Raw genomic sequence first — 71,603 nt, forward strand, 5'->3', positions numbered from 1 at the left:
AGGGTCGGCCGGCATCCCCTCTCCTCCTTTATATACAAGGGCGGGGGCACCCCAAAGGCACATCAATTGTTCTCTTAGCCATGTGCGGTGCCCCCCTCCACAGTCTACTCCTCCGGTCATAGCGTCGTAGTGCTTAGGCGAAGCCCTGCACAGATCGCATCACCATCACCATCACCACGCCATCATGCTGACAGAACTCTCCCTCGACCCTCTACTGGATCAAGAGTTCGAGGGACGTCATCGAGCTGAATGTGTGTTGAACACGGAGGTGTCGTACGTTCGGTACTAAGATTGGTTGGATCGTGAAGACGTTCGACTACATCAACCGCGTTAACCTAACGCTTCCGCTTTCGGTCTATGAGGGTACGTGGACACACTCTCCCCCTCTCTTTGCTATGCATCTCCTAGATAGATCTTGCGTGATCCTAGGAAATTTTTTGAAATTGCATGCTACATTCCCAACAAAGAACTTGTTCCAAAAATGTCGGGCCGACTCACCGGGCTGCTGGACCACATGACTCACGTCGTCGGCGTCCGGGGGCTGAACGCAGGTGCCTTGGAAGTTGGCTCGGAAAGCATCCTCGAGATCTTTCCAGCTTCCAATGGAGTCTTCGGGGAGGCCGTTCAGCCAATGCCGAGCCGGTCCTTTAAGCTTTGGTGGCAGATATTTGATGGTGTGGAGGTCGTCTCCTCGTGCCATATGAATGTGAAGAAGAAAATCTTCAATCCACACGGCCGGATATGTAGTTCCATCGTATGGCTCGATATTCATGGGTTTAAACCCTTTCGGGAATTGGTGCTGCATCACCTCATCGGTGAAGCACATTGGGTGTGCATTTCCCTCTTATCTGGGCCATGTCGCATCAAACTTCAGAACCCATTCATGCCCGGCATTGATCACGAGCTCTATCATTTTGGTCGAGCCATGCTTGGTATCCCTTTCTTCGCTCGGGAGGGTAGTCTCTTGACCCATAAATGGACCTTGATTGACCCTCTCTAGCGGTCAGGTCGTGTCACAGATCGTATTGATATGTTGGTTGTGTTGCCTCCTTGCCTTATGGGGAGGGGGCTGGTGGGTATTCGGGCTCTTCAGTCGGCCTATCTCTTCCTCGAGGGGCGGTCATGTTGGTCGCCTTGAGTCCGTCTAGGCGATACAGGGTCGAGGGCCTTGTCATCGAACTGTGGTAGTAGTTTGCGCTTGGGGTAGCTCTTTGTCTGTCGCTCATAGTCGTACCCTTCTTCGGCTTCTAGGACTTCCGTCCATCTATCGTTGAGGGTGTCTTGTTCGGCCTTTGTCTGTTGCTTCTTCTTCTTCAAGCTTCACGCAATAGCTATTACTTGTTGCTTGAACCTCCTTTGCCCTAATGGATCTTCTGGGACGATAAAGTCCTCAGGTCCAAGGCTAACCTCCTCTTTGGAGAGGGGCATATAATTGTTGTCTTCGGAATCATTGGGGTCCACGGGAGTATGCTGACCCTCATGCCCCTCGAAGCCATCATGTTGGTGTTCGGGGGCGGGGTTGCCAAGGTCTTCCGCATTATCCGGGATGTCACCTTTTGTGGTGCCCGTGTTGCTTTCCCTGTTGCGTCGCCCCTTGGAGCGTCGGCGTTGCCTCCGGCGCTTGGGGGGCTCCTCTCTAGGGTTACCATCCCTTCTGGGTGTGCCGTCCCCATTGGCACCATCGTCGTCGTCCTTGGGGGTGTCCACCATGTAAATCTTGTAGGTGGATGTGGCCGTCCATCGGCCGGTGACGGGAGGGGTCGTGGCCTCACCATCATCGTTCATGTCATCAGCCTCCTCGGAGGCATAGTCTAGCATGTCGGTTAAATCTTCGACCGTGGCTATTAGGTGGGTGGTGGGTGGGACGTAAAATTCCCTGTGGCCTGCCTCAAGGCCCTATCGAGCGCGAGCCAGGGACATGTCATCGACAACAGTCATAGTCTGGATCCGATCGAGCACTTCATTTAATAGAGCGAGGCTAACCGGATCGGTGGAAGAGATTTCTTCGAAGTTGACCTCCGTTATAATGGTGGGGAGGGGTGCGAGTACGGCCAGGGTGAGATCCTGGTCTTCGGACGTTGTGTCTGCGTTGAAGCCCGCCGCTGGATCTATAGCAAGTCCGGCTAGGGCTGCCTTCCAGTCTTCGGGATCCGAACTCCCATTAGGGCTCAAAGTTGGATCCTCTACGAGGAGGGATGGTCCGTACGGGATTGATTCCTGGTCTTCGGACGTAAGGGTCGTGCCCAAGCTCGAAGCTGACAGTGCAGTAAGGGCTGATCTAGAGATCAGATCGGAAAGAGGCAGCGAAGTTGAAGCTTCAGGAACTATGGTGGTCCCAGATGAAGTTGAGAAACTGGTGAAGATCAGATCGCCCCGAGCGTTGGTGACGTATTCGAAGTTACCAAACCTGATTTGATGCTTGGGGGCGAAGCTGTCGACCGGGTTGAGGCGACCGGCCGAGTCGGCGTGCAACAAGACGCTGCCGAACGTGAGAATTTGCCCGGGGACGAAGATGTCCCCGATGCTAATGTCGTCTCCCATGATCAGGCGAGCCATCGACCCTTTGGCGATCCAACAACGGAACTCTCAATGAAAGCATCAATGTCAGTGCAAAACCGGCGGATCTCCGGTAGGGGGTCCCAAACTGTGGACCTTGGATCGATGGGGAACAGTGGATGTGGGACACGATGTTTGCCCAGGTTTCGGCCCTCTCTAAGAGGTAAAACCTTAGTCATGCTTGATTATATTGCTTGTGTATAAGTGGGTTACAGAGTAGATCTACCACGGGATCAAACAAACTAAACCCTAACTAGTAGGATGGGGATTGTTCTTCTAGCCTCTACGGACAAGCCCCCTGGTTTATATAGACACCAGAGGTGCTAGGGTTTACAGATAGTCGGTCACACGAAGGAAACATCGGATCTTCCATCTTGACTTGGGGTGGACACCAAGGCATAAAAGGTTTTCGGTCTGGATACGGTGTAGCCCAACAGTCCGGCCCATGAGAGATAGGTCGGCCTCCGGAGGACCCCCAAATACAGGACTCCCTCACTCTCAACCTTTGTTTTCTGTTTTCTGTGTTTTTTCTTTCATTTTTCCTTTTTATTTATTAGTCTGTCTTATTTACTTTTTTGTTTTGTGGGTATTTTCGAGATGTTAGGTGAGTGTAAATGTATACACACGAATACTATAAAATATACTCCCTCCATTCCTAAATATAGGGTGTATAGTTTTTGGCACGAAAATTAAAGAACGCACGTGGAGTGAAAATTTCACAAGTTTTGGGCAAGATTACACCTGACTAATTGACATGAGAAAATAGAGGAGTTTGCCTAATATAAGTAAATGTAATCAAATCCCAAAAAAATTATTCAAACAAGTGGTGCAACGCAAGACACCTTATATTTCAAACTTTTTCTAAAAAATCTATACACCTTATATCAAGGAACGGAGGGAGTATGTGAAATTGCACTATATGTGATATTCTTTGCATACAACAAGAAAGTGCAATTTTTGTGCAAAGTCGTGTGCATGTTTTTTTGTTGTTTTCGTTCTTCTTAGAGGGTACTACCAATACCACTAATTCATTGTTCCTTGTAAAAAATCATTATTTTAATATATTTTTATTTATTTCTTCTTTGTGGGTAATATCTGCATATTTTTAAACCATTAGTGGCACTCTAAAAATGCCACAAACAATGGCAAACTTGTTTTCGTTCTTCTTATAGGGTACTACCAATACCACTAAGTCATTTCTTTTTAAACCATTTTTTGTGAAATTTTCACTATTATATGCTTATTCTTGCATATTTTAGAAAGCACAATTTTTGTGCCAAGTTTGCCATTTTTTGTTTTAGAATTATTTTTTATCTTCTTTCATCTTAAAGGGTAATGACAATATGCCACTAATTAATCTTTCTTAGAGAACCTTATTATTCTGGTTTTGTTTTAGTTTTTATTTCATTTTATTTCTTCTTAAAGAGTGATACCAAAGTCAATAATTGATTCTTTCTTAGTAAATGTAATTATTTTGATTTTTTTTATTTCATTTTCTCTCCTCTTTAAGGGTAATACCAATGCCACTAATTCATTACTTCATAGGAAACTTCTTCTTTTTTGTAAAACTCCACTACATTGTTATTCTTGCATATTATAAAATGCATTTTCTGTGTAAATTGCGTGCCAATTTTGTCGTTTTTTAAATACATTTATTTCCTTTCTTTCTAAAGGGTAATGTCAATGGCCCTAATTCATTCTTCTTTAGAAAAATCATTATTTTATTTGTTTTTTAGTTTTTATTTCATTTTCTCTTCTTCTTTATGGGTAATACCAATGCCACTAATCCATTCCTTCTTAGAATACTTAGTTTTTGCAAAAAAAAAAGTATACTATTATATGCTAATTCTCGCATATTATAGAAAAACATAATTTTTTTGTGAATTGTGTGCAAACTTTCTCATTATTATTTTTCCATTTTTCTTTCTTCTTAAAGGACAATAACCATGCCACTAATTCGTTCTTCCTTGGAAAACTTAATTGTTTTATTTCTATATTTTTAGTTCCATTTTTTCTTTAAGAGTAATGCCAATGCCACTAATTCACTTCTTCTTAGAAAAGAAAATTTGTGTGAAAATTCTACTATTATTCCCTCCATTATCTTACATAAAGTGCATTTATTTTTCACAAAAATCACAATGTAAGGTGTATTTATCCATTTTGCCACATAATTCCTTTTCTGCTCCACCACCCACCTGCAGCAAAAATTAGCGTTGGATCCCGTTGGTGATCAGAGAGAAAAAAAAAGGAAAAAGTTGTGTGCATGGCAAGACAATGGTCTGTATTTCCCGCTACTTTCATGGGAGATGCCATGTATGGGCTATACAAATCGAGTACAGGGTTGCTAATCTCAGTTGAATGAGACTTAACCAAGTATCAGTGGATGCTATATTTGTGAGATTTTACATAGAGATCCGTGCAAAATTTTCTTTCAATTTTTCTTCTTCCTTTTTATATGTTCCATCACTTGACTGAGACTTTGTTAAATCTCAGTCGACTAAGATCTAACCAAACCCAATCGAGTAGGGCATCTGCATGTATGTATAAATCCTTGGATATGGTCGCCGAATTTATATTACTTCGAGTGCATGCACAAATTAAGTTGCTGGCTAAAACTAGTGACTTGCCCAAAATAAAATTCCAGTCACCTTTTTGGGGGGCCACCCTTGTAATCAAACAACTAAATTTTGGTTCGACCTCTAACCTGCTTTGGACAAAAAAAAGTTTGGAGAGAAAATGAAGGATTTCGATAAATAGTAAAAATAACCACCGCAAATTCAAGGAATAACAATAGAGCAAAAAAATAAGAAAGAAGTCGAGCCTTCATAATCTACTATATCTAAATAGGGGCTCCTCACTACGGGATTTCTCTCGACATGTAGGCTATCCACATCAGCGATCGACATGCAGCCATACACCTCAGCAAAGAATAATCCACCTAACAAATCAGTGATTTAATCTTTGCACACAATATCGGTTCCTCTTCGTCTTCTGAAACGTAGTCTGTCTACTCTTTAAGAGCCGGGGCGCACTCCCACGCAATCCACCCAACACTTGGCCTCCAGCAGCAGCGCCCCTTCATCTCCTCTCAGGTCGTCTTCTTCATTCTTCGTCTGATGGTGATTCCCTAAGCAAGATGAAGGGCCGAGCCAAATTCCATCACTCCCCCAATCTCCGATATGTCATAATTAGTAGCTCACCACAAGCCGCCTCTACACCACGAAGCAGATGCAAATATCAGGTGGTAGACGCCCCAATATGTGCATAGTTGCAGATTAATTAGGTGAGTAGAGGTCCTTCACCCCACGTCTCTTGCTGAACTTTGCATCCACCTACAGTTCGTCCACTTTGATTCCGGTCAAAAGAATAGTCTTGCCAATACGTTGTGGGTAAAAATGTTAGATCGAGAACGTTCCAATATATCACTGCATCACGCCCTAAATCAAAGATGATGATCCCACCGTCGCTAGCCACGGCGGCGCCGCCCGATGACTTCGTGGAGGCCCTGGAGGTGCGTTGCGTGGGGTGTAGAGAGAAGTTGGAGGAGGGAAGTGGGCTACCCTGACTGCGGCACGCCGGTTGCTTCGCGAAAACATTCCTTTGAGCTTACGCACCCGGGTACCTCTATCCTGAACGTCCATACTCATCGAGATTTGTGTCACATGGAACAGAAAAGATCAGCTGGCGCGTTTTCTCGCAGAGGATTGCAGACGTAATGATCCGTGATCGGCCACCCGCAGAAAAGGGCAGCTACAGGGGAAACAGGGACAGCATCTACAGTCATAACGTGACAAATTTTCTGCCGCTCTCTCTAGGAGCATGCTCGGCGGCGGGGGTAGCGGATTCTTTTGAGATCCAGAGGAGAAACGGATCTGTGAGGCCGCATCAGTTGCTGGAGAGGGCGGAGGAGGTCTACGCACGCAGACCTGGACTTGCATCGTGGTGAGAAGTCTCCTGGACTTGCATCGTATGAGAAGTATCCGGCGCCATCGGGTGTTGACCAGTGTTTGGAGGTAAATCAGAGTGCCCATCGATTTGGGCTGAGCCCCTTATGCGGATGGGATTTAGGTATTGGGCGTGCTCCACCGCCTACTAGTTTCTACTAGTTGAATGCCCATACGTTGCCACGGGACTTAAAAAAATGTATACATCGGTCATTGTTCTAATTCAGAAGTGCATGTCAAACATGGTAGAGATTGATCGATATAACAGCAACTACCAATTCTTTCTCTCGGTGCTTTCTCTATCATATCTCTTTTTTTAACGTTAAATAGTAAGAGAGACCCCTAATGTAAATTTTACAAGTTAGAAGTGTGTCCTTAATTTCCTATGCCATCATCTCTTTCACTACCTTGCTTGCATCTAGAAAAAGCGGCTTTCTCATGGTCGTTCCTCCTCTCCAAATGCATAGAATTCATCCATCTTTGCTCTATCATTGTTGTCAATTCAAACGTTGGTCATTTTGCCTTAACTATCGCTCGGCCACTTCTTCAAAACATTGGAAGATATATGAAATGGTGCATATGTGTCGAGAGAAATAGTGGGTTGCGACGACAACATACCAACAAAGGGACATACAATCACCAACTCCCCTTGTATATCTCGAGTGGGGTAGCCACGTGTATAACCAACGTAACTTGGAACATGTATTGAACTAATATGTCTCCATCAAATATGAAGATATTTTCATGATTACAAATGCTCCAACGCCCAAGTATGATCACTTTGTTGAAGCAGGGTGAGTGTTGCCTCTGGTATGCAGGAACAAGTATGTCCATGAGTGACAGGCCCAGGTACTTCTCCTGGTTGAGCCTCTATGAAAAAAGAGTGAGCGCAACACTAGATGAATACGTGCACATAGAATAGATTTCAAGCTCTCCACCATCATACTTGTATCCTTTCTCTAATAAAAAATAGTAAGGATACACAAATATGATAAGAGCACGTTGTTGGCCTACTAAATAGGAGTAGTAAATATGATGTTCGAGATTGACCTAATTCACAATGGGCATCATTTCTTCAGGGAGAATGCAGGGGTACATATCTTGCTCCGTTATTCAAATGTTCACAACTAAATGTTTTTTATGGACATCGTAATTAAAAATAGATTTTCTATCTTGCTATGCATGATCGATTTCCAAACGTTTAGAGAGAGGGACTGAACATGATTCAAGCCGCAATACACATGATGACCCCAAAATTGGAGCATACTACTCAGAGAAAGCGGCATATAGGAGTTTATCAACATCACGATGACCACAAAAATAGACTTATGTTTCTCAACTCTTCATGGAATTCTGTAATGTGTGGATCACTTCAAAATCGTAAATAACACGAAATAACTTTCAAACTATGAAGATAAATAAACATGACAATGTTCAGTTCTCTTTTGTGCTGATCAATTTTGTGTACGAGTATTCAGTTATGGGGTAAAAATCTAGTCATCCTGGAGTATGTTTTATCCACACATCCAATCTAGCTCCCAATACAATCGAAACAAGGGTGAAAGCAGACGCTAAAAATTCAGCATTCACACCGATCAGAATGGCCTCTTGAGCCCCTTGAAGTCCACCGTCTCGATGCACTCTACGCTGCCCCTGAAACCATTGAGCAGCTTGAGCAGCTCGTTGGCCCGATCTTTGGTCACGCCGCCGCAGCCCACCTGGAGTAGCTTCTCGGAGGTGCCCACACGCAGCGCCTCATCGCAGCACGCGCCGGCGCTAGTGTCCGCGGCACGGCAGAGGCGCCAGAGCGCAGAGACGGCGAACCACGTGGCCATGTCGGACATGCACGCACGGACTCAAGGCCGGTGTGTTGGCACAGGACGCCGTCCAGCACGGCCAGTGCCTTCTCCCTCGTCCTCTTGTCAGCGTCCAGGACGAGCTCCACAACGACGAGCACTGACCCTAGCTCGGCGAAGCGGGCGGCTCCTGAGGAGGCCGACGAGCTTGCTGCACACGCCGGGCGTCCTCGAGATGACGTCGACGGTGTGCCGGTCGGGGGACGAGGCGAGCTCGCGGAGGACGATGGCGGCGCTGGCCCACGCGGGAAGGTTACCGTGGGAGAGCACCGAGACGAGGGTCTTGAGAGATGTCGGGTAGGCAATGTAGCGTCAGGCCTCCTCGTTGAGCGGGAAGAACACGGTAAGGGCCGCCAAGATCTTCCCAACGCGCCCAATACTGTGGCGCTGGTGCCATACACGGGCTCACCGGTGAGGCTCTGGAAAACCGAGGCGAGCAGCTGTGAGGAACCGGCGGTTGCGGTCGCTCTCCTACCCGATAGCCCTGGCCCTGGCAGCAACTTGCTAGCAGGCCGCCGCATTCCCGCGCCTCGGGGCGGCGGACACGGCGGCGATTGCCTCGACGGTGGTGGCCTCTCGCTAGCTTCCCCACAGGGGCCAACCTCCTAAGTCGTCGGCGGCGTAGTCCATGGAACCGACGGCCGTTGCGGCGGCAGAGGCAAGCAGGTCGTACAAGGGCGGCGTGCATTGGCTGCGCGACGACGACCGAGACGAGCGTCAGACGGCGATGCAGATGGGCAGTTGCACACGGCTGTGGGGGCGGCGGCGGCGATTTTTCTCACGAGATCGAGGTGGGAGCACGGATGGGAGCATGGAGAGGAAGCAGGCAAGCCGGATCCGAGAGAGAGGATGAATCAGGAGCGAGAGGTGGGGCAAACTGGTAGAGAATATGTAGGACATGGGACCAAACGGAGTATTTAACCAAAAACTACCACAATTCACGGAACCGTGACGAAAAACTACCACTTTACGATTTTGTGCGAAAAACTACCATTTTTTCATTAATCCTTGACTAAAAACTACCATATCTGAAAAGTGTCCGTTTTGGCTCTTTTAAACGCGTTTCTGACTAGTTGGGCCCACACATAAGCGGGCTAAAAAAAGCAATCGGGTCCCTGTTTCAACTACGACGGCCACGAGCTCCCCCTCTTCGCCGCCCAGGTCACCGAGCTCGCGGACGGCGGCGTCTTCGTCGGCTTCGTCTGCAACCACGCGCTCGCCGACGGCACGGCCTTCTGGAACTTCCTCAAAGCGCTGGCCGAGATATCGCGCGCCAGGCTCGCGCCTCCGGGGGCGCCGCAGTCGCCGGCGTCGTCGCACCGGCCCATGTTCGAGCGCTGGTCGCCCGACGGCGGCACGGCGGCACCGGTCGTGCTGCCGTGCAAGGACCTGTCGGAGCTCATCGAGAGACCGGCGCGGGTGCCGCTCCGCGGGCGCGTCCTGCACTTCTCGGCGGAGTCGGTGGCGGCGCTCAAGGAACAGGCCCGCGAAGAGCTCCTAGCGGCCGGGGACGCGGCAGCCGCGGCCGCCCAGATGCGGTACCAGGCTCTGACCTCGCTGATTTGGCGGTGCATCACCCGCGCCCGGCGGCTGGCCCCGGACAGCGAGACAGCGTTCCGCGGGGCCGCCAACAACCGCGGGCGGCTCCAGCCTCTACGGCGTCAGCACGGAGCCCGTGCGCGTGTCGGAGCTGCTAGCGCGCGGCGGGCACGGGCGGGCGGCGGCGGCCGTGGGTCGCGCGGTGGCGGCGAACACGGACGCGTCCGTCCACGTGGATTGCTTTTTTAAAAGAAAAACAGGGACCTGATTGCTTTTTTAGCCCACTTATGTGTGGGCCCAACTAGTCAGAAACGCGTTTAAAAGAGCCAAAACGGACACTTTTCAGACATGGTAGTTTCTAGTCAAGGATTAATGAAAAAATGGTAGTTTTTCGCACAAAATTATAAAGTGGTAGTTTTTCGTCACGGTTCCGTGAATTGTGGTAGTTTTTGGTTAAATACTCGACCAAACGTGGACGGTAGTGGGTCGTGGTTGTTTCTTTTTTTTTAATTGCACGAAGAAAGGCTTGCTTCAAGGGAACGTGGGCTGCTCCTGCAATCTTTTTATCATGCGGGCAGAGTGGGATCGCAAGAGAGGTGGTGGAGGGGAGCGAGGGGATCCTCGGTTGAACCATCACGACGACGGCACATTGCTCTTTAATAGTAGAGATTTTATCTGGCCCTGCTCGTCCTGGAAGCTGTTCGTCCATGGCTATCGGAACTTCGGAAGACCAGCGGCGAAAAAAGTCAAAGAAGAACGGATTCAGTATGCTTCTGGAAGAAATAATCAGCGATCAGATTTCAGCTCCGGTACAGCATGCGATGTGTAGATCGGGAAGAACTATTTGATGCGTACCCATTGGCGTCAATTTGTGCCGTATCGATCAGGCCGTGCTCCGTCGCCATGGGAATGGCCACTGGGACCTCCTCCATTGAACGAGTAGAATGAGAGTGAATTCAGGGATGCGGTGCAGCCTTGGTGGTCGGGGTCACGGGTGTTCGTCGGTATTATTTTTTTGGTGCACAATAAAACAAACATACGCAGAGCCTAGTTCGAACAGGAACCCCTGACTGCCACCGTAATGGATCCAGATAAACAATTCTAACTGTTGGGCATCTCGAGGTACAACATCTGAAACCAACAGCTGGGATAACGCGGCCCGTGTGCGTAGACTCAAGAAACCCACATTCGGTTGCTTCATCCTGAGCTCATGTCGCCACACCGGTGGAAGGCAATGACCCTGCCGCACGGTGCCACGGACGCACTCGAGACAAGGCCATCGTGTGGCGCCTGCGGCGGGCTCCGGAGCATGCCGTTCGAGCTATCGCGCTGCGCCTTCCCGCTCCACGGCACCAAGCTGGCCGTCCTCCGGCGGACCTCTGAAATTACGTCATCTCATCCCCGCGGGCTGCCATCTTGCTGGTCACCATTGCATCTGTCCCATAGATTGTTGTTACTCGGCTGCTTGGGAGGTATATATCTCTGTAGGGTTTTTCTATTGTAGGTTCTAATTTTGATATTACAGAATCAAAGAAATTGTAATTCAATTGAAAAACAAACCACCGCTTCATATAATACATTGTTTCGTCTCACACCCGTTTAAGTATAGAACAGTGAGCCTTTCTCCCAGTCTTTTGATGATTTTTTATATGAAACTTTGTAGTGCGATGGGATCAACATTTGAATTTATACCTATGTTCCTGTGGCATTTACAAGTATACTGGTCGCTGAAATGCCAGGCTAGCTTCTTTTCCCATGAACAACTAATATATGGCATATTGTTGAAGATATATCATTCTTGCTCCAATCATATTGGTTACACAAAGTTTCTTTTGGTTATTTCTCATCTGTAGATTAGTAGGGGAGACGTGCGAAACAAAAAAGTGATATAGTATATTAAAACATTGTAGCTCGAATGAAGGTGACTGAAACGGAATCAATAGCTTTGATTATCTTCCCAATACTATTTTCTTGTGGATGATTCTTTTGGAAAATGTTGTACAATTTCTGTTCTATAAAATACTACATATGTGTTATTCTCAAAAAACATGATAAAACATTATCTAATTAGGAGTCATTTTTACTGACAATGATGATAGTTCTATTTAACAATTTCATATGATCTTAAACATATTATCTATATAATTTGTGCTACTAATTCCTACTGCAACGCGCGGGGAATCCACTAGTAACTTCTAATACATGAACACCATTGCACTAGCTATCCGGACGAAATTCTTGCCATGGCAAACCACGCCCTAGAAACATTAAGGCCCTGTTTGGTAGCTCTGTATTTTCTATGTATTTGAAGAATATTGTAAAAAAATCAAATACCATGGTTTTAATTACTGTGAGTTGTTTGGCTTACACAAAAAGTTGTAGTATTAATACTATAGTATTCCCAAAAACATAGTTTTTCCTCTGTCTAGAAAAAGACACTAAAACCTCTGAGCAGACGAGAAAAACAGGCCCGTCTCTATCTTCTTCCTCGTTTGCTTACAAGCCGCCGCTGCTCTCTTGTTGCTATAGGTAGTCTCTCCCTGGGTAATAGTGGACGGACAAAGAAACGGTGATGACAAAAACGGTGATGTATCTACAGAGTTTCGAGAGTGCGTTTTGGCACATGGGAGCATATGCTCAAATTCAGACAAAATGATTCTCGCGTACATCTTGACATGCTATGTGCACACAAACTCTTTTCGCGGAAAATCGATAACTTTTGTGTCACGTGTAAAAAAGATAAAATTTAGTGTTAAAAAAGGCTTTTCATGAGACATTTTTTTGTCTTTTTACTCAAGGTGTATAAAATGTCGTTTTTTCACGAAACTAGCCATGCGCACATACAATGTTGAGATGTACACGTCAAATTTGTGTTCGGAATTTTTTGACATTTTAAAATATATTTTTCAATGGGAGGAGCATATGCTCTCATGTGCCAAAGTGAATTTTCTCAAAGTTTCTCCTTCCTTACTTGATGTATCACGTGTCATGCTCATCATATGGTTGAAGAAATGCTTTCGAGGAACCATCAGTTGAATCCACTGCAACTCCGCACGGCGTCGAGCTTGGCCGCACGGTTCCAGTTTAAGCGTGTTCCGGACAGTGTGGTCCTAGCTCCATCCACAGCTCCGGATGCTCCTCGACAATAACGTCGTGTTGTGGTAGTTCGACTGCCTCCTCCTCTTTGGTAAGCTACATGCCGGACTTTGGGCATGGTCGTTGACAGATTGGCAGTGGCCTTTGTGCATGGCCATTCAAAGTTTGTGCATGTGGGTGGCCTTTGTACATGGACGTTGAGTTTGCAACAGCTGGGTAGCTAAGGAAAAAGCCTAGCTAGCGAATATACGTCGATATATACAGCACTAGCTAAACAGCTCAAAGTATTCTCAATACTTCAAAAACTGCAATATGTCAAAACTGTAGTAACTTATACCTACATGCTAAAATATTGTAGTTTTTTAATACCAAGGTTTTAGAATACTGTAGTTTTGCAAAAACTGTGTTGCCAAACTAGACCAACTAGGCGACAACTCAGTAATGCCCGGAATATGTTTCTTGGTAGCAGACCCAACATAATTTTAGTAAACCTTAAGCAATTAGGGTTAAGCTGGCTGTGAAGCTCGTATTATACACCTTGACCTCACCTTTTTGTAATCCTTCTTGCCTATATGTTGTTATATAAGATAAGTCCCATAACTGACTGATTCGGATTGATTCCAATTGCCACTACGATCACATCAATCTGTTATGGCTCAGACCCTCTTCGCGGTTGAATCCAAACCATAGTAGTGCTTAACTCAGTGTATTCTTATGTGAGCGGTGGGTTACATCACCCCTTTTTATCATGGGATCAAACCAAGGTTAAACATTCATATGGAACTCCCCTTTAGACGATTTCTATGTGCTTGCCTAACATCTTTTGTTTTATGGATCAATGCCAATTTCACCTGAGACCATTGTCTAGTCATACCTGACTGGACAATGTTCTCTCAAGTAACGTGCAAAAGTGTTTCCGTCCGTAGCCATCTGGGATCCCTCTACTGTATGTGGGGTTGAAGATCGGTCATAGTTAGCCATTTCACCCCAAACTGAAAGCGACAGTGTGCTACTTCATCAAAGAATTGAGTTGTACCATTAGTTTTTTTTTAACGGAGACATATGATTTGCTTCATCGAATAAATAAGAAGAGATAGAGTTTGTTACAACCGACCCCAATACGACATAAAAGATTACTCTTCCAAAATAAGAACCACCAAGCTTTTTGGCACCCGCGGTCACCCAAAGCCTTCCCTCATCCTTGATGAGGTTGAGCAAGATTATCGGAGGAGCGCTTTTGTGACGGAAGACCTTAGCATTGCGCTCGTTCCAAATTGCCCAAGTGACAAGCATCGTGAGGGAGGCTGTTGATTTTCTATTCGGCAAGCTATCACCGGCCGCTTACTCCACCAATCCTCAACAGAGTTGTCCAAATGCCAAGGGGGGTATCGAGGAGGAGGCACTCTTTAACCAAGTTCCAAAGCCTTGAGGTGAAACGACAATTGTAGAGCAAGTGAGCGCGGGATTCACGAACCCTTTTGCAAAGGGGGCACAACCCATAATTTGGCCAACCTCGCTTCTCCAGCCCATCCGTGCTCCGAGTCCTATTTTGGACCGGCAAAGGAACTTCGAAGTTCCCGTTTCATTAATCCCGCGGCAAAATTTTGAAGCCCAGCTGAAGTACTCAACTGACGGCCCTTGCACCGACCGGGTTTCATCGTTCAACGCCATTCCTGCAAACTTCCAACAGTCAAACCCCTCAACGCTCCTCCCTCCCTCCCACGTCCCTCACCCCTTGGACCGAACCGCCGCGCGCCCAGACCAATCTGACCAAGTCATGCATGCACGCACGCTCTCGGCCAATCCCACACCGTCCAAATCCTCACCTCCACCACCATCAACGGCCCCCGTACCGGCCACGTCTCTTCGGGAAACCGCCGTCCCCCGCCCCACCCATGCACTCCACCGGCGCCACTTCCTCGTCTGGCTCCGACCCTATATAAGCTCCTCCCCGGCCTGACAGAGCTCACGAGAGACGCCAACCCAATCACAGCGAATCGCCCGCCCGCTGCACAACACTACCAGAGAGAAGAGGCGGTACTGCATCCAGCGACGCTCGACAGAGCAAGCAAGCCATGGCCGGCGTCCTGCTCTCGGCCGCCGTTGCCTGCGTCCTTCTCGCCGGCGCCGTGACCGCGTCGTCGTCGTCGTCGCCGCGTGTGTTCACCGTCGGCGGCGAAGAGAGGGGCTGGAGGCAGCCGGCGCCCGGCGAGGAGGCCTACAACCACTGGGCCACCAAGAACCGCTTCCACGTCGGCGATTTCCTCCGTAAGCATCGACCAAGCACGTACATGCGGCGGCCGCGCTTACATTTTTACATGTGGTTGGGCTAACGTTCGTTCGTACGTGTCGTTGGCTCGCAGATTTCAGGTACGAGAAGAACGACTCGGTGCTGGTGGTGACGCGCGACGACTACAAGCGCTGCGGCGCGGACAGGCCGGTGTTCCGCCTCGAGGGCGGCGAGGCGAGGTTCCGGCTCGAGCGGAGCGGCTTCCTCTACTTCATCAGCGGCGCGCCGGGCCACTGCGGCGCCGGCCAGAGGTTCACCGTGCGCGTCATGTCGCAGAGGGACAGCGGCGGCGCCTCCCCGACGGAGGCCCCCGCCATGTCTCCCGGCGGGTCCTTCAACTCCACGCCGGGGTCCGGATCAGGTTCCACGCGCATGCCGCCACGCGGGAACGCCGGCGACGGGAAGACCAGTGGCGCCGCGCCCATGCGCGCGCCCTTCGGTGACTATCACGCCGTTGGCACCGCTCTGGGAGTGGGTGCCGCCGTGCTGGTCTTTGCATGAGATGCTCGTTGCGCTGCATGCATTGTGCGTGTGCAAGCTGTTAGTCTCTTTCCAAGGTCGTGGACAGTCTAGAATCATTTGCTTAACTTGTTTGATTTGTTGTGCCCTCTGGGTGGTAGGCTGGTAGCATGTTGTGTTAATTAGCTATTACATAGTTTGGTCGTGATTTGTTAACTTCTTGCGAACGAATTGCGAAATTCTTGGTTATTTAAATTAGTTTGTTATTATAACTTGATTATGTACTTCACATGTTTTGGTGCCACCAAGAGATTGCAATGACGAAACTCTTAATTTTCTTTTTGATGGCATCTCTAAACAGGAGATTTCTACTGAAGTATAGGGAGTATGTAATTTTTCTAGCTTCTTATAAGCAACGTGTTGTTTTCATTTCTTGAAACAATTGGATTATTGGAGCTGCATTCCGTGACCATACTACGCTCTTCTCGTTGAGAATTCCGTGTCCATATACGTTTACGTACTCCTGAAACGCAGGGGACCTAACTCCTAGCCGCCTCTTCCAGCCACCCGTCTTCGACCCTCCGTCCACCGCCGCTTCGTTTCCCGCCGCATCGCCAATGGCCTCGCGGCTCCGGCTCGGCCAGCCCAGCCCGAACCCCGGCCCCAGCCCCAGCCCCAGCCCCGGCGAGGGGAAGATAGAAGAAGGAGAAGGGAGGAAGCCGGAGCCGCGGCGAGAGGTGACGGATCTGGGCGGCGGGAGCGAGGTGGTGCACATCCCGCGGTTCATGGCGCGGGAGAGGGCGTGGGAGCTGTTCGAACACCTCGACAAGCGCATCCCGTGGACGCGCCCCACCATCCGCGTCTTCGGCCGCTCCGTCGTCCAGGTCGCGCCCTCTCATGCCCCCCTTATTACCCCCATTTCTTGCGCCTCGTTCAGTCACAGTTAGGTCCCCTGCGTTTAACATTGGTTCCTAACCCTTCTCTCCAAATTTGGTGGCCGTGCTGTTATTTTGGGGAGGTGAAAAACAAATCTAAGTTTGAAGAAATATTAACTGGATTTTGAAATGGTAGGTTGGATCATCAGTATGGGTCTGCACTTATCCATGCCTTGGGTGGTGAATGTGTCTTGTTTGGGGCAAGCAGTGCAACAAATTATTGTTTTTCTTTCTGGAGCACCTCAGTACAACAGTATGTAAAGCGTACCGATGCTAAATTATGTAGGACGATTAGCATATTTGGCATGTTGTTTGATTGTGCCTTGTGGTTTGGTACTTCCAAACCATTTAGAGAATGGGCATCACTCTGTCCCTGGCTGTAGACATATGGTCATTCTTGTAAGCTTGATTGACACTGAAACGAAAATTAGACTACGGACAATTTGGGATACAAAAGAACAGTCAGGATAAGTATGAGGAGCTGGCCTCATGCTAGTAATGCATTTTGTCAAACTCTTTCTGCCATATCGAAGTTTTGATAGCCGAAGATAATTGCTGGATGCTCATCTAATTTGCTCGCTGGAGTGCAACATAGCTACGATGTATACAATGTCAGTTAACCATTGATGGTGCCATGGTGATGGTGTCTTGTCTTGGTGCCACCTTAACAAAGTGTCTGATGTCCTCCTCCTACCGTTACTAGTCGTCTAGCACCATTGGTTCAATAACGGAATTCGCTCTAGTGACAACTGACAAGAAGCGCACTGGTCATATAACCCTCGTGAGGCTTCTAATCTAAGTATCTGATCCTTTTTGCTATTCTACAGCCCAGAGATACCTGCTATGTGGCAGATAAAGGGCTAACAGATTTGAGGTACAGCGGCCATCAGCCTCATGCGCATTCTTGGGATGATTTCCCAGTGCTCAAGGATATCTTGAAAGAGGTAAGAGCTGGGCCAAGGTGACTTCTTGCATTGCTACCCTGTAATCAGCAGAAACCAGTTGGAATTGTTCTTATTTAAAAGGTAACATCCGGAGAGTATTCTCAGCGTCCAGCCTTCACAGCAGTCTTCTGACTCATACACATTGGTTAGGTCCATGAAGCCCTCCCAGGAAGCCACTTTAACAGCCTGCTGCTGAACAGATACAAGGGATGTTCAGACTATGTGTCGTGGCACGCCGATGACGAACCCCTCTACGGGCCTACCCCGGAGATCGCGTCCGTCACATTCGGGTGCGAACGTGAGTTCTTGCTGAGGAAGAAGCCTGCCAACACACAATCACAAGGTACTTGCCACATCTTGCTACTAGATGAGAGCTATATCCCCTAAAAAAACTAGAGGAGAGCTATAGGCTTTGTAGCCCGGACTAAAACTGGCTCATGCTGATCTTCATCCACCAGCTGCTGGTGAATCTGGGGAAACGGCTCGGAAGCGGCTCAAGGTCAGCGCCCCTCAGCAGCATTCGTTCCTCCTGAAGCATGGCTCGTTGCTCGTGATGAGGGGCTACACCCAGCGGGACTGGCAGCACGCGGTGCCCAAGCGTGCGAGGGCGGCCTCGACGAGGATCAACCTGACTTTCCGGCATGTGTTGCCATGAACATGGCCAGTTCGCTTGGTCTCCCTCCAGTTTTGCGCATGTGCCATTGCGTGCAGTGTGTAGTGGGTTTCCTGATAATGCTTTGAACTTGCTTTATCCCCCTTCCCACCTCCTGTAATCTCTATCGAACTCTGTATTTCCGTTATGCCAAAGTAATGGAAAAGGGGAGTAGCCCAAAATGTGCAACCTGCTACATTCTTTCTGTGGACCAAATGAACTTGGCCTACATACATAATAACAGGATAAAAATGTGCAACCTGCAACATTTCTTCCTACGGACCAAATGAGTTTTCCAGTTGAGGTTGCTGGATGTGCAAACCGCGCAGGTTGGGGTGGATGTGCTCTCTTTAGGCACATCCATAACAAGATGTCAGGTGGACCATGTGAGAAGATGAAACTCACATCTCCTCATCTGTAGTAGTTATAGAAAATTAGTGACTACTGGTGCAGTATTTTTCTTATAAAAATGGAAATTTGTTGGAAACTTAATCAAGCATTCTCGTTTAATACTACCTACAGGTTCAGCAAACAGAATTACAGCATGATCTCTTTAGCACAGTATAAAGTCCGAATCCAAACAACTAGTGCATCTCGCTACATATTCAAAATCTGTTTCTTCAAATAGGGGCCCAAAGAGAGGACCACCACACTGGTAGCAAAACAATCCCAAGACACTGATTTATTGTTGTACAACATTTCTACATGAGTTTTAAAGACACGGTTGCTATCTCCTGCAAAAGAATGGTAAACAAGATATGTTACACAACATCTGACCCTCGAGGATTCATTCGCCCATCGAACAATGCCATGGCGAAGTCGGCAACAAGTTCTAGCACCTAAATAACATTACAAAGCAAATCCTTCCTATCCAGCTGGCTCTTCTATACTAACCTGTTGCTATTGCAAAGAACATTTTTCTACATCACAACTGTCAGCTGCAAGGGTCAAATTAATGAGATATCCACATTCCACAGACGACTGCCTCTGATATCTGCATCCTAGGATCGACATGTCAACTGGGATAATGCGAAGCCTATGTTGCTTGCGACGCGCGCTTTTTCCAGACACTCTGCAGATTCAACAGAAATCAACAGAAGAGAATCAGAAAATTGAAAATATATCAGGGGTCCAGTCCGGGGTTGAAGAGGGTCGCGCTTACAAGAGTTTCATCGTCAGATTCCTCCTTGCAGCTCAAACTGTCGCCGTCAGGTTTTTTCTCTTCCAGCTCCATATCTTCTGCAGACTCTTTCTCTGTTTTTCCTGTTTTTTCTTTCCCAGCTGAGCCAACTGCTACCTCTTTATCCTTCTCGCCATCTTTGGTAATAAAACAGTCACAAGCTAAGCTCAACTACGATGATGAAACGGCATGCATATTTTCATAAATGTAAACAAGCACATAAAACGGTCATACCTGATTTTACATCTTTGTCAGAATCTGAATGAGCGAGAGAACTGGCTGAATCTGAATCATTAACGCCAGCTTCGCTGGTAGCTTCGATGGACTTGCTACCTCCTGATGTCTTTCTACGCTTGTTTTCCGGCGGCGCTTTTGGTTTTCCTTTCCTCTTTAGAGGTGAGGGCCTAAAGAAGATGGAATGATGAGAAAAATTGCAGCATGATCCTTAAGTCTGAGAGTTAGATATGAACTTACGTCTTTATTGACTTATGTTGGTTAGCTGGAACTTTCGTGCTGCTGGTAGATTTCATCTCCTGTGCTCTGTAAGGTGTTACATTGGACCAGGTGAGAAAAATTGCAGCATGATCCTTAAGTCTGGGAGTCAGCTATGGACTTACGTCTTTACTGACTTATGTTGGTTAGCTGGAACTTTCGTGCTGCTGGTAGATTTCGTCTCCTGTGCTCTGTAAGGTGTTACATTGGTTCAGGTGGTGGATCGATGAGAAAAATTGCAGCACGATCCTTCAGTCTGAGAGTTAGATATGGACTTACGTCTTTATTGACTTATGTTGGTTAGCTGGAACTTTCGTGCTGCTGGTAGATTTCGTCTCTTGTGCTCTGTAAGGTGTTACATTGGATCAGGTGGTAAGCAAAGTAAATTACTTCATCTTGCAAAGCATCAATTTGATGAGATGTGCAATAAGTTCATAACATTTAATCTGGCTAGAAAGCTTTACATCTAACATTTCACATTGATAATCGATACTTCGTTAGGGGCTAACAAGCAAAATATAGGCAGACAAAGTCATTTCTTAATTCCTAAAGAAGAAATTCTGGCTTACCGTCCTTGATTTGAACCTGCATGATCCTTCTTTTGCTGCTGCAAAACAATCAGTAGAACTATAATGAGTTGAACATTATCTTTAGGGCTACAGAGACAGTTTCTAGGAAAGAATCGACAATACTCTACCTTCATTGGTGAACCATTACTTTCAATCATTTTCCACTTTTCTTTAGCCATGTTAAGCTGCTCCATATCTCCGTCATCATATAAGACCTACACAGAGAAGCATATTCATATTTATATACCCAGCAGTCACAATATCTTACAAGCACAATCAACTATACAACTATTGCATGCTGTGATATTGAGTAGGATATGCAGAAGAACTAAAAGGTTGCTGTCATGGCCTTGTGAGAGTTGAACAGTATGTATCAATATGTCTATAAACAAGGCTAAGCAGAGAGGGGGAAATCTTCGAATTATAAGTACTCAGCTAATTTCATAGAATAGCCTGCATGATAAAATGCAAACCTTTTTTGTTTTTCATGATGGTACTCATAACAGGAAAAATGGATCAAACAGATACACCATACTGATAGAGATACTAATTAATACACCATTTTTTCATCTAAAATAAAAAATAAACCGTCTAATGGAAACTTACTGTGTGTAGCGTCTTTGCTGAATCATAAGATTTCACGACACCTGGATAAAATCTGATGACAAAAATAACTTAAATTTGAAGCCCACCTTCAAAGATTAGATTATAAAAAATGTTCAGAATTACATAAAATAGGAAACTTACTCCTTATCCAAAGGCCACCAAACTTTTATTCTACGTCCTACCAAGTCTTTACTGCTTGAGTCATGCGTTGAACACTGCAGGCATTAATTAATTCTTAGTACACACACTAGAAGGATACTCATACTTGCACTTGCACAAACTCGACTACCGCTAGCATATGCATACTTCCTTCTAGTGACTTTATTCAACAATTCCTGCATAAACCTTGGAGATTACCTTCGCTAAACCAGAAACCAGTCTTGGCTTCTGTCTTTTGAAGGACCCATTTAGACTAGCCAGTTCAGCAGCTCTCATAGTATTGTCCTCATCAGCATACTTCTGGGGAAAATTCAATAGGAATTGGCAATTTAGAACCAGAAGTTTACCAATAGGTCCCGCAAATACATATTACATACCATAGAACAGAAAGAAATTACCTTTGCACTGCTACGCGAGACTTCAGTATGGGACTTAGCATCCTTTTTCCCTTTGGATACAGGGGTTTTGGTACTGGTAGGTGATGCTACCAAGTCTTTATCATTTGAGTCAGCTCTTCTTTTCTCCTTCAACTTGTTTTCTAAGGAATCACTGGGTTTTCCTTTGCTAGCAGAATGCACTAAAAGCTCGTCACCGTCTTTACTGCCTTTTCCTGAGTGTGGTCTACTCTTAGAAACTGATCTTTTGCGTTTTGGTGCCGAAAAATCTACTGGCTTCTCGTTGCTCTCTTTCATATCCATCTGCGGCTTCTTTGGTTTGCTCTTCACCGACTCCCCCAAATTGTCCTGGTTATCTAAGTTTATTTCTCTTAACAAACCCAAGACATCATCATCTTTTCCAGTATTTACTGGAACAGATGCTGCCTTCTGTTTCCCCCCTGTCTTTTTTGCTCCTCGGGATTTAAGAATTTGGACAATTTTCCCTAGAGGGATCTCATTACCAAATTCATCAGTCTCATCTATGAGCATCTTATCTTCGGGAGATTGAACCTGAAGGACATAAGACCAAAGAGGAGTCAAGGTCCAGCAGATAATTGAAGTGGAATCCTAATACAGACATAGACGTGTGTTGTGAAGGACATAAGACCAAAGAGGAGTCAAGGTCCAGCAGACAATTGAAGTGGAATCCTAATATAGACATAGACGTGTGTTGTGTACCTCAGCAACATTTGCTGTCATAAGAGCCTCGAAATGGGACAGTATAGTCTCACATCCCGACCACTTCTGTTCATCATTCTCCTACAAAGTAACATATCAAGTATTACAATCGGAAGCCTATATTCAGAAGCCAAGAAACTTGCTATCTTGGTAACCATCGACGAGTTTATGTCCTGGTAACCATTGACAATTCTTAACAAACAGCATGCTTAATGATTTGTTAGAACACATACCACAGGGTTTTCATTTTGGTCATTCTGAACTGTTGCATAAAGTTGTGCAGGCAATGGAACCGTCTGATTTTCTGATACATTTATCTGGTCCGGACATAACCTCTTTGCAATAAGAATACCAAGATCACATATAGCATGTACAGTCTGCAAACAACATATCTCGATTTTAGTCAACACCTATAGCAAGCAAACGGGTTACAGTACATGACAACAAATGTGATGAACACTTGCTTACCTTGGTCTTATTTGCATCGACCACGTCTTTTGAACATTTGATGCTTCTGAATATAGATAATGTTGTCATGAAGCTCTCCTTTTTCATACCAGGTACACTATACTGCAAACCTTCTTCTCCCAGGAGGGTTGAAAGAAGTAGATGCAATGGCCTGGAAGGAGCTCTTTCATAAATATGCATATGCAAGAGTAATTTTAACAAGAAAAGGCAAAAAAAAAAGACCATTCTTTTTAATTATTTTGTATCAAACAGTGTGCATACAGAAAAAAACTAGACTGCCAGGAGGCATTACATAATAGCCATAGGGACACTGTTAGAATCAAACCACAATAATTTTTATTACCACGCATGACTATCAAATTTTACGGTTGACTATCAAATTCTCCAGGATGTAGTTAGAGTGTTCAATTTTTTAGTGAAACATTACATTTTGTGTGCACAAAATAGTCAGGGTGTGCGACGATCAAGCAGCCAAATGATATTACAATTATAGGAAGTGCAAGAAAATGATATCTTAGGAACTTAATGAACAATTATCATGTATCAGTAAATTGACCAAATGCATCAAGCAATGAAAATATGTATTAAATGCATCAAGCAATGAAAATATGTATTATGGAAACTCACGATAACAAGTAGTAGTACAATAATACTGTAAGAGTTATTATAAAATACCAGTAAATTGGAGCAAAAGCTTTGACATCCTCATATTCCTCAATGTTAGGGCATGAAGGATCATGAGCAAGGACATGAACCAGATATGGAATAATATATTCTGGGTAAGCTGTGAGCAAATTCACATCCGCTTGGACAGATAGTTGACGCATCTTAACTTGTTGGCATATTTGTGACACTTCGATCAGGTTGTGTTGGAACTGTGAAATGAAAAGATATACACATTAGAATCAGTGGATGGTGAACTCAATTGATCACTGTGTTTCGAGTATGAACCTCTTCGTACTGTGGTGTATGATAATCGTCTATGCCTATCAAGAAGGCGCAGGCATATTTTGCGTCCAAAGCCCTCTCCTTGATGTATTGATGTACTTTACTGAGAAACAACTTCCTCATTTGAGGGAAATCATCCTACAAATGAACGAAACTATAAATCTCCCAAGCGGATGCTGCATACAAGCAAACCAAATGAAAGTAAAAATGAAGAAATCAGCTAAGCTATATATTCCCAAAACATACCTGTGAAATCCTTAGAGTCAAATAAAACACATCAACAGGCACTTTATGGTCCCACTGTCTTGATAAGCGGAGAACAGCTTTCGCTGCAGCCAGCCTCAAATGGGCCTTATCACTAGCACTGCAAGTAATGGAGTAATAAGAAATAACCCAAATATAGCACAGAATGTATGCACTAAAATAGAAGGACAAGTCATTCATTGTACCTTGATATCATGTTTGGGGAAATATCACCATATGTAAGAATGCTCTTAAGGATGTCCATTAATTTTTCTATTCCAGGATGCACTTGAGCATCTTTGCAAGGTAGACAGCTCTTCACCAAAGTTTTAATGCCATAAATCTACAGAGAAAAATATCAGAAGAGAATAACAAGTAAAAAAACCATCGACAATTAGAGTAAAGCAGGCCATGAAAAGCATGATCTCACTCACCTTGAGCAAACAACTATGTGAACTATCACCCCATTCAGATTTGTCAGCGGAAACTTTAGCCATATCCTGGTGACACTTAAACGTTGCAATGAAATTTTGTAAAAAGGAAAGACAGAAATTTAAAGATAACAAGCCTTACATCACTGCAGTCAAGAATCTTTTTGGTTATGAAACTTATTATCTCTTCCCCCCTTGTTTCGAAAATTGGCATCGCTATCAGAGCTATACACCCCAAAGATTGCAAGATAGAAGGTAAATGAACTTTCTTCTCCTCCAACAAATCCACAAGCCTCTGCATAGTTACAAATGCTAGGCACAATACATCATAAATCTCAAAAATGTACAAAAAAGGGAATAGCAGGGGCGAATTCAGACCTTGTAAAGAACAGATAGTGCCATCAGACCATCATCTTTAGTTATAGCGGCTAAAGCATGAACAGAGTATTTAGCCTGCTTCCTTGTGCCCTCTAAACATAGCCGCTCTAACAGAAGAGCAACAGAGCTGAAAATGGAAGGTATACAACTTAGTTCCATAATCATGGTAAGTAGCTCCATAACTGTTCCAAAAAAGTGTAAAGTAGTGCACAAATGGAGAACTTTCAAGCAGCTACACCTTGATGAGGCCAGTTGTTCACGAATGTTACCACCAGCTTTGGACAAAACATGAGCAATACCCTCTTTAAGAACTTCATTATCCTCCTTCAGAAGTTCAATGATATCTTCTTCGAATCCAGATAAAAGTGAAGGGAAGAAACTAGATATTGCCTGCAATTAGTAAATGGCATGGGGTGAGGATCGTCTTTAAGAGTCTCAGGGCACAAAATGCATGCACAAAGGGTTGCAAATATATGAAGAGATGAGGTAGGATGGGCAGTTGGTTATATCTAGTATGGAAATTTCATCAGTGCAAATTTCATGACATATCCATCTGCCCAAGATCCTTTGCATCATGAAGCATGTTGCACCCCTTGGCATTTGATAGAATGCCACAACATGTTTGGAACAACAGAAGATAAAAGACAATTCTAACCACTTGGATGTAACATTACATGCCTAGTCCATCATCCTACTTTTAGGCTAGCAGGTACCCAGCAATTTACATAGCCGTCCTGCGGGTACCTTTAACTAAAAGAGTAAAACCCATCAGATTACTACCGAATTGGCCTCACAACTTTACGACTCGAGAAAATCTGCTCAAAGGAAAAATTGTTTACTCCTCTTCTCTAAAATCAACAATAGTTCATGCTTGAGTAGCAATATAATAGTAAGTCCATCCAAGCAACTATTCATGAAGTCTTTTTACTTCCATGATGGCAGAAAGAAGACGATCAAAATGTTGCATCAATAACAGAATTAGTTCTTCAGCAAAGTATACCGTCAGAAGATCCATGCATGATGAGATGAGTTTTGTATTCCCAATAGATTTTTGCTCAGAAGCTGCAGACAGGATCTCTTTGACATATTCCTTATTCACAAGTAGATACGAACATCGCATTGATAGTGTGCTGACAAAATCATACAGTTCATGTTTTTCACCAAGTGACTTGAGCAAATCAACCTGCAGATTACAAATAAAAATTCAAATTGTTTTATAGGATTTTCAGAAAACAAATCAATAAGACCTAGTTCCAATAAGCGATTTTGTCTACTTGGTAGTGAATATAATTACTGGTCAACCTAGAATGAAAATGACTAGGTATATAGTAGGTACCCGAATAGACCAAGCATTATTGAATGTTGTTGCGCAATCAAGCAAACTTGTGAACATTTTCCAGATATTTTCATCTTTCAGCTGATGAAGCATGTTCAAGTACTCCTCAGCCTTTACCGCATCACTGAACAAACGGGACATGCTCCGGAAACATCCCAAGATTCTTTTTTGCACATCAGCTGCATCTTCCTGCAATACAAGAAGAATAAATAAGGCAAGTATTTACCAAATAGTAGCTCTCTGGTGCTTTCCAATCTCAAGAATCACAAACCTGGCTTATCTGTTGAAGGGACATGTACTTCAACATTTCTTGTTGTAGTCTGAAGTTGATCAAAATGCAACAAATCAGAACATTCAAAAAAGGAAAGAAAAGATAAGGGAGAGCAATTATCAAAAAATGATTTATGGATACATGGTCAAACCTTTGCTTCTGCAGAAGAATCTGTTCAAGAGCTTTCATCTCAACTTTATCAAAATGTGTGGCAGCAATTACCCAATGTTTCACTCTTTCCTTTGTCGGAAACTCTGGTGGAAATAATGAACCACATAGGACTGATTCAATTGACTCAGGCCTGCACCAAATAAACAAAACAACAAGGTGACATTATCTTAGGCTCACACTAGAACATCACCGATCACAGAGTGCAATAACGCACAATAGCCTAATACAATAGTTTGCATGAACAAAAAAAGGAACTGATTTCCATGAGGGATGCTAGATGTCGACGCTAGCCAGGATGCAAACACATACATCAACAGAAATTTTCCTCGTGATTTTGTATGTTCTCAAAATACTCTCATAAGCATTTGTATCCAACGCTTATCTCATGTCAACCGCAAAGAACAAAATACCCAATACCCAACCAGATCTCAAGAGAAGTAAAAAACTACAAGAGACAGAAAATATTGCACAAGTAATATCTAGAGTGTATCAGGAAAGGATTAGCGGGACATCCCAGACATGCCAAACATACACTGTAAGTCAGTGAGGGAGTATAAAACCAGTAGAACTGCTACATCTAGTCATTAGTTGAATAAAATATATCTTTCTGTTGCATGTTCATGAAACATTAACAACAAGCCTCAAAAATATTTAGTTTAGTGACATTACCTAAAATCTTTGTCATAAATGCATCTCAATATTTTTCCAGGTATCCACTCAAAATTATCAGAATTAGTCGAGCTATCAGAACCCTTCAGGCAATACAGCTTGTAGATATCAGCCAATCGCTCCATGGTGTAGCACTTCACTGGAAGCTGGATTTCAAAAAAAATACACCATACATTTCAGTAAATTATACAGAGTAAAACATGTGGAAAAAATGGAAGACAATGAAAAGGGCAACGAAAAGCTAACCGATTTATCACGGACACGCTCGGCTACTAGTTTGATAGTTTCAATTGGCACAGCACCAAATTCATGGCAAGCTACATCACAAACAGCAGCCACAACTTGTTTTCGTACATTTTCTTCGTAATCCAACAGTCTGTCACAAAGTGCCTCTGCACGGAGCCGACCATCAAAGAAAGAACAATGAGATGCTCCCTCAAATGATATGAACTGTTATTAGGGGGACATAGCTACTTACTGATAACCTCAGGAGCTTCAGGACGGGAATGGTTTGAGATTAGACATTTCTTTAAATGCTCAATCACAGAAAGACGGATTTCTACCACTCTGTCAGTCAATCTCTTCAGGAACTCAATGAAAAGAGACTTAAAAGATTCCAATACAGGGACTCCAGGTAAAGAAAAAAGTTCCCCCAGCAACTCAACTGATTTAGACCGCATTTCTACTTCATCTGCCTATAGAAAAGAGAAAAATAAACATGAATTAGCAAGACAGAACAAACTAAGAAAATTAGTCACAAGATGCATGAAACTTTCGTTTTTATTTGATTTTATAGAAAAATATACTTTCTGTTCCAAAGTTATTACTCCCTCCGATCCATATTAGTTGTCACTGAAATGGATGTATCTAGACATATTTCAATGCTAGATACATCCGTTTGAGCAACAACCAATTTAGATCGGAGGGAGTGTTTTATAATGCAGAGTCACTCTGCATATAGGTAGTTCAGGGTCAAATTGATAATCGGAAGTATATCATACCAGTAGTTCCCCAGTTATATAAGGCACCACCACTTTAAGAACCCTTGGAGCACACTGATACACATCAAATATGACCTCGTGGTGATCAATGTGGCCATTTGCAGAACTGTTGGCCCCAGCCAAGGATGATGTAAGAAACTTCTTTATGTATGGTTCGAGTTTTCCTGCAGATTGCTCTATAACACCCCGAGCCAGCTTACGTGCAGATAAAGAAATACCCTAGGAAACAAGAGTCGCAAAACTAATAGTTTACAGAAGGGCGCAAATAATAATCTACTAAATAGCCAAAAATGCCATAGAACTTAAATGCACTCACAGTTTTTTTACGGCCTAAAGCTGATAACAGTACATGTAGAAGGCTTTGATGTATAACCTCGCTCTCTTCTATAATAAGGGCCATAATTGTCTGCATTGATTTCACAACATTTGTTTCATGATTTTCACTGCATCAAACAAGTTTCAACAGTCAAAACACAATGGGTAAACAAAAAGGACCATAGCACACTTAACTTGTTCTGATCGCCCAATATATGTAGCAAGAATAATACTACCCATACTAGTATAATTAAATTGTAGCATGTACACACTACCACCCGGGGTTGCGAGATCTTATGCATGTCACCTCTAGCCTACCCCAACTTGTTTGGGACTAAAGGCTTTGTTGTTGTTGTCGTACACACTATCACTCATATTAATATAATTATGTTGTAATATGTATAATATGTACACTCCATCAAAAACCAATATGATACGTCAAATGGCAGCAATAATAGTCAACCAGGAAATAAATGTTCTGTTTTAGGGTGATAAAAGAACATGTCCCAGGTATCTAGCACCTTGCATAGAATGAAATGAATGCTGCTTTGTAAATTAAGGCCAATTTTGCCGCATATGGGCCCACTGAATTTCTAAAGATGTCAAGGGAGCCCATTGCCCCATCTAGTCCACATATCATGGGAACCATCCAACATATTAGTGCTATATCAAGGCTGTTAACATGCCTGAGAGCATAAGGTGAGCGACCACTCTTACTAGCGCTCTTTAAAACACTGAGGTCTGAACAGCTGTGTAATGACTTACAAACATTCATGCTGCTATTATTTTATACCAGAAGTCTATCACGCAATTCAAGGCAAGACTCCATACAATCAAATTTTCTGACAAGTCATTTATAAAATTTATTGTCCTTGAGTTATCATTAGTCTTGGTTCATCATCATTAATATTACAAAGAGGACCTCCACACAAATCACACAATGAAAATGGTGTACTCCCTGCGATTCATATTACTTGTCACTCAAACGGATGTATCTAGCACTGAAATGCGTCTAGATACATCCGACTGAGCGACAAGTAATATGGATCGGAGGGAGTAATGTATTTCAGCCCACAAGCTAGTGTATTCATGCAATGTAAACTTTCAAATAAGTCCATACAATTTATATCCTCAAAATATTATTAATCTTGGTCCTTCTGATTTAGAAGTACATAGAGGTCCTCCACACAAATCACACAGTGAAAAGTGTGCAAGTGTCTCTCAGCCTACAAACAAATGTACCATTATAAACCATCACAAATAACCTTAACAGAAATTAAAACAATCAATTTGCAAAATAGCAAAAGTCATGATCCAGAAAGGACAGAACTAAATTCATTGTAGTGTTCTTCCATGTGAACCTAACAGTGTGAAACAGTGAACCAAAAATCATAGTGGTTACTTCTTACATGCTCATGCATAGACTGGAAACTAGTCCATCTACGGTGGCATTACATAACACAAGGTATTTACCAGACCTAGCTTAGATGGCGTAGCAGAATTACCTGACGATTTCTAAAAAAGTTTGGAACATGTCTGTGATGAGATCATTGCATTCAAGGTCCAACATCACAACACATGCCCGGTATCTTGCAACTGTTTCCAGAATAGCAACTCTCCTGCTAAAGTAATGGCTATTAACATCAGCGAGTCCACCAAATGTACCAACAATCAGACGAAATATGGTCTGCAAGAAAGAAAAAAGAATACTCAAATACTGAACAAACATTGTAAGCTCAGTCAAAGTAATTTGATTCAGCACTTTTTGTGAGCACAGGGTTACCCTTAAAACATCATCACTATATGGAGCTTCAGGTGCAGTTATTCTTGTAATTTCACAGAAGCAGGTTGCCAAGAGAACTTTAACATCTTGATCCTGATGTTTCAGCAATTCTTTTCTGACAACTGCTGTTAGACATGGTTGGATAGCTTCCATCACCGACGACCCTGGTGACTGTTCTATTACATGTAGGCACTCCGCAGCTTGCTGCAATACAATTAGCATTAATAGCACACCCAAAAGTTACATAAGCAGAAAAGGAAAGATTTCAAGCAAACAGGTCATTATATCCAGACAGTACTGCAATACTGTCAGTCTGCTCCATGTGACCCTTTGCTAGGAAAGAAATTAACAAGGCAGAAAATTAATTTCAGAACAATACTGCTCCATGTGATCCTGTGCTAGGATAGAAAGCAACAAGACAGACAATTAATTTCAAAACAATTGATCTTTCCATCATTGATGCCAAGTTACAGATTTCTTATGAAAAGATAAAAGGCCTATTTTTTAGCTTCAGTTTTGACCCATGGACCAGCAAATTATGTTGTTTAAAACAAAAAAGTTCAAACCTTTGGAAATTCCTACGCCAATTACACAGATGTTATTTACTACCATAGATTTGGGCATAAAAAGTATAACAAATTAGGAATTACAAAAAAACTGTCCGTATTTATATGTCTACTATCAACATCCTAAACCCTGACATAAAGATACCAACACCAGTACATGTAGAGCTCAGAAATTTGAAACTAGAGACAAAATTCGCTGGCCAATTTTCCTGACAGAGGCACTGATCAGCTCTAAAATAGGGAACAAAAAAGGCAACACAACTACTCCCTCCGTCTGAAAAAACTTGTCCCTCAAATTGATGTATCTAGGACTAACTTGATGCTAGATACATCCATTTGAGGGACAACCTTTTTCGGACGGAGGGAGTAGTACCTATGATGTTAAGAAAATATTTGTTATCACATTTGATGCTACTCCCATTAGGCAACAAGGACAGATGTCAGGATTAAAAAATGTGCCATTGTTTGTTGGCTTTGGAAAGCTCTAAAGACAGAGACATTAAATTTGTTCTCAAAATACTGTAAGCAAATGTTTACAAGACAAAAAATACCATTTTAAGCACAACATTCAGGGTTACAGGTGCAGACGGAACTAGCATATAAACTTATCGGAGGACTTCCATGCACCATGCCATAGACATCGAATGGTTCATGTGAACAACCAAATAAAAATAAATTACAGGACCAAAAGTTTGAGCTTTATAGTAGCACATTTCAATGGTCCAGTAGTATAACAGAAGTAACCGCTAAGTACGCCAATCAGGCAGAGAAACCTGTTTGGACCACCGAAACCCGGCAAACCCTAATTCACAGACGTTCAGTTACACCCCCTCCCAGCTGAAATGAAAATAAATTCCGGCTGAAACAAGCAAAAATGCGCCATGCATATCACAAACTAAAGCGGTGGCACAGCGTCCCTAGGAAATCTCACCAAAAAGGTAAGAATTTCCCTCCTCATTACCCAGCCCTAGCTGAAAAATTACTCCTTTTGGACCCTCCTCGGCGCTCGGTGCAACATAAACCATCGGAATCCAGCAACGGGACCCCTAATTCGCAGGCGCAGCCGGAGGACATCCGCCTCACAAGCTCACGCCTTCCCGCCCTAAACCCTAAAACCTGCCGAATTGGCGCTAGGACCACAGATCCACCCCATCCGCGACGGAAGCGAAGCTGGCAACCAAAGAGTACGACTGTATGAGACTCGGGAGTCGGGAGTTGTCACCTCGAGGAGCTTGGCGAGCGCCTCGGCCTCGGCCGGCGGCTCGGAGCCGAGCTTGTCCCCGAGCTCCCTGAGCTGGCCCGCGACGGCAGCCATCCCCCGGCCACCTCGCCCTTGACCCGCAGCGAATTGGCGCGCCGGCGAGCGCCTCGAGGCCGAAGCTGCTCCTGCTCCTCCTCCTCCCTCTGGGTCGAGCCTAGGGCCTAATCTGAGAGGGGACAAGGGTTTCGCGTTGCCTTTTTGGCTCTCGCTGTTTCGAAATTGGTGTGGGAGAGAGGCGGAGAGCTCGTGAGCGAAATGCCCAGTTTGGGGATCGGGTTTGGGTCTCTGCGCTGCGGTATCCTCCTCCTGCTACTACGCTCCCCTCCTACCGTTTAGTAGATGGAAGAAAAAACATGACGCGCCTCGCACGGACGCGTGTGCCTGGGGCGCGGGTCCCGCGCCGCGCATGGCCGGCCTGTCAGCGTGGTGCGTTCCGCCCGCCGACGGTGGAGGGGTGGTTATTCCGGCCTTCCGGGTGTTTTTACGACACAGTTTGTTAGGTTCGGGAGAGTGTGACTGCGACTGTGAGTGAGAGAGCCCTGTCTCGGCGCTCAGAACTTTGAGAAAAAAATCTTCTTTTTATCCTATAAAGACTGCAGCCTGGCATCGAACGATCAGTGTCTGTTTGCTTGGGCTGCATGATTACCCAAATTCAGGCTCTCTCGACAAAATAATACCCTACGTCCTGTTTGCTTGGACTGTCTTAAAGTACAGGCCAAATCTTTGGAAGATATCCACCTTGGCGCTCTTGGGCCCTAAGAACGTGGCCCACCGGTTTGATCATCCTAGGGGTCCTCGGCCCAGTCCATATGGTCGGGAGCCAACGTGGTCAGTACCCCCTAGTCTAGGACAGCATCAGTAGCCCTGAACTAGTCTTTCAGTCGAGGATGTTCCTCGATACTTCTGAGTTGTACCTCGTCTTCAATATCCCAGCTGGTTCAATAAATCTTCATCTGCTATGGATGAGTTTCATGCATCGGGCATCCGAGGAACCCCTTAACATTTCCATGCTTACTTTCTTCCGAAAGATCCCTAACGTATCCGAGGAGAGTCGTGGATCTGAGGATCATTTCCCGCGCAGGGCTGCCGGAGTACGACGATCTATGGGACCGGCGAGGATCCCTTTGCACTTCGGCTGGGGTAGTCAACGAGCACAGAGAGCAAATCCAACAGTATACGCGCGAGGTTTTCTCAGGTTCGGGCCGCCGTGGAGGCGTAAAACCCTATTCTTGTGTTTCGGTGGTTTGACTTAGGGCTCAAGTTACAAGCACAGCTTGCCAGAAAAACGTGAGCAAGGTGCAGCTACTGTGTAAGCGTGAGCAAGGTGTCGACCCGTGCCAGGGTAGCCATGGGCCTCCTTTTATAGCCGAGAAGGGGTCATCAGAGTGGGAACATGGTCATTACATGTATGTGAATAGTGGCCTCGATGCTATCCAACCTAATCACGCCGGACTAGGACAAGGGCATTCAGTGCATCGTGAGCTGGTGGCCATCCTTTTGGCAAAAACTATATCTCCTTCTACGCTGTCGACGTGGATGAGCCTATCTTCTTGACACATCCACTAGACGGGTGTCAATAAAGTTGATCTGCATTCGACGTGCTGACACGCATCCTGTTGACTCCCCTCAGGCCGCCTGCCATCAGCTGGTCGATAAGGTGGAGGGGCCGAAGGGCGAGAGGGAGAACTTCCGGCAAGGAGCTTGTCGGGTCTTGGATTGACAGTGCAAAGCTTGCCGGCAACTGGAGTTTTGATCTTCAGTACTAACTTAGTACTTCTCGATCACCTGCCTGGAGGTCTTCTTTACGGTCTTGGTGCCCAAGTGTTGATACTTGGGTTGGGCTATCCTCCGGTAAGCCCTTGCCGTCCAAAGGGTTGCAACTGCTTGTGCATAAGTCTGGGTACTAAACGGCCCCTATTTTAGTACACCGACAGGAGCCCCCAGGCCTGGGTCGTAAACGCATGCGAGGCGTCATTGGGCTAGGCCCAAACAATGCACAAGCATGCATGGCAGAGAATAACTGATGTAATCTTCTCTTTTACCATGCCCCCGCGATGTGCATTAAATGCAGAATGTGGGAGAGTGATACGTCTCCGTCGTATCTATAATTTTTAATTGTTTCATACCAACATTATACAACTTTCACATACTTTTGGCAACAATTTATATGATCTATTGGACTAACATATTGATCTAGTGCCCAGTGTCAGTTCCTATTTATTGCATGTTTTTTGTTTCACAGAATATCCATATCAAATGAAGTCCAAACGCGATAAAAATGGACGGAGAATTATTTTGGAATATATGTGATTTTTGGGAGGTGGAATCAACGCAAACGGAGGCCCGCGACCTCCATAACACACAAGGGTGCGGCCTCCCCCCTAGCGTGCGGTGGTGCCTTGTGCCCCCCCCCCCTGGCGCGCGGTTGGGGCTTTTCTTCGGGCGCAAGAAAGATAATTTATGGAAAAAACCATGTAAAAATTTCAGCCCGATCAGAGTTATGGATTCCCAAGAATTTAAGAAACGGTGAAGGGCCAGAAAACAGGAACGCAAAATAGAAGAGAACAGAGAGATAGATCCAATCTCGGAGGGGATCTCGCCCCTCCGACGCCATGGCGGCCATGGACCAGAGGGGAAACCCTCCTCCCGTCTAAGGGGGAGGCCAAGGAAGAAAAATAAGGAGGGGGCTCTCTCCCCCTCTCTCCTGGTGGCGCCGGAGTGCCTTCGGGGAAAGGATCGTGATGGCGATCTACATCAACAACCTTGCTACCGTCAACACCAACTTTCTCCCCCTCTATGCAGCGGTGTAACCTCTCTATTCCCGCTGCAATTCTCTACTTAAACATGGTGATCAACACTATATATGATTTCCCAATGATATGTGGTTATCCTATGATGTTTGAGTAGATCTGTTTTGTCATATGGGTTGATTGATGATCATGATTGGTTTGAGTTGTATATTTTATTTTGGTGATGTCCTAAGGTTCCCTTCATGTCACGCAAATATGAGGGATCCCCGCTGTAGGGTGTTGCAATACGTTCATGATTCGCTTATGGTGGGTGGCGTGAGTGACAGAAGCACAAACCTGAGTAAGGGGGTTGTTGCGTATGGGATAAAGAGGACTTGATACTTAATGGTATGGTTGGGTTTTACCTTAATGATCTTTGGTAGTTGCGGATGCTTGCTAGAGTTCCATCATAAGTGTGTATGATCCAAGTACGGAAAGTATGTTAGCTCATGCCTCTCCCTCATATAAATTTGCAACAATGCTTACCAGTTTAGTTATCGATCACTTGGGGACAAATGACTTTCTTGTGTGACAAAAGTTATCTACTTTTATTATCTTGCAATTTATTCGTAGTTTTATTCCCGCAAAGTACTTCTAGCTTCATACTTGTTCTAGATAAAGCAAACGTTAAGTGTGTGTAGAGTTGTATCGGTGGTCGATAGAACTTGAGGGAATATTTGTTCTGCCTTTAATTAGCTCCGTGTTGGGTTCAACACTCTTATTTATCAAAAAAGACTACAAACGATCCCCTATACTTGTGGGTTATCAAGACCTTTTTCTGGCACCGTTGCCGGGGAGCAATAGCATGGGGTGAATATTCTCGTGTGTGGTTGTATGCTTTATCACTAAGTAGTTTTTATTTTCTATTCTAAGTTGTTCTCTATCTTTAGTTATGGATATGGAACACGAAATACCAAAAAATTAGTTGTGCTTGCTACTCATGGAGATGGGGAACCTCCTAAAACCCTCGATGCTCGTTATGTGAAAAATATAAACACTCCTTTGATATCCTGAGAAAACCCCATTCAACTTGATAATGGGAGACACATTGGATCAACGTGAATACTTTAGGGATTATCGCTTGACTCAAAAAGGGAAACAGTTATGGGATCAAATTCATATGTTGCATTGGTATGCTCAGGATCTATGCTTGAGATATGATTATACTTCCTGCTCTAGGATGAAGGCTCCACACCTTCCCTTTTCATGCAAATTTAACGATAATGAAACATTGGCTTCTTATGCTAACGGTATATATTATTACTATGATGTGGAACGAGTAGAATAATTTGTTGCTTTTAAGGGTGCCTATGAAATTGAATCTCTGTTTGAAAAGTATGAAGATTATGATGATGTTGTTTATAAACCTAAAATTTTTGCTATACTTAAATATTGCTATGAGAATTATAAATACAATTACGATATTGATGTATTTCTAGAGAAAGTCTTCGTTGTCCAAGAAGAGACTAATATTTTGCAGGAAACTATGGAAGAAAAATAGATGAAACGGTGAGCTCATTGGATGAAAAATATGATGAGGAGAGCGAAGAACAAAAGGAGGAAGAGCGGATTAGCTACCCATGTGTGACGCCCCGAGACCGATGTGCCAGGTGTCGTCCAGTTTTTTTGTTGTCGTTGCCATGTCATTTGCTTGCGTGTTGCATTTCATCATGTCATTATGTGCATTGCATCATCATGTTTTCAAAACCTGCATCTGTCCGGGTTCCCACAGTTCCTTCTGTTGTCTGTTCTGAGCCCAGCCACTCTTGCACGCGCCTGCGACACGTCCGAAATATTATTTTATAAGTGGCCGGAAAATGTGCTCGGAATGGGATGAAAGTTGGCATGCGGTGTTTTTATGTTGTAGGTAGGCCGCCTGCCAAGTTTCATCGCATTCAGAGTCCGTTTGACGCCCCAACGGATAACTATAGCGGCAGTATAGCCGGCCTATCGTCAGGCGTTTTCGATCTCCGGAAACCGTGCCGGGCTGCATCTCTCCCCTCTCCTCTTAGACCAAACCGCTCTCCACAGTCCTCCTAGGCCCAGCCTACCCCTCTTTGCGCCGCGCATAGACCTCTCATGCGCGTCCGAAACTTACCCGGACCCGACCCGGGCAGTCGCCACCGTTGTGTCCGGATCATCCCCAAACATCTACAAAATATCACCGTTTTCTTATTTGGACTCCCTAGCCTATTTTTCCTGACCGTCCGATTTTGATCGGGTGATCTAAATTTCCCTTTTTTCTCTATTTATAGTCCACCCCCTAGTTTAATTTCAGACCAAATCCCTAAATTCTAGGGATCCTCCCAGCCGCCGCCGCCAGCATCTCCCACCTTGGGATCCATCTCCACCCAATCCCACCATCGCCTCCATTTCCGTGCCTGACCTACCTCCTCTACCTGCTCGATCCAATCCATCGATCCTGCCGTTTTTCCCATCCAACCACCTGCCCGAGCTCCTCCCGTTTGCTCTCATCTCCTGGCGTCGTCGCTGTCGATGCTCCCAGCCACCTGGACACGTCCCATCTTCCCCGTTGGCCAGGACCGGGCTCGACCCTCTCTCTCTCGCTCTTCGTTCTCCTCCTCCCGTCGTTCCTCTCTCTCAATCTGAAGCTCTTTTTTGAACAGGGGACGCTCGTCGCCTCCTCCAGCTCCGTCGGTCGCGCCACCCCGCTGGAGAACGTCGCCACGCGTCCGGATCCACCTCGTCTCCTCATCCGACACGACTCCTGCCTCCACTGCTTCTTCACCAGGTGCCCGAGGCCTGCCTCTTCTCCCCTCGATCCCGAGTGGATCATGAAGCATCCGAGGCCCTCATCGCCCGACGACCGGCGCCGCTGCGTCGACCACCACCAAGAACATCGCCTCGACGAGATCCTCGCCTCCTCGCGCGCTAAGTTCGCCGTTCCCTGCCTCGCCGTTGCCTCTGCTCGTCCAAGGGAGACGAACGCCAGCACTGCTCGTGGTCGTGTTGACCGTGATTTCTGCCTGCGTGGGTTGCGCCCCTCCCTTCGTCAGATCCAGCCAGCGGTGCCCTGCGTGAGGCCCAGCTGCCCGGCCTCCTCCTCCAGTTGGGCCTAGGCCCAATGTGAGCTCACCCCTGGCGCCCACCCCTTTTTTTCCTGTTATTGGGCCAGCAGATCCGGCCCAATATTTTTCTTTTGAGGCTCTGCGAATTTAGCTAATTTCCAGAAAACTGTTGTTTTACAGAAAACCCCTTGTAGATCATGCATATAATAACTTAATAACCGTGCATCGGTTTAAAACAAACTTAATATGAAAGTTGCTTAGAATTTTGTCTAGTTCAGTAATATGCAACTTTCATCTATGTTTAAAATGTCTAAAATGTTGTTTGTTTAAATTTGCTCCTATGCCATGCTAAAATGCTTTAATTCATAACTATTTAACCGTAACTCAGAATTTAATAATCTTTATATGTAAATGGGGTGGAAAATGCCTAGTTTAACATGGTGGTTTTACTTTGCATGTTTAACAACTCTAAAATTGTATTTAGGGCAGAACAGTACCAAACCTAATATATGCATATGGGGATTTACCGGAATTATTGTTCGTTGCTTCCGGCCTCATTTAACCTTGACTAGATAGGTAGTTTTACTTTGCTTCACCCTCTTGCCATGTTTAACAACATTTAATATTGTTGGGTACATAAACGAGATCGAACTAAATAACTTGTCGTGGTGTTTCGCCAATATGCAACTCATTGCATATTGAGCTCCACTTAATTTGTAGGATTGTTTGTGCACTTTGCCATGCCATGCCCTCTTTAAACCGGACATGCATCATTCTTGTTTGCGCATCATGCCATGTCTATGTGGTGCTTGTTTACTAGGTTGTCTGCTCTTTTCCGGTGTTGCTTCTTCGGGTTGGTTCCGATAACGTCGCGTTTGTGAGGAACCGTTCGACTACGTCCGTTTGTCTTCTTCTTGGACTCGTTCTTCTTCCTTGTGGGATCTCAAGCAAGATGACATACCCTCGAAATCACTTCTATCTTTGCTTGCTAGATGCTCGCTCTTTTGCTATGCCTATGCTGCAATACCTACCACTTGCTTATCATGCCTCCCATATTGTTGAACCAAGCCTCTAACCCACCTTGTCCTAGCAAACCGTTCTTTGGCTATGTTACCGCTTTGCTCAGCCCCTCTTATAGCGTTGTTAGTTGCAGGTGAAGATTGAAGTTTGGTCCTTGTTGGAACATGGAGATATTGTTCCTTGTTGGAACATGTTTACTTGTTGGGATATCACAATATCTCTTATTTAATTAATGCATCTATATACTTGGTAAAGGGTCGAAGGCTCGGCCTTATGCCTGGTGTTTTGTTCCACTCTTGCCGCCCTAGTTTCCGTCATATCGGTGTTATGTTCCCGGATTTTGCGTTCCTTACGCGGTTGGGTAATAATGGGAACCCCTTGATAGTTCGCCTTGAATAAAACTCTTCCAGCAATGCCCAACATTGGTTTTACCATTCGCCACCTAGCCTCTTTTTCCCTTGGGTTCCGCGGACTCAAGGGTCATCTTTATTTAAACCCCCGGGCCAGTGCTCCTCTGAGTGTTGGTCCAACCTGTCAGCCGCCGGTGGCCACCAGGGGCAACTCTGGGCTGGCCTACCAGAAGTTTGGACAATCTGAGTGTGCCCTAAGAACAAGATATGTGCAGCTCCTATCGGGATTTGTTGGCACATTCGGGCGGTGTTGCTGGTTTTGTTTTAACTTGTCGAAGTTGTCTTGTAGAACCGGGATACCGAGTCTGATCGGAATGTCTCGGGAGAAGGTATATCCTTCGTTGACTGTGAGAGCTTGTCATGGGCTAAGTTGGGACACCCCTGTAGGGATTTGAACTTTCAAAATCCGTGCCCGCGGTTATGGGCAGATGGGATTTTGTTAATGTCCGGTTGTAGAAAACCTGAAGTTGACCTTAATTAAAATACATCAACCGCATGTGTAGTCGTGATGGTCTCTTCTCAGTGGAGTCCGGGAATTGAACACGGCGTTGGAGTTTTGTTTGACGTAGGTTGTTCTAGGATCACTTCTTGATCATAATTTCATGATCGTGCTTTGCCTTCTCTTCTCGCTCTCTTTTGCGTACATGTTAGCCACCATATATGCTAGTCACTTGCTGCAGCTCCACATCATACCTTTACCTTACCTATAAGCTTAAATAGTCTTGATCGTGAGGGTGTGAGATTGTTGAGTCCCCGTGACTCACAGATACTTCCAAAACCAGCTTGCAGGTGCCGTTGAACCGAGCAGGTGACGCAACCAAGCTCAAGGAGGAGCTCGATGAAGATCTTGTCCTTTGTGTTGTTTCGTTCTAGTTGATCAGTAGTGGAGCCCAGTCGGGACGATCGGGGATCTGTGTAGCATTTGGGGTAGTCTTCTTTTATTTTGGCTCCGTAGTCGGGCCTTGATTGTAACTGGTTGATGTAATGCTTTATTCATGTAATTGTGTGAAGTGGCGATTGTAGGCCAACTATGTATCTCTTTCCCTTATGTATTACATGGGTTGTGTGAAGATTACCTCACTTGCGACATTGCTTTCAATGCAGTTATGCCTCTAAGTCGTGCTTCGACACGTGGGAGATATAGCCACATCGAGGGCGTTACAAGTTGGTAATCAGAGCCTTCCCCGACCTTAGGAGCCCCCACTGCTTGATCGAATTAGCGGACGAGTTGAGTCTAGAAAAATGTTTTGAGTCATTGAGGAATTATATATCGGAGAGTTAGGAATTTTTTTTACACCCCAGTCCCTTCGTCGCTCTGGTGAGGAATCCTGACGTAGAGTTTTGACTCTTCTCTTCTCAAATTTCACTAAAAAAATTTAGGATCACGCGGGTATCTTGGAATCGTTCCGATCGATTTGTGACGAGAACATTGTTCTTGGTGCCTCCTGTCATTTAGGGGTTGTGGCAGTGTCCCGGGGAGTTGAGCTCCAAGGTGTTGTCATCACAATTTTATCGTTGCAGTTCTGGAATACCTGAGTTTAGTTTCGCCGACATCGAAAATCTCTTTTATGCAGTTGTTGGTGAGATAACCTCGACGCCACCCAGTACTGGGGCGGGAGTTCGGGAGTATTGCCATAACTCGTATAACGGATGCTTTTCGAAGGTTGAGTTAGACGATTTCCGAAGGTTTCTTGGTTATGTGTTGAAGGATGGATACAGCTGGATGTAGGATTTGCTAGTTTTGGGTGAGATATTATGCTTCCCCTGTATCCCCAACACCTGATTGCATAACCGGAAAATTTCGGGAGTTTATAAGTGGGAATTCAAGTAGCTCTTAGGATATCTTTCCGACAGATGTATGATACGAAATTGGGGTTCGACGTCTAGTGGTCCGCCTATCCACGGTCGGTTTTACAGTGGTCTCATTGTTGTCTTAAAGAGTCCTTGGCTATGCCGACTCGGGGACGCTTCGTATGTCATGTGCACTGCCTTGTACATGATGGTGCTGTACGATCGAGCCCGTGTAGGCCCCACCACGAAAACTTCGGACGAAATCTCTATCATATGTTTGTTCCGGCTTATTCTGCAAGCCAATCTTTTGTTTTGCTTTGAGTTGTGGTATTCGAGTTGCTTCAAAGTCAAATGTGGATATCATCCCTTTACTAAGCGGTGTTCTCATATTTGTATGTGAATACTAATCCTTCATGATCATCGAGATTGTCATGTCAATCCTTTTCAACCGGCGTGTTTCTCTTCAAGTGGATCCGATCATTTAAATTTCTGCAAGATCAATTATCACTTCTTCTCAACGGTGTTTGTTTCATCCGTCTCCAAGTTGCCTTTGTTTTTCCCGCCCACCCACCCCTTTTTTCTCAAAGACTCGGATTTCTTAATCAAGCATCCTTTTATTCTTGTGAAGTCTCTTCATTCTTTTCTTTCAATGTTCTACCCGGTGGTTCACATGAAGATGCTCTTGTAGTTCGTCATTCCTCACTCATTTTCCTTCTCCGGTGGATTCAATTCAAACTTCGATGTTGAGCATTGTCTTTTATTTTGTCCAATGCTTTTCTTATGCCGATGTACCTCATTATCATTCCACTTCTCGCTATTTAATTGTTCCGGAGTGCTGAAGATATATCAAAAGATTTGTGTCTCCATTATCAATCCGTCCAAGATATCTCGAGGTGTTATCTCATTCAAGTCATTTAATTCAACCAGTGCTTTCTCTATTTTGAATCGTTCTACGGTGTTTCCTTTGAGTGGGCCCTAACCCACAGGTCTTTTCCCAGGATCTTACCTGACTCTTCTTATTTTCCCGGAGCTTTTCAAATTCATTTCGAAGTTTGATGTAAGAATGATTTATCATCAGTCAAATGTCCTTCTCCAAGATCTTTCAAATTCTTCTCATCGTTGGCTAAATCTCTTCGCTTTTGATTCTTCCGGAGTGCCTCTTCAATTATTGGTGGTGTTTCTCGTCGTCATTCTCAGATTTTGAAGACCGAAGAAGAGTTTTACCTCCATATTTTATCCGTTCTCTCAGAGATTCGTCATTCTAGCTTGATGCCATCCTCTCATAATTGTTTTTGATCGTGAGAATTATTTTCACCTATCCGGAGCAATTGAAGATTCTGTTCAGTTTAATTATCCGGAGCCCATCAGCTAAAATTTATTCATTCTCAGCTTTCAGCTCTCGTTCCCCAAATCTCACCGGTGCATCATTCAATATTCTTTAATCAGCTCATAGTCTCTTCGTTCTCGTGGACCTAAATCCTCACAAGCATCTTCGTTTAATTGCTAATTCTTCCCGTTGTTTCTTCATGTTTTAATCATTCTTTTTCAATTCTTACGGTGCTTCGTTCAAGAGTTTTCTTCCTTCGTGTCTCATATCTATGCATTCGTGCTTTTCAAATTCTATCGGTGGATCATTCAAGACTTTCTCAAGTTTGCGGCATATCTATCTAAATCCTTCCAACGGGAATAAGTTGTTTGCAATCCGTTGCTTGTCATCAACTTAAATTGATGAAGCATACGCATAACGTAATCCTTATTCTTGTTCATCCAAGTGATAAATTCATTATTCCGGAGGCGCATCAAATTCTCGGTTTCACTTATTTCATCTTTTCTTTTCCGGAGTTCCAAGCTCTCTCAATTTATTTCATCGTGAGGGTCCATCTATTCATTACAAGGTTTCACCTTGTGTTTTTCAATTTCTCTTTCCTTTTGTTTGATCATCCTTTTATTACCGGAGGTTCTACATGATGGTTTCATCAAGGATTTAATTTCCTCCTCGAAGTGTTCATCAACATTCTTTTCTAAGGAACTCAAGTATTCTTCTTCGTGTAATCCGGAGTGCAATTCTTTCTACCATATTATTGGAGGTGATATTATGTCATTCTTGATAACGTGAGCTCATGTTTCATGATTCACATGTTGTTAAGAATGAGGTATTTTAAATCCATCAACCTTTTCGTTGGAGTTATCTTGTGTCATGTTTCACCTAAAGCCTTTCCTAAGGACTGTTGCTATTTATGGTGCTCATAAATGACCCAAGTTCTTCATCTATCCTCCTGGTGTAATAGCTTCCTCGTCTCCTTGTTCATACCAATCCAATTCTTTTCCTGTGAGTGGCAGGTCGTCACCTCATAATTTGAGATGTATTCCATAAGACCATATCAAGCGTATTCTTTTCGTTGTTGGTGTTCCAACAACTCCGTTCGACCCTTCTCCTAAAGATGCCTTTTCAAGCTCTTTTGTGGCAGAAGTGTACATTTTATTCTCCATTCTCCTATTTCAATTATCTATCTTCTATTCTTTCATTCCGGAGGCATTGCGATGTTGTTCTTTTCACCCATCATCTCATTTTGTCAAAGATCATGTTCTTTTCATGCCTATCCATTTAACCGGAGTGTTGTGCCCTTTTGCTCAAGTTCTTTTTGCCTTATCAAGTCTTACATCTCTTTTAACCGGAGTGCCATATGAATTTGTTCTTCCTTGTTCCTCTTCCTTACCGGAGTGCTTTCAACTTTGTTCTACTTCGTTGCATTCTTACTTTCAAGTTGTTCAACTTCTCAAGGTTCTTTGGTTTCACTCGTTTGTCAAAGAAGCAACTTAGTTTTACCTCTTCTCCTTCTCTTCTTTTTTCCCTCCGGTGCCATTCTAGATCTCGGGACGAGATCCTCTCGTAGTGGTGGAGTGTTGCGACGCCCCGAGACCGATGTGCCAGGTGTCGTCCAGTTTTTTGCTGTCGTTGCCATGTCATTTGCTCGCGTGTTGCATTTCATCATGTCATTATGTGCATTGCATCATCATGTTTTCAAAACCTGCATCCGTTCGGGTTCCCGCAGTTCCTTCTGTTGTCTATTCTGAGCCCAACCACTCTTGCACGCGCCCGCGACACGTCCGAAATATTATTTTATAATTGGCGGAAAATGTTCTCGGAATGGGATGAAAGTTGGCATGCGGTGTTTTTATGTTGTAGGTAGGCCGCCTGCCAAGTTTCATCGCATTCGGAGTCCGTTTGACGCCCCAACGGATAACTATAGCGGCAGTATAGCCTGCCTCTCATCAGGCGTTTTTGATCTCCGAAAACCATGCCGGGCTGCATCTCTCCCCTCTCCTCTCAGACCAAACCGCTCTCCACAGTCCTCCTAGGCCCATCCTACCCCTCTTTGCGTCGCGCATAGACCTCTCGTGCGCGTCCGAAACTTACCCGGACCCGACCCGGGCAGTCACCACCGTTGTGTCCGGATCATCCCCAAACATCTACAAAACGTCACCATTTTCTTATTTGGACTCCCTAGCCTATTTTTCCTGACCGTCCGATTTTGATCGGGTGATCTAAATTTCCCTCTTTTCTCTATTTATAGTCCACCCCCTAGTTTAATTTCAGACCAAATCCCTAAATTCTAGGGATCCTCCCAGTTGCCGCCGCCGCCAGCATCTCCCACCTTGGGATCCATCTCCACCCAATCCCACCATCGCCTCCATTTCCGTGCCCGACCTACCTCCTCTACCTGCTCGATCCAATCCATCAATCCTGCCGTTTTCCCCATACAACCACCTGCCCGAGCTCCTCCCGTTTGCTCTCACCTCTTGGCGTCGTCGCTGCCGATGCTCCCAGCCACCTGGACCGCGTCCCATCTTCCCCGTTGGCCAGGACCGGGCTCGACCCTCTCTCTCTCTTCGTTCTCCTCCTCCCGTCGTTCCTCTCTCTCAATCTGAAGCTCTCTTTTGAACAGGGGATGCCCGTCGCCTCCTCCAGCTCCGTCGGTCGCGCCACCCCGCCGGAGAACGTCGCCACGCGTCCGGATCCACCTCGTCTCCTCATCCGATGCGACTCCTACCTCCACTGCTTCTTCACTAGGCGCTCGAGGCCTGCCTCTTCTCCCCTCGATCCCGAGTGGATCATGAAGAGTCCGAGGCCCTCATCGCCCGACGACCGGTGCCGCTGCGTCGACCACCACCAAGAACAGCGCCTCGACGAGATCCTCGCCTCCTCGCGCGCCAAGTTCGCCGTTCCCTGCCTCGCCATTGCCTCTGCTCGTCCAAGGGAGATGAACGCCAGCACTGCTCGTGGTCATGTTGACCGTGATTTCTGCCTGCGTGGGCTGCGCCCCTCCCTTCGTCAGATCCAGCCAGCAGCGCCCTGCATGAGGCCCAGCTGCCCGGCCTCCTCCTCCAGTTGGGCCTAGGCCCAATGTGAGCTCACCCCTGGCGCCCCACCCCTTTTTTTCCTGTTGTTGGGCCAGCAGATCCGGCCCAATATTTTTTTGAGGCTCTGCGAATTTAGCTAATTTCCATAAAACTGTTATTTTACAGAAAACCCCTTGTAGATCATGCATATAATAACTTAATAACCGTGCATCGGTTTAAAACAAACTTAATATGAAAGTTGCTTAGAATTTTGTCTAGTTCAATAATATGCAACTTTCATCTATGTTTAAAATGTCTAAAATGCTGTTTGTTTAAATTTGCTCCTATGCCATGCTAAATGCTTTAATTCATAACTATTTAACCGTAACTCGGAATTTAATAATCTTTATATGTAAATGGGGTGGAAAAATGCCTAGTTTAACATGGTGGTTTTACTTTGCATGTGTAACAACTCTAAAATTGTGTTTAGGGGGCAGAACAGTACCAAACCTAATATATGCATATGGTGATTTACCGGAATTGTTGTTCGTTGCTTCGGCCTCATTTAACCTTGACTAGATAGGTAGTTTTACTTTGCTTCACCCTCTTGCCATGTTTAACAACATTTAATATTGTTGGGTACATAAACGGGATCGAACTAAATAACTTGTCGTGGTGTTTCACCAATATGCAACTCGTTGCATATTGAGCTCCACTTAATTTGTAGGATTGTTTGTGCACTTTGCCATGCCATGCCCTCTTTAAACCGGACATGTATCATTCTTGTTTGCGCATCATGCCATGTCTATGTGGTGGTTGTTTACTAGGTTGTTTGCTCTTTTCCGGTGTTGGTCTTTCGGGTTGGTTCTGATAACGTCGAGTTTGTGAGGAACCATTCGACTACGTCCGTTTGTCTTCTTCTTGGACTCGTTCTTCTTCCTTGTGGGATCTCAGGCAAGATGACCATACCCTCGAAATCACTTCTATCTTTGCTTGCTAGATGCTCACTCTTTTGCTATGCCTATGCTGCGATACCTACCACTTGCTTATCATGCCTCCCATATTGTTGAACCAAGCCTCTAACCCACCTTGTCCTAGCAAACCGTTCTTTGGCTATGTTACCGCTTTGCTCAGCCCCTCTCATAGCGTTGTTAGTTGCAGGTGAAGATTAAAGTTTGTTCCTTGTTGGAACATGGAGATATTGTTCCTTGTTGGAACATGTTTACATGTTGGGATATCACAATATCTCTTATTTAATTAATGCATCTATATACTTGGTAAAGGGTGGAAGGCTCGGCCTTATGCCTGGTGTTTTGTTCCACTCTTGCCGCCCTAGTTACCGTCATATCGGTGTTATGTTCCTGGATTTTGCGTTCCTTACGCGGTTGGGTAATAATGGGAACCCCTTGACAGTTCGCCTTGAGTAAAACTCTTCCAGCAATGGCCAACATTGGTTTCACCATTCGCCACCTAGCCTCTTTTTCCCTTGGGTTCTGCGGACTCAAGGGTCATCTTTGTTTAAACCCCCGGGCCAGTGCTCCTCTGAGTGTTGGTCCAACCTGTCAGCCGCCGGTGGCCACCAGGGGCAACTCTGGGCTGGCCTACCGGAAGTTTGGACAATCTGAGTGTGCCCTGAGAATGAGATATGTGCAGCTCCTATCGGGATTTGTCGGCACATTCGGGCGGTGTTGCTGGTTTTGTTTTAACTTGTCAAAGTTGTCTTGTAGAACCAGGATACCGAGTCTGATCAGAATGTCTCGGGAGAAGGTATATCCTTCGTTGACCGTGAGAGCTTGTCATGGGCTAAGTTGGGACACCCCTGCAGGGATTTGAACTTTCGAAAGCCGTGCCCGCGGTTATGGGCAGATGGGATTTTGTTAATGTCCGGTTGTAGAAAACCTGAAGTTGACCTTAATTAAAATACATCAACCGCGTGTGTAGCTGTGATGGTCTCTTCTCGGCGGAGTCCGGGAAGTGAACACGGCGTTGGAGTTATGTTTGACGTAGGTTGTTCTAGGATCACTTCTTGATCATAGTTTCACGATCGTGCTTTGCCTTCTCTTCTCGCTCTCTTTTGCGTACATGTTAGCCACCATATATGCTAGTCGCTTGCTGCAGCTCCACATCATACCTTTACCTTACCTATAAGCTTAAATAGTCTTGATCGCGAGGGTGTGAGATTGCTGAGTCCCCGTGACTCACAGATACTTCCAAAACCAGCTTGCAGGTGCCGTTGAACCGAGCAGGTGACGCAACCAAGCTCAATGAGGAGCTCGATGAAGATCTTGTCCTTTGTGTTGTTTCGTTCTAGTTGATCAGTAGTGGAGCCCAGTCGGGACGATCGGGGATCTGTGTAGCATTTGGGGTAGTCTTCTTTTATTTTGGCTCCGTAGTCGGGCCTTGATTGTAACTGGTTGATGTAATGCTTTATTCATGTAATTGTGTGAAGTGGCGATTGTAAGCCAACTATGTATCTCTTTCCCTTATGTATTACATGGGTTGTGTGAAGATTACCTCACTTGCGACATTGCTTTCAATGCGGTTATGCCTCTAAGTCGTGCTTCGACACGTGGGAGATATAGCCGCATCGAGGGCGTTACACCATGCCCACCTTCTAATGAGAGTAACTCTTTAACTCATACATTGTTTAATTTCCCTTCGTGATTACCGAAGGATGAATGCTATGATGATTGCTATGATCCCATTGATTCTTTTGAAATATCCCTTTTTGATGAACTTGATGCTTGCTATGCTTGTGGCCAAGATGCCAATATGAATTATGCCTACGGAGATGAACTTGTTATGGTTCCTTATGTTAATAATGAAATTGTTGCTATTGCACCTACACATGATAGTCCTATTATCTTTTTGAATTCTCCCAACTACACTATATCAGAGAAGTTTGCTCTTATTAAGGATTCTATTGATGGGTTGCATTTTACTACTACAAATGATAATTTTGATGAATATATTATGCATGTGCTTGCTGGTCCTACTTGCAATTATTATGAGAGAGGAACTACATCTCCGCCTCTCTATGTTTCCAACACGATAAAGTTGCAAGACACTACTTATACTATGTATTGGCCTTTACTTGATGTGCATGAATTGTTCTTTTATGACATGTCGATGCATAGGGAGAGAGTTAGACTTCGTCATTGCATGATGTATGTTGCTTTGTGCTGACTACTCAATTATAAATCATTGTTAATTAAAATTGGCTTTGATATACCTTGGGATCTGCTGGATACATTACTTGAGCACTTTATGCCTAGCTTAATGGCTTTAAAGAAAGCGTTGCCAGGAAGACAACCGGGAAGTTTTAGAGAGTCATTTTATTTTGTTGTGTGCTTTTATAAAGTTTTAAAACAAAAAATATAGAGAGGAATTTAAAACTTTAGAAAAAAATAAAAGTGAAAGTGAGAAAGACGAGCACGGTGGAAGCGGGAGCATGCCTTGAACTTTGTTCATGACAATGGAAACTTTGTGAAAATCTTGAATTACAGATACTTTTCAACAAAAATAATTATCCCCTTGTACAAATACATTGTATTATAAAAATAGTGTGCCAAGATTTGCCTTTATGATGATTAGATTGCTTGTTGGTATGTGCGGTACAAAAACAGAAACTTTGGCTGTAGTGGGTGATTTTACATTTTTTACTGGAACGTCAAAAGTTTCTCAAATTTTTATACAGTACTTCTATGCAAAATGTTTATTTTGTCCTAATTTTTCAAAAAAATGGAGTTACAGAAGTATGGTCAATGTTCAGGTTGCTACAGACTCTCCTGTTTTTTGATAGATTGTGTTTTTGATGCATTGTTTTGCTTGTTTTGATGAAACTATCGATTGTATCGGTGGTATAAGCCATGGAGAAGTTATAATACAGTAGGGATAATGCAAAAACAAAATATTAATGGGTTTGCAACATTACTTAAAGTAGTGATTTACATTATTATACTAACGGATCTCACCGAGCTTTCTATTAATTTTTGTGTTCATGAAGTGTTCAAAGATCAAGGAGGTCTCGATATGAGGAGTATGCACCATGATGGTATGAGATAGTCCATGGTTGATTTATAGAATGCTCATTGCACTTCACTTATATCATTTGAGTATGGCCTTATAGAATGCTTCATGTGCTTCACTTATATCATTTGAAGTTTGGATTGCATGTTTCTCTTCACATGGAAAACCGTTATTTGTAGAATGATATTTTGCTTCACTTATATTTATTAGAGCATGGTCTTTTGTATAAAGAATTAAACTCTCGTGCTTCACTTATATCTATTTAGAGAGTCAACATGAATTGGTCATTTGCATGGTTAGTCATAAAATCCTACATAAAACTTGTGGATCACTGAATATGATATGTTTGGTTCCTTGCAATAGTTTTGCGATATAGAGATGATAATATGTGGGAGGTACTAGTAATGGTTGTGGTTAGTAGGAATATTGGTGTTAAGGTTTGTGATTCCCGAAGCATGCACCTGTAGTCTCTCGTTATGCAATGAAGTTGGAGCATGATTTATTATTGATTGTCTTCCTTATGAGTGGCGGTCGGGGACGAGTGATGGTATTTTCCTACTAATCTATCCCCCTAGGGGCATGTGTAGTAGTACTTTGCTTCGAGGGCTAATAATTTTTTTACAATAAGTATATGAGTTCTTTGTGACTAATGTGAGTCCATCGATTATACGCACTCTTACCTTTCCGCAATTTGCTAGCCTCTTCAGTACCGAGGATTGCCCTTTCTTACTTCAAGAGTCGGTGCAAACTTCGCCGGTGCATCCAAACCCTGTGATATGATACACTCTATCACGCATAAGCCTTATTATATCTTCCTCAAAACAGCCACCATACCTACCTATTATGGCATTTCCATAGCCATTTCGAGATATATTGCCATGCAACTTCCATCATCACATCATATACATGACTTGAGCATTCATTATCATATTGCTTTGCATGATCCTAAGACAACCATCATGATATTTCCATGGCTTGTTCGTTTTTTGATATCCTTGCTATGCTAGATCATTGCACATCCTGGTACACTGCAGAGGCATTCATATAGAGTGATACTTTGTTTTAGGTATCGAGTTGTAATATTGAGTTGTAAGTAAATAGAAGTGTGATGACCATCATTATTCATTATTATATTAGAGCATGTCCAAGTGAGGAAAGGATGATGGAGACTATGATTCCCCCACAAGTCGGGATGAGACTCCGGACGAAAATAAAAGAAGAGAAAAAAAGAAGAAAAAGGTGAGGCCAAAAAGAGCCCAAGAAAAAGGGGGAAAGAAAAAGAAAAGAAAAAAAGAGAGAAAAGAGAGAAGGGGCATGCCAATTCCACACTTGTGCTTCAAAGTACACGGGTACAATGAGGTGCTATACACACAAATTTTAACCCCTTTCCGCGACAGTGTTTTGAACCATCGCCAAGTGAGTGACTGCGATAGGGGGGTCCTTCCCACACGACCCAGAAACCGTCGGGGATAGGGCCACTAAACTATTTCTGATATACATCAAGGACCGTCGGGGATAGGGCCACTAAACTATTTAGTAGGGGGGTCCTTGATGCATACAGTTGTCCCTACTAAACTATTTCTGATATCTCAAATATTTGAAACGCTCCATCCTTGCAACTCGTTTGTGCTCGCATTGCCATCATAGTCGGTATTCTGTGATGCTACATTTACGATGTCAGGCCCATCACAAACACTTCACGATTATAGAAGCAAACAATCACACACATTTACTTTTCCTCGACTGTATGTGATTCAATGTAAGAGCGCACACAGTTGTCGCTATAAAACTGTATGTGAAGCTTGAATACATCCCACACGATTCATCCGTCGTACCCGTGTCAGATGAAGACCTATCGCACGCCTTCTTCTATGACCAAATGTTTGTGATGCGCACAACATCACAAACATTCCATAATTACGAAGCGTGTGTGATAAGGTGACTATCGCAAACATTTAATAAGAAAGAATTGTGTGTGATGTTGTTGTTAATCGCACACGTTTTCTCTTGGCTAATCGTGTGTGCAGTAGGGATTGATCGCACACGTAGTGGATCCTAGAAATGTGTCTGATCTCCATGTCCATCGCAAATGTTTCACTTTCGCAAACCGTGTATAGTGTAATCCCTAATTTAAAAATCACATGTTTTCAATTTGAAAGTAGGCAATCACTTATTTCATATCCAACCATGTTTATTACAAATATAGGTTCAACCATGAATGCATAATTCAATGCACAGGTACATATACTGAAGAACTACAGAAGCACCAAGTAAAGAATGATGAACCACAGTTGTACTAAAGACTGTAAAGAGAGAGAGGCAAAGGCATTCTAGTTGCTGGAGAAGGTGAAGCGGAATGCCCATATTGTGCCCTCCTCCATGTGTAATGCGCGCACGACTCTAGGCCAACCCCTTGTGATGGCTGCCCGTCCATCCTTCATTGTCTTCATTAGGACTTCTTGATGCTCATTGTAGTCTGGATGAAATACTTTAACCTTCATTGCATGTCCACCAATCATGTACTTTGTGAGGTAATCTTGAGTGAACTGCTTCAGGAACCACTGCGAACGACAATGATTCAGACATTGTTGTCTAACAACTTATTATGGGCAGTAAAAAGAGAAGGCTGCATGTTGGTAGTTACCATCTTACAACCCATTGTTGTGTTGGATAGAGCATAAACAAATAATTTGCTTGCCACCATTCGTATCTTTTTGCTAATAATCCTTACCAGTTTCCTCACTTGATGCTTGTTCATGAATATCTCATTGCCCCACACAAAAAGGGTCAATGCGTGGATCCTTGCCAAGGGCATATGTACCTACAAGCAACAAGTCAATATTAGAAGCTAACAAGTGTCTAGGCCTGGATCTATATGCACTTCATTATGGAATGACGGGGGGAGTATAAGCCGAGGGATGAAACTAACCTCAGTGGAAAATGGTGGCCACTCCCGTTATTGTCCTGCATAAGTAGTGGAAAGGCATGATGAGTACAACAACCTTAACATCAAACAAATATAGCAAAGGTAAACAACATCATCTCCAAATGATAGCTTGAATGTGTTGGTTTCAGCATGCTATTAAAGCAGATATAAAATGGAAGGCAATGTTACCGACAACAGTTAACAACCATCAAATATTACAATTCAAACTGGTATTGTTAAAAATGAATAGAATGTAGGTAATGCTTAAACATCACAGATAAATGTGTAAAACTAAAATAAAGGGCATGTGTTAACTACAGCAGGCATAACTGGAACCAAATATAGCCGTTCAAACTGGTATTGATGCAATCGAGCGGCGTAGTTCCGACTTGCACATAATAAACATCACATTGTGAATGACTGAAATAAACAAGGCATAAATGATCAATATAACAACCAAATATAGCCATTGAAAACTGGACAGAATCTCACTGCAACCAACCTAACAAGCAAATACAGATAAACAGGGTATATGCTTGAAAACTGGACAAATGCTCACTGCAAGCAACCTAACAAGCAAATACAGATAAATAAGGCATCTGCTTGAGAACTAGACAAATGCTCACTGCAGCCAACCTAACAACTAAATACAGGGAAACAAGGCATCTGCTTGATAACTAGACAAATAATCACTGCAACCAACCTAATAACCAAATACATATAAACAAGGCATCTGCTCGATAACTGGAAAAATGCTCACAACAACCAACCTAACAACCATATACAGATAAACAAGGCATTTACTCACTATAAACAACCAAATATAGACATACGTGAAACTGAAGTGGACAATTCATACTTAAACATCACATAGCCATATTGAACAATACATTTTTGCATAACTGAAATAATTAAACACGGCACAATTAAAACACCGCACGACAAATGCTACTACAACAAAGGGTATGGGTTGGCAAGCTAGAAAAGGTAGGATTTGCTGATAGGATGTTGCCTCACATGTCATGGACGGGATCCTTCCAGTTGGAGGAGCACATACCCATGGTATGCTCTCTGATGTCACAGATGGGTTGTTTCACCTTCGAAGAACCTTTGTGGGTGCCCTCCTCGTGGTCGTGGTCGATGACATCTGACTTGGCAATTAAGGATCCCAATCCGCCGCCGTAGAACGTATCCTTCAGAAATGACAAAATGGGCTCGATGGCGTAAAAGGATCACAAATCCTTGACCGTGTGGCAGAGGAGATCAGCGGCAGGGCTGTCAAAGAGATCAACGACAGTTGAACCAGAGGGGCTGGGGTGGACCACGTAACCTGTGACATGGCCCGCGTGAAGCTGTCGCTGTCGACGAGCTTGATGTCGTAGCCAGCTTTCCCGAGATATAGTAATATGCTAGCCCGCTGACATGAAGCCTTCGGCATGGCAATGTAGTCAACATCTTCGCTGGCTTTCGTGACGAGGCTTTGCTCGGGGATCGACGGTTCGGCGTGAACGGCGGTCACCTCGGCAACGTCCGCTGGAGAGGCCATAATAAACCTCTTCTTGGCCGAACACTCGTCGGGCTCCCAGGGATACGTCGTCGAGCTTAGGCTGCGACATTCTGGAGGAGGGGATGTGGATCTGGCAGGGAGGGACACCACATGCCTCATCTAAAAACTCAGGGGAGTGGGGTGACGGTATTGGAATCGCACTGTAACCTAAACTTTATTATCTAAGCTAGGAGGAACGGGCAGACCGACAGGGGTTGGCGGCGGCGGTGAGCTAGGGTTTGAGGGGGGAGGGGCCGGGTGGGGGACTATGGAGGGGGGTGGTGTTAGAGGATACACCACGACTACTATTTTTTTAGTAATGATGGGTGGAGATGGTGGTGGACGAGGGAGGGCGACAGTTCAAATGCCTCGCCTATTGCAATTTTACTATAAGGTCGGTGCTGGAGGAGTGTGGGCAACGGTTGAAGTACGAGGCTACTAAAATTTGGGAAATGAATTGATGCAGGGCTGGAGTACCCAAGATTGCGCATGGTCCAATAAGAATATGCGTGTATGATAATAAGGAAAAGTGGCGGAACCGCCGATTTTTGCAACGCTCAAGGCGGGTAGTTTGTTTTTAGATTTCTAGCTTGTTGGTCTATCGCACACGATTCGTCCTAATTTTCATACGCAAACATGGAATTCAATCTAAATAAACTAGCCACATTTAGCTTGCGCAGGTGGTGATTTTACAACGCACTTGGTTAAGCCAGTACCTCCACCTTTGCTCGCGCTTGCGTAGTTGTGGTGATTTTATAGCGCACTTGCATTGCACATGTTTGAGCCAGTACCTCCACCTTTTCTCACACTTGCGCAGTCGTGGTGATTCACATCGCACTTGCATCGCACATGGTTAAGACATTATACCCGTGTCCGTTGAGCGTCATCAGAGTCTTTGCAGCAAAAAATGTTAGAGAGGGTTAGAAGACAGCCACACCAGCATGTGGCCCAAATATATATGAGTGAAAAGGGTGGTCTATGATGTTCAAAATTCCAATGCAGAACTTTGACCACGCGGGCCTACGGTTGGGTGCGTCGTCGAAGATCGATGAGAGGGGCCAGAAGTCAAAAACCACCTAGAAGTGGACAAATATATGTAGGAATATAAGGTGTGATGTTTAAAACTTTAAATACACAATGCACAACTTTGGTGGCACCTGCCTCACGGACCCGAAAGCACCCTTGGATATATCTATAATGACATAATGTCGTAGCTAGCTAGGGTGCTTGACCCACCTCCCACTTCCTGTCAGCGGGGCAGATGCACGTAATGATACTTTGGTCATACATGCATGTCGCCATGACCTACCATAAGATGAACCAGTGAATCTATCATTTGATCAAACAACAACTGTTGTTGTCGATAAACCGCTTGGGACAATAGATTGAACCATCGTGAAAAATCGCACGAGAGGGACCACAAAACCAACACTGCTTGCATGCGGCCCAAAATGATGTACGTTGGAAAGGGTGATGTGTGTTTTCAATATAGAATAATGTACAATTTAGATGTGGTGCCTGCCTCTCATACAGACAACAACCATGAAGGCCGGGTAGTTAAGGACGAGATACACATGGTATGGTGTCCGTCAAACCCAGCAATCCGAGCATGTGGGAGGGAATCCTGACAACGCATGAGCTCGAGCTTTGGTTGAACGACATGTGACAGTAACCGGCCCTAACACAAACTAGGAGGAATCCATTCATGGCCACATACCCCTCATTATCGGTCAAAGGGATGATATATATACACTTGGGGAGCCCAAGATATGCGTGTCGTCGCAAAAAACCGCACAAGGGACACATGGTCGATCAGAAGACCCCGTATACAATGCATGCAGCCCGAAAATATGTATGGGTACGGTGGTGTGTGATGTGTTTAAATCCCGAATGCACAACTTTGATGGGCCACAAACTATATTACAAACCGAATACCATACCCGACCCCAAGCCTGGTTCAATACGTACGACGTCGGTTTCCCAACTTTGAGGCGGTGGGGGGGGGGGTGTCGTCCAATGCATGCGCTCAAACTTTATTTGGTCTAACATGGCACACATAGCAATAGGAAACCATCATGGTCAAACCCTTCTCGTATGTTGGGTCAAAGGGATAGATTGTGTGGGCCCTCTTGTTATCGGTCAAGGATAATATATATACCTCGGGGAGCCCATAGATATGTGCGGCGTCTATAAACCGCACAAGGGAGACATGCTCGATCAGAACACCCGGCCCCTATACCCTGCATGCGACCTGAAAAAATGTATGGGTCTGGTGTGTGATTTGTTCAAATCCCGAAAGCACAAGTTCGACGGGGACCAACTACATCAGTAACATTACAAACTGAACATCGTACCCCCCGCGACCACGTTAAAGATGTACGATGTCGGGAACGCAACTTCGAGGTGGATGGGAGGGGTAGGGTCCGGGTGCCGTCCAACGCATGTGCTGAAACTTGATTTGCTCTAACATAGCACACAGAGCAAAGAGTAAACCCTTCACGTGCATTGAGTCAAAGGGATAATTTGTGTGGGCCTACAGATGTTGATCATTCTTTGATTTTGGAGAACAAAAAATAACCAATAAAAACATAGTCTACAAATTAGCAAAACAAGGATCCCAAGGTTTGTATAATCGCCATGACAGGTCACTATAGAGTCGATCATTCTTTGATTTTTTAGAACAAAGAATAACCAATAACAAACATAATCTACAAAATAGCAAAACAAGGATTCCAAGGTTTATATAATCGCCATGACAGGTTACTATAGAGACATTTATCTCTATAATGACCGTGTCATAGCGTTTAAATGAAGCTTGAGATATGCAACTTCCCAGTGGGTCACCCATCCTTAGAGTGCTCCAGGCCGAGCACACTTAACTTCTGTGTTCTATTCGACTAGGCTAGCGAATGGGAAGCCGCCCCTTGCTGATAGGAATTGCCTCCTTGCCTTTAAGGCATTTCACGCTGGTCACCCTATGGGACCTACTCCCTACTATCACACACATTTGTGCTTTTATAAACCGTATGTGATATTTACATGGCCAGTGTGTCACCGCCTAGCCTTCAATGAGCACTGACACTGACAGCGGGAAAATGATGGGAGAAGGGGCGAGAAAGCGATGAGAGGAGTGGCGGGAAACGGTAGCGTGTTTGGATATATAACAACATTAATATAGAAAACTTAGTAGAGAAGGAAGTGTGAGCTAGCACGATGCATGCGCACAGTGCTTACCCATATACTGCATGTTCTGTCGAAAGGGATGAGGATTGCCATTCGATCTGGGAGCATCCAACGATGCATACATACGATCCGTGGGGTTTGGGTTCTGGCCAATCAAAACACACAACTTAGATCGCACGTGCAGCAGGGGTATCGGCCACGGTTTGGTAGGCACACGGCTTTCGTGAGTGAACCGTGTGCTATTTGAAAACATTTCGTGAGAAGAATCTTGGTTTTTAAATCCCCATAAATCCGAATCTCACCCAAAAATCGTGAAACTTGGCATGGTGTCACGACATGGCACATATATGTAGAGGAATTTTTTTGTCCATTTTAGCGCAAGTTTTATTACAAGCCTCTTACAAACCGGAGCTTCTCTCAAAGAGGCCTCGTGGTTTCAATAGGGAAACGTGTCCCCCTTGTGGGCAAAACGATAATCACTGCCTCTTTTCGCCTTGTATTTTCTTCTACGGGCAACATGGAACGACAAGATATCCATGCTGAAATTTAAACTTATTCAGGGTTCGTTTGGCCTTTTTATACACTAATTGAGTTTCCTAGGCATTTAGTGCCCATAATTCAAATCTGAACTACAAATACATGCTCTAGTTCACCAAAATGGCTAGAAAAAATATACATGTGTCCTTGGGTGCATGTTTAGGTCCCATGCCAGGAATGGGAATGAATTACAACCCTACTGGCATCCTGGCTCATCCTCAAACATTTGGAATCTCGGTTTTAAATCCCCACAAATCCAAAACTCGCCAGAAAGTCATGAAAGTTGGCATGGTGTCACGTCATGGCACATATATGTCATGATAAAAACATTGTCCAATCTGGGCCAAGCTTTATTACAAACCTCTTACAATCCGGAGCCTGTCGCAAGAACCCTCGTGGTTTCGATAGGGAAACGTGTCCCCTTGTGGGCGAAACAATAATTGCTCCCTCTTCTAGCCTTGTATTTTCTTCCACACGCAACATTGAACAATGAGAGATTCACGCCGAACTTTGAAATTATTCAGGGTTCGTTTGACCTTTTTATTCATCAACTGAGTTTTCTAGGCATTTAATGTCCATAATTCAAATCCGAACTATAAATACATGCTCCAGTGCACCAAAATGGCTAGAAAAAATGTACATGTGTCCTTGGGGTGCATGTTTAGGTCCCATGGAAGGAATGGGAATGAATTCAACCGTCTCGGCGTCCTGGCTCGGCCACAAACATGATGAATCTCGGTATTTAGATCTCTGTAAATCCAAAACTCACTAGGAAGTCATGAAACTTGGCATGGTGTCATTACATGGCACATATATGTCGTGGTAAAATAATCGTCCAATTTGGGCCAAGCTATATTGCAAGTCTCTTACAAACCAAAGCTTCTCGCAACCCTCATGGTTCCGGTAGGGAAACATGCCCCTCTTGTGGGTGAAACGATAATCACTTCCTCTTCTCGCCTTGAACTTTGTTTTTTACAGGCAACATAGAATAACAGGAGTGACGTGCTGAAATTTAAAAGTGTGCAGGGTTCATTTGGCCATTTTATATATTAATTGAGTTTTCTAGGCATTTAATGTAGTCCATAATTCAAATTTGAACTACAAGCACATGCTCCAGTGAAGCAAAATGGGTGGAAAATCATACATGTGTCATTGGGTGCATGTTTAGGTCTCATTGAAGGAATGAGAATGAATTACAAACTTCTCGTCATCCTAAAACATTGAGAATCTCGGTTTTTAAATCCCAGTAAATTGAAAACTCACCCAAAAAACATGAAACTTGGCATGGTTTCATGACATGACACATATATGCCCCGGTAAAAAATTGTCTAGTTTGAGACAAGGTGCACACATTAATACCCAACAAAGTCCTTTTGAAACAAATAGCTGACACATTAATATCACAAACGGTTGCATTATATGAACCATGTGTTCCTGTAACCATTTAAGTGTGGCCATGAGTCCCTCTTTTCTTATGGGATAGTACTACATCTGTCCTCGTTCATTGGTCATCTTTGTATTTTGTGCCAAAATTTAGCCATACTTGATGGCGTGCGTGCAGCTGTTTGATTAGATGGGACGAGCGCGAGAAGTCCGCCGTGCAGGCTCGATGGGACGCGTGCGAGCAGTCCGCCACGCAGACTCGACAGGACACGTGCGAACAGCAAGGCCGCCCATGCTCACCGGGAAGCGAGCTCTTTGACCTCCATCCACCAGCCGCCCGCCTCGCTCACAACTTCTCCATTAATGGCGGCTGACCCATTGTTTAACACACGGTTAACTAAAGCACCTGGACAGAGGGTGTTTGCTTGTGATCCCATGGCCCCCCTCAATGTTAGCATTCGTTTTTTGTGTTTTCAACTCATATTCCGGCCTAATTTAAAATGCCACATAGGGCAACGGATAATACGATGACAAATTTGCAAAGGCACGGATAATATTTGTCTTACATATTCTGGATAATTTAAAATGCCACATGCGGCAAAGCCCGAAAGACACGGGGGCAAGAGAAGAAGGAAATCGCAGACAACAATCTAGGTCTCTACTGTCTCTACTCCTCGATGAATCGCTGGGCGACGACATCCTCCAGCTCCTTCAATTCATCACGACTTTGCTTGAAAGCAGCCACAGATTCCTCCACCTCCTGCTCGCGCTCGATTCGGAGCTTTCTCAAGTCACCCATCAGTTCCTTGACGACCGCTATCAGCGTCATCCCCGAGGCACTGCTCTTCTCATGCAACATCTTCTAGCCGGCGGCCTCCTCCTCCTTCTCGGTGAGCGCCTTGAGGAGCTTCGCATAGTCACCCATGAGTTGGTCGATGAGGCCGGTCGCCTTCTCAACCGAGGCATCGCTGATCTCGAGAAGCTTCTTCAAGCCGTCACCCAGCTCTTGCAGCTAATGAGGCCAATGAGAATGTCATCATCACCGGCTAAGGAATTCAGCAATGCTAGCTCGTCGCAATCACCGACGCGGCGGGTGCGCTTGTGAGAGCCCTCGCGTGCCCATGAGAGCTCGTTCAAGGGCTCCGCGGCGCGCCGGGACATCTCTGCTGCGGCTGTCGCTTGGCGGCGGGACCTCTCTAGTGTTTCCGCGGCCTTGGTCTTTGCTGCCTGGTTATATGTCCACCCAAAACTCCTCCTACTGGTCATGGCGGAACAACTTGATAGGAAAGATGTGGGTGATGAAGAGAGGAACTATGAAGTAATTTCGAATGGGTAGTTTTTATAGCTTGATGCTAAGTGTGAACACATATTAGTTGATAGGTGTGAACAGATTTGCAATTACTTATTGCATTGTAATCTGCAATGTGACGAGAAATAAGGTGAAAATTTATTGATGGTTCTGGGCCTACAAAGCCCATTTCTGTTGTTCTGGATCATCACAAACAGTTCTTATGGCTCAACCATATGCCACGCATCGAAAGCCCAAAACATGAGCCCACGTTCTCCAATGTACGTGTATGTGTCTGCCCACTATCACACATGGTCAAGATATCACCATCGTGTCCGATGGATGCACCGTCACGCCTCCCACGGGGTGCCAGAAGGTTGACCATGTGGTTGCTCGCCGTTGAGGCGGCCGCAGCGCACTGTGCTCGTCATTGAGGCGGCCATAGTGCGATCTGCTCGCGTCCGTCTGCGCGCTTTGGTCGCCATTGAGGCGGCCGCGGTGCACTCCGCTCTGGCGTCCCTACACGCGCTCTGCTCGCCGTTGAGGCAAATATACAATGGCAACGGTTAATAATAGTCTTACATATTCAGGATAATTTAAAATGCCACATGCGACAATGCCCATAACACTCACGACCTACATATGCATACAATTATAATAAAATATAGACTAAAAGGCTGAGTTGGTGGCCTTCTGACGATGGTCTTCTCGGACTCCATGATCAGCATAGCACCCTTGCGCCCGTTCATTCCAAGTGTCCCGGCCCGCCTCCGCCTACGGAGCTGCTGGCCCTGGGAGGCTCTTGGGGCTGCTGGGCCTCTTCTAGAAGAGCTTGATAGCATGCAATCGCCCGCATGATATCTCCATGGAACCGCTCCATTTACATGTCTCTGGCCTGGTAGCAAATTTCGTCCATCACTTGCATCCTCAAGATACCACTTTGGCGATGTTCTACTTCGTCGGGGACATCAACTCCGCCAAGGATGCGCTCGAGTCTGGCCACCACATCGTCAGGATCGAGGTTGAAACGGCCGCCGTGGGCAATGATGAAGTGCATGCTGGCCGTGTCTTGACTGAATCGCAGAGGTCCTCCGCCCATTCCTTGAGGGGCATCAGGTTCTCGATGAGCACTGGTGACGGTGGCTTTTCGGGTGGGTCATCGATCATGCCGTCGAGCAGCTCTGGATCTTTTGCACGATGGATGGAAAACTGCTCATCACACCTCCTCTGCAATATGTCGATTGTGCTCCCAAGGACTGTCACACCTATATTGCTGCCGATGGACCATGGTGCCTGCACCGGCTGATGAAGCTCTTGCTCCCCGACCTGCTCCGGCTCGTTCTCCTCGCCGAAGATGTAACACAGGTAGGGGTCGATGTTGAAGCTTTGGTCATTGCTTGGCATGCTTGGAATAACTAATGGTAGATGGGTGAGGACTAGATTTGCGCGGAGTGTCGCAACGGTGCGTTGCCGGCTGGGTTATATGCAGCAATCCATTAGCTGGTGGCGGGAAACCAATGAGGGAAGAGGCGTGGATTTTACAATTCACCCATGTGGAGCGTTGGAAGCATTCGCTGGAGCACGGGAAGACTAAGTGGAGCACACACACAACGCGAATACCGTATGCGGTGCCACGTGTTATTTATCACAAACATGTTAACATAAGGAAATGTATGTGTAACTTACTAATCATCGAACACAAGTACTCGCAGACGCATCGTGTGCGATACTCCTAGCCACCGCAAGCAACTAGTTGGCATTTTTCAAAGTTTTTTGTACAAATAGAATCGCACACGAACTAACTATAGTAACCGTCTGTGTTATAATTTCTCATCGCAAATAGTTCATTCGAGTGGGATGTTTGCTACGTATCACACACATCTTGTTTACACGAATCGTTTGTGTTCTTTTGGCTCATCGCAAATGGTTCATCTATGTGAACTGTATGCCGTATATCACACACATCTTGTTAAGTTGAACCGTTTCTGTTCTCTTCCCTAATCAAAAACAGTTCATCCGAGTGAACAATATGCCGTATATCACACACACCTTGAGCTAGCTAACTGTTTATATTGCATTCCCTAATAGCAAACAGTTCATCGGAGCAAACTGTATGCCGTATATCGCACACACATTGATATGGCCGCCCGTTTCTATTGTTCTATCTAATCACAAACAGTTCATATGGATCAACCATATGCCCCGCATCGCACATGTAACTAAAATCTGAACCGTGATTGATGTCTTCGCCATCGCAAAAGTTTTGCATCTTTTTTGATGGTTTTTTTAGATCCCCGTTTGCGATTAATGCATCGCACAAAATTTCGTCAAAGGGTCTCTGATCATAGTGTTGCGTTAGCAGCATCCTGCAGTAGTGGTATATAGCACCATGTTTTTCATATAGAGAGTCTCCTATGTAGTCACTTTCATATACTAGTGGGAATTTTCATTATAGAACTTGGCTTATATATTCCGATGATGGGCTTCCTCAAATGCCCGATGTATTCATGAGCAAGCAAGTTGGATGCACACCCACTTAGTTTTCATGTTGAGCTTTCATACACTTATAGCTCTTAGTGCGTCCGTTGCATGGCAATCCCTACTCCACGCATTGATACCAATTGATGGGCATCTCCATAGCTTGTTGATTAGCCGCATCGATGTGAGACTTTCTTACTTTTTTGTCTTCTCTATGTTTACCCCTATCCTCATACTCTATTCCACCCATAGTGCTATGTGCATGGCTTGCGCTCATGTATTGCATGGGAGTTGAAAAAGCTGAAGCGTGTTTAAAAGTATGAACCAATTGCTCGGCTTGTCATCGGGGTTGTGCATGATAAATACTTTGTGTTAAGAATATGGAGCATGACAAGACTATACAATTTGGTAGGGATAGCGTTCTTTAGCATTGATATTTTGAAAGACATGATTTTTTGTTGGGATGCCTGAGTATTAATGTCTTTATGTCAAACTATAGACTATTGCTTTGAATCACTCGTGTCTTAATATTCATGCCATGATTAGATATATGATCAAGATTCTGCTAGCTAGCATTCCACATAAAAAATTGTCTTTTTTATCATTTACTTACTCGAGGACGAGTAGGAATTAAGCTTGGGGATGTTGATACGTCTTCGTCGTATCTATAATTTTTATTGTTTCATGCCAATATTATACAACTTTCACATACTTTTGGCAACAATTTATATGATTTATTGGACTAACATATTGATCCAGTGCCCAGTGTTAGTTCCAATTTGTTGCATGTTTTTTGTTTCGCGGAATATCCATATCAAACAAAGTCCAAACGTTATAAAAATTTACGATTATCTTGGAATATATGTGAATTTTGGGAGGTGGAATCAATGCAAACGAAGGCCCATGGCCTCCACAAGACACCAGGGCGCGACCTCCCCCCTGGCATGTGGTGGTGCCTTGTGGGAACCCCATAATTCGGTTGGGGCTCTTCTTTGGGGTGCAAGAAAGATAATTTATGGGAAAAATCATGTAGAAGTTTCAGCCCAATCGGAGTCATAGATCTCCGGGAATTTAAGAAATGGCGAAGGGCCAGAAAACAGTAATGCGAAACAGAAGAGAACAGAGAGATAGATCCAATCTCGGAGGGGATCTTTCCCCTCTGCTGCCATGGAGGCCATGGATCAGAGGGGAAACCCTCCTCCCATCTAGGTGGGAGTCCAAGGAAGAAGAAGAAGGGGGGGCCTCTCTCCCTCTCTCTCCTGGTGGTGCCGGAGTGCCGCCGGGGCAACGATCATGATGGCGATATACATTAACAACCTTGCAACCGCCAACACCGACTTTCTCCCCCTATATGCAGGGTGTATCCTTTCTATTCCCGCTGCAATTCTCTATTTAAATATGCTCAACACTATGTGTTATTCCCAATGATATGTGGTTATCCTATGATGTTTGAGTAGACCTGTTTTGTCCTATGGGTTGATTGATGATCATGATTGGTTTGAGTTGTATATTTTTTTTTGGTGTTATCTTACGATGCCCTCCATGTCGCGCAAACGTGAGGGATCCCCACTGTAGGGTGTTGCAATACATTTCATGATTCGCTTATGGTGGGTGGCGTGAGTGACAGAAGCACATGCCCGAGTAAGGGGGTTGTTGCGTATGGGATAAAGAGGACTTGATACTTAATGCTATGGTTGGGTTTTACCTTAATGATCTCTGGTAGTCGTGGATGCTTGCTAGAGTTCCAATCATAAGTGCATATGATCCAAGTACAGAAAGTATGTTAGCTCATGCCTCTCCCTCATATAAAATTGCAACAATGATTACCGGTTTAGTTATCGATCACCTAGGGACAAATGAATTTCTTGTGTGACAAAAGCTATCTACTTTTATTATCTTGCAATTTATTCGTAGTTTCATTCCTGCAAAGTACTTCTAGTTTCATACTTGTTCTAGATAAAGCAAATGTTAGGCGTGCGTTGAGTTGTATCGATGGTCGATAGAACTTGAGGGAATATTCACTACAAAAAAAAGACACATCCGTGACATTTTGGGTTGAACATTTTTTTTTCTGTCATGCTTATGACACTTTTATGACGATAATTGTGACAAGACCCAGTATCATCATAGATGTGATGGGCTCCACTTCTATGACAAAAAATCATGACAGAAAATGGGATTTTCGTCCTGGGCGGACCATCGTTGGGGGTTGGATGATCAGTTCCCGGTGGGGGTTGGATGAACAGGACCCCGTGGTAGTAGAGGTCGTTGCTGCTGGATGAACAGGACTCCGATCGAGAGGAGGCTGCCACACACCAGAGCTAGTTGGGGGTGGATGAACAGAACCCCGTGGAGGGCTGGTTGAACAGGACCCCATGTGGAGGGCTGGTTGAATAGTAGCCGGTAGAGGCTGGATGAACATGACCCCGTGGTGAACAGTAGCTGGTGGAGGCTGGAGGAAGTCGACGGTGGATGAACAGTAGAAGGTGGAGGCTGGAGGAAGTCGACGATGGATGAACAGTAGCAGGTGGAGGCTGGAGAAAGTCGGCGGTGGATGAACAGTAACAGGTGGAGGCTGGAGCGAGGTAGTAGACGGTGGATGAACAGTAACAGGTGGAGGCTGGAGCGAGGTAGTAGATGGTGGATGAACAGTAGCCCGTGGAGTCCCGTTTTGCGGTACACTGATACGTTTCCATCATATCTATTGTTCCAAACTCTTTTGCCTTGTTTTGGACTCTAATTTGTATGATTTGAATGGAACTAACCCAGACTGACGTTGTTTTCAGCAGAATTGCCATGGTGTTATTTTTGTGCAGAAATAAAAGTTCTCAGAGTGACCTGAAACTTCACGGAGATCAGTTTTGGAATAAATAAAAAATATTGGCGAAAGAATTAACCGAAGGGAGCCCACACCCTATCCACAAGGGTGGGGGGCACGCTGCTACCTCTTGAGCACTGCGTTGGATTTCCTTGAAGAGGAAAGGATGATGCAGCAAAGTAGCGTAAGTATTTCCCTCAGTTTTTGAGAACCAAGGTATCAATCCAGTAGGAGGCTACGCGCGAGTCCCTCGTACCTGCACAAAACAAATAACTCCTCGCAACCAACGCGATAAGGGGTTGTCAATCCCTTCACGGTCACTTACGAGAGTGAGATCTGATAGATATGATAGAATAATATTTTTGGTATTTTTGTGATAAAGATGCAAAGTAAAATAAAAGCAAAGTAAAAAAGCAAAGGAAATAACTAAGTATTGGAAGATTAATATGATGAAGATAGACCCTGGGGCCATAGGTTTCACTAGTTGCTTCTCTCAAGAGCATAAGTATTTTACGGTGGGTGAACGAATTACTGTTGAGCAATTGACAGAATTGAGCATTGTTATGAGAATATCTAGGTATGATCATGTATATAGGCATCACGTCCGAGACAAGTAGACTGACTCCTGCCTGCATCTACTACTATTACTCCACTCATCGACCGCTATCCAGCATGCATCTAGAGTATTAAGTTCATGAAAACAGAGTAACGCCTTAAGCAAGATGACATGATGTATAGGGATAAATTCATGCAATATGATAAAACCCCATCTTGTTATCCTCGATGGCAACAATACAATACGTGCCTTGCTGCCCCTACTGTCACTAGGAAAGGACACCGCAAGATTGAACCCAAAGCTAAGCACTTCTCCCATTGCAAGAAAGATCAATCTAGCAGGCCAAACCAAACTGATAATTCGAAGAGACTTGCAAAGATAATCAATCATACATAAAAGAATTCAGAGAAGATTAAAATATTGTTCATAGATAATCTTGATCATAAACCCACAATTCATCGGTCTCAACAAACACACCGCAAAAAGAAGATTACATCGAATAGATCTCCACAAGAGAGGGGGAGAACATTGTATTGAGATCCAAAAAGAGAGAAGAAGCCATCTAGCTAATAACTATGGACCCGAAGGTCTGAGGTAAACTACTCACACTTCATCGGAGAGGCTATGGTGTTGATGTAGAAGCCCTCCATGATGGATGCCCCCTCCGGCGGAGCTCCGGAACAGGCCCTAAGATGGGATCTCGTGGATATAGAAGGTTGCGGCGGTGGAATTAGGTTTTTGGCTCCGTCTCTTATCGTTTGGGGGTACGTAGGTAGATATAGGAGGAAGGAGTACGTCGGTGGAGCAACAGGGGGCCCACGTGGGTGGAGGGCATGCCTGGGGGCGGGGGGGTAGGCGCGCCCCCTACCTCGTGGCTTCCCTGTTGGTTTCTTGATGTGGGGTCCAAGTCTCCTGGATCTTGTTTGTTCCAAAAATCATGTTCCCGAAGGTTTCATTCCATTTGGACTCTGTTTGATATTCCTTTTCTTCGAAACCCTAAAATAGGCAAAAACAACAATTCTGGGCTGGGCCTCCGGTTAATAGGTTAGTCCCAAAAATAATATAAAAGTGGGTAATAAAGCCCAATAATGTCCAAAGCAGTAGATAATATAGCATGGAGCAATCAAAAATTATAGATACGTTGGAGACGTATCAAGCATCCCAAGCTTAATTCCTGCTCGTCCTCGAGTAGGTAAATGATAAAAAAGATAATTTTTGATACGAAGTGCTACTTGGCATAATTTTAATGTAATTCTTCTTAATTGTGGTATGAATATTCAGATCCGAAAGATTCAAGATAAAAGTTTAATATTGACATAAAAATAATAATACTTCAAGCATACTAACAAAGCAATCACGTCTTCTCAAAATAACATGGCCAAAGAAAGTTATCCCTACAAAATCATATAGTCTGGCTATGCTCTATCTTCACCACACAAAGTATTTAAATCATGCACAATCCCTATGACAAGCCAAGCAATTGTTTCATACTTTTGACATTCTCAAACTTTTTCAATCTTCACGCAATACATGAGCGTGAGCCATGGATATAGCACTATATGTGGAATAGAATGGTGGTTGTGGAGAAGACAAAAAAGGAAGAAGATAGTCTCACATCAACTAGGCATATCAACGGGCTATGGAGATGCCCATCAATAGATATCAATGTGAGTGAGTAGGGATTGCCATGCAACGGATGCACTAGAGCTATAAGTATATGAAAGCTCAACAAAAGGCACTAAGTGGGTGTGCATCCAACTTTCTTGCTCATGAAGACCTAGGGCATTTTGAGGAAGCCCATCATTGGAATATACAAGCCAAGTTCTATAATGAAAAATTCCCACTAGTATATGAAAGTGACGAAACGAGAGACTCTCCATCATGAATATCATGGTGCTACTTTGAAGCACAAGTGTGGTAAAGGATAGTAACATTGTCCCTTCTCTCTTTTTCTCTCATTGTTTGGTCCTTTTCTCTTCTTTTTTATGGCCTCTTTTCTTTCCCCTTTTTTTATTTTTTATTTTTCGTTCGGAGTCTCATCCCGACTTGTGGGGGAATCATAGTCTCCATCATCCTTTCCTCACTGGGACAATGCTCTAATAATGATGATCATCACACTTTTATTTTCTTACAACTCAACAATTACAATTCGATACTTAGAACAAAATATGACTCTATATGAATGCCTCCGGCAGTGTACCGGGATATGCAATGAATCAAGAGTGACATGTATGAAAGAATTATGAATGGTGGCTTTGCCACAAATACGATGTCAACTACATGATCATGCTAAGCAATATGACAATGATGGAGTGTGTCATAATAAACGGAACGGTGGAAAGTTGCATGGCAATATATCTCGGAATGGTTATGGAAATGCCATAATAGGTAGGTATGGTGGCTGTTTTGAGGAAGGTATATGGTGGGTGTATGATACCAGTGAAAGGTGCGCGGTATTAGAGAGGCTAGCAATGGTGGAAGGAAGAAAAGTGCGTATAATCCATGGACTCAACATTAGTCATGAAGAACTCATATACTTATTGCAAAAATCTACAAGTTATCAAAGCAAAGTATTACGCGCATGCTCCTAGGGGGATAGATTGGTAGGAAAAGACCATCGCTCGTCCCCGACCGCCACTCATAACGAAGACAATCAAAAAATAAATCATGCTCCGACTTCATCACATAACGGTTCACCATACGTGCATGCTACGAGAATCACAAACTTTAACACAAGTATTTCTCAAATTCACAACTACTCAACTAGAACAACTTTAATATCACCATCTTCATATCTCAAAACAATTATCAAGCATCAAACTTCTCATAGCATTCAACACACTCATAAGAAAGTTTTTACTATTCTTGAATACCAAGCGTATTAGGATTATTTAAGCAAATTACCATGCTATTTAAGGCTATCAAAATAATCTAAGTGAAGCATGAGAGATCAATAGTTTCTATAAAACAATTCCACCACCATGCTCAAAAAATATAAGTGAAGTACTAGAGCAAAACTATATAACTCAAATGATATAAGCGAAGCACATAGAGTATTCTAACAAATTCCGAACCATGTATGGCTCTCTCAAAAGGTGTGTACAGCAAGGATGATTGTGGTAAACTAAAAAGCAAAGACTCAAATCACACATGACGCTCCAAGCAAAACACATATCATGTGGTGGATAAAAATATAGCTCCAAGTAAAGTTACCGATAGAAGTAGACAAAAGAGGGGATGCCTTCCGATAGAAGTAGCTCCAAGGATGATTGGCTTTTAGGTGTACTTAGATTATCTTGGGGGTGCCATGGGCATCCACAAGCTTAGGCTCTTTCCACTCTTTGTTCCATAATCCATCAAATCTTTACCCAAAACTTGAAAACTTCACAACACAAAACTTAAAGTAGAAAATCTCGTGAGCTCCGTTAGCGAAAGAAAACAAAAGACCACTTCAAGGTACTGTAATGAACTCATTATTTATTTATATTGGTTTTAAATCTGCTGTATTCCAACTTCTCTATGGTTTATAAACTATTTTACTAGCCATAGATTCATCAAAATAAGCAAACAACACACGAAAAACAGAATCTGTCAAAAGCAGAATAGTCTGTAGTAATCTGTAGCTAGCTCAAGATATGGAACCCCAAAAATTCTACAATAAATTTCTGTACGTGAGGAATTTATCTATTAATCATCTGCAAAACGAATTAACTAAATATCACTTTCCAAATAAAAATGGCAGCAGTTCTCGTGAGCGCTAAAGTTTCTGTTTTTTACAGCGAGATAACAAGACTTTCCCCAAGTCTTCCCAACGGTTCTACTTGGCACAAACACTAATTAAACACAAAAAACACAACCTAAACAGAGGATAGGTAAATTATTTATTACTAAACAGGATCAAAAAGCAAGGGATAAAAATAAAATTGGGTTGCCTCCCAACAAGCGCTATCGTTTAACGCCCCTAGCTAGGCATAAAAAGCAAGGATAGATCTAGGTATTGCCATCTTTGGTAGACAATCCATAAGTGGATCCTATAATAGATTCATAAGGTAATTTAATTTTCTTTCTAGGAAAGTGTTCCATGCCTTTCCTTAATGGAAATTGGAATCTAATATTTCCTTCCTTCATATCAATAATTGCACCAATCATTCTAAGGAAAGGTCTACCAAGAATAATAGGACATGAAGGATTGCAATCTATGTCAAGAACAATAAAATCTACGGGCACATAATTCCTATTTGCGACAATAAGAACATCATTGATTCTTCCCATTGGTTTCTTAATAATGGAATCCGCAAGGTGCAAGTTTAAAGAGCAATCATCAAAATCATGGAAACCTAACAAATCACACAAAGTCTTTGGAATTGTGGAAACACTAGCACCCAAATCACATAAAGCATAGAACTCATGATCTTTAATCTTAATTTTAATAGTTGGTACCCACTCATCATAAAGTTTTATAGGGATAGAAACTTCCAACTAAAGTTTTTCTTCATAAGATTGCATCAAGGCATCAACGATATGTTTAGTAAACGCTTTATTTTGACTATAAGCATGAGGAGAATTTAGCACGGATTGCAACAAGGAAATACAATCAATAAAAGAGCAATTTTCATAATTAAATTCCTTGAAATCCAAAATAGTGGGTTTAGCAACATCTAGGGTTTTAATTTCTTCAATCCTACTTTCATCAAATTTAGCATCAAGATCTAAAAACTCCAAATTTTTGGAACGCCTTCTAGGTAATGTAACATCCCAAAATTCTAAATTTTGGAATGTTATATTAAATAGATAGTCTTATTTGATTTGTGTGATTGATTGACTAAAAGTGAGTGAATTCAAAACTTTCTGAACGTTAAATGAGAGGGAATAAAAGGACTTTCCCAAACTTTCATTTTTTTGCATTTATGATCTCCGTGAATTCAAATTCTTTTCACCACAAAACCCTGGAGAGAAGATGGCATGACTTCTTCCATTTATTTAAATGAAAAGGGGTGTTGAAAATATTTGAATTTCATTTTAAAATATTTCCAGTTCTAAAACTTTAAGTAACTCAATGATTTTCATGAGAGAAGATAAAATGACTTCTTCAAAACATATGAAATATGAGTTGAGAGTTTCAAAGAAACTCAAATTTAAAATCCATTTGATTTTTTTTCAATTTGGGTTATTTGAGTTTTATTCAAATTATTTTTTCTCCAAAAACAAAATACATGGAAAATAGGGTAACATAATTCCCTACAATA

At 44.1% G+C, this 71,603-nt stretch overlaps 3 protein-coding genes and 1 pseudogene across 9 annotated transcripts; 2 read left to right on the forward strand and 2 right to left on the reverse strand.

Moving 5' to 3' along the window:
* Positions 1 to 8,095: 8,095 nt before the first annotated feature.
* On the reverse strand, positions 8,096 to 9,684 carry LOC123153238 (U-box domain-containing protein 21-like; annotated as a pseudogene).
* A 5,256-nt stretch (positions 9,685 to 14,940) lies between these two features.
* LOC123150216 (early nodulin-like protein 1) lies at positions 14,941 to 16,082 on the forward strand. The gene is made up of 2 exons (XM_044570051.1): positions 14,941 to 15,259; positions 15,355 to 16,082. Exons 1-2 carry the CDS (start codon positions 15,067 to 15,069, stop codon positions 15,780 to 15,782), a joined length of 621 nt encoding a protein of 206 aa, XP_044425986.1. The 5' UTR covers positions 14,941 to 15,066; the 3' UTR covers positions 15,783 to 16,082.
* A 171-nt stretch (positions 16,083 to 16,253) lies between these two features.
* On the forward strand, positions 16,254 to 18,467 carry LOC123150215 (DNA oxidative demethylase ALKBH2). The gene is made up of 4 exons (XM_044570050.1): positions 16,254 to 16,624; positions 17,503 to 17,619; positions 17,770 to 17,962; positions 18,078 to 18,467. The coding sequence occupies exons 1-4, from the start codon at positions 16,358 to 16,360 to the stop codon at positions 18,272 to 18,274; spliced, it is 774 nt and encodes a 257-aa protein (XP_044425985.1). The 5' UTR covers positions 16,254 to 16,357; the 3' UTR covers positions 18,275 to 18,467.
* Positions 18,468 to 18,873: 406 nt separating this feature from the next.
* Positions 18,874 to 32,539, reverse strand: LOC123150214 (sister chromatid cohesion protein PDS5 homolog A). 7 transcript variants are annotated; one of them, XM_044570047.1, is made up of 35 exons: positions 32,195 to 32,538; positions 30,407 to 30,610; positions 30,129 to 30,310; positions 28,625 to 28,751; positions 28,309 to 28,527; positions 27,786 to 28,002; positions 27,554 to 27,699; positions 27,308 to 27,453; positions 26,619 to 26,768; positions 26,468 to 26,516; positions 26,197 to 26,385; positions 25,861 to 26,043; positions 25,099 to 25,250; positions 24,861 to 24,987; positions 24,625 to 24,777; positions 24,486 to 24,551; positions 24,258 to 24,394; positions 24,055 to 24,172; positions 23,812 to 23,946; positions 23,536 to 23,735; positions 22,861 to 23,011; positions 22,626 to 22,769; positions 22,393 to 22,473; positions 21,676 to 22,224; positions 21,476 to 21,577; positions 21,260 to 21,333; positions 21,119 to 21,170; positions 20,641 to 20,727; positions 20,513 to 20,550; positions 20,223 to 20,288; positions 20,069 to 20,134; positions 19,926 to 19,991; positions 19,686 to 19,855; positions 19,434 to 19,588; positions 18,874 to 19,343 (listed from the first exon to the last, which is right to left on the reverse strand). In XM_044570047.1, the coding sequence occupies exons 1-35, from the start codon at positions 32,285 to 32,287 to the stop codon at positions 19,308 to 19,310; spliced, it is 4,830 nt and encodes a 1,609-aa protein (XP_044425982.1). In that variant the 5' UTR covers positions 32,288 to 32,538; the 3' UTR covers positions 18,874 to 19,307. The 7 variants fall into 7 exon arrangements, with proteins under 7 accessions (XP_044425982.1, XP_044425978.1, XP_044425977.1 ...); XM_044570043.1 differs by having other exon boundaries at positions 20,513 to 20,547; positions 26,468 to 26,768; XM_044570042.1 differs by having other exon boundaries at positions 26,468 to 26,768.
* Between the last annotated feature and the right edge of the window lie 39,064 nt (positions 32,540 to 71,603).

The sequence above is a fragment of the Triticum aestivum genome, chromosome 7A (genome assembly GCF_018294505.1).
Source record: "Triticum aestivum cultivar Chinese Spring chromosome 7A, IWGSC CS RefSeq v2.1, whole genome shotgun sequence".
Classification (NCBI taxonomy): domain Eukaryota; kingdom Viridiplantae; phylum Streptophyta; class Magnoliopsida; order Poales; family Poaceae; genus Triticum; species Triticum aestivum.

Coding starts and splice junctions, on each gene's coding strand:
- LOC123150216 (XM_044570051.1), top strand. CDS start 15,067: ATGGCCGGCGTCCTGCTCTCGGCCGCCGTTGCCTGCGTCCTTCTCGCC. Junction 15,260..15,354: donor CCACGTCGGCGATTTCCTCC/GTAAGCATCGAC, acceptor GTTGGCTCGCAG/ATTTCAGGTACGAGAAGAAC.
- LOC123150215 (XM_044570050.1), top strand. CDS start 16,358: ATGGCCTCGCGGCTCCGGCTCGGCCAGCCCAGCCCGAACCCCGGCCCC. Junction 17,620..17,769: donor TCAAGGATATCTTGAAAGAG/GTAAGAGCTGGG, acceptor CACATTGGTTAG/GTCCATGAAGCCCTCCCAGG. Junction 17,963..18,077: donor TGCCAACACACAATCACAAG/GTACTTGCCACA, acceptor TTCATCCACCAG/CTGCTGGTGAATCTGGGGAA.
- LOC123150214 (XM_044570042.1), bottom strand. CDS start 32,287: ATGGCTGCCGTCGCGGGCCAGCTCAGGGAGCTCGGGGACAAGCTCGGC. Junction 21,171..21,259: donor TGGTGGCCTTTGGATAAGGA/GTAAGTTTCCTA, acceptor TTTTGTCATCAG/ATTTTATCCAGGTGTCGTGA. Junction 19,344..19,433: donor AATCTGACGATGAAACTCTT/GTAAGCGCGACC, acceptor TTGAATCTGCAG/AGTGTCTGGAAAAAGCGCGC.